We start from the raw sequence: 72,089 nt of genomic DNA on the forward strand, positions 1-72,089 counted from the left end.
GATGCACATGTAGGAGTAAAGGGTAATGAAGTAGTCGAATATTATTGAAGTTAAAATTCCAGTGGGTAAAGCAGAGATAAAGCACTCATCATGAATATGAAGTTGCAGGAAATGTGGGACAGGGAAACAACAAAAAGAATTAGGAAAATGAAGAATATGTTTCAACAAAAAGAAGACACAGTTAGCCTATTTCAAGACTATGAATGGACAATCTCGTTTAAAAAAACATGAAATATCAAACACACAATGTGTTTGCCCTGAGGTGAAGTCGAAACAATTGAGCATGCAAGGAAAGAGAGGAGTTGGGTAAGAAATTGAGAGATCTAGGTTTAATTTTAATCTACCAGAGCTATTAAACTGTGATGTAGGACAGTCCAAAATACAAAGAGAAATACTTATATTATCAACATAATTGAAAAATTTACCAGAGCTATTAAACTGTGATGTAGGAAAATAGAATCGAAAGCTTTTTTAAAATCAATAAAACATGTAAATATTTTTCTTTGTTTGTCCTTTTGTTCATCAGTTGGCTTGTAAACAGTACCAGAAGAAGAATGTCAAAGTGAAAGTAAAAGTTTTTATATCGGACGACTAGACGCCATCTCGCAGGGTTCAAAACCAGAAAATACCTTCACATGTAACGGTAAGTTCTTTATAACGTTTCATAGCTGTAATATCAATATCATTTGCGTCTAAACAAACACGTCACATAAGGTACATGCAGGGGTGCATTAACACACAGGGCTTTAACGGCCTGAAGCCCCGGGGCCTACACGGAAGAAGGGCCCTGCTGCACGTAAATTATATTTTATATAAATATTGCTGCAGTGACTATAATATTTTTCGAATAATTATTTGTATATCTGATAGTTTGCAGCAGTGTTATTTATGTTATGATTTGTTGTGTGAGTGTGTAAGTTATAAGGGTTTTTCTGTTTTTTTGTGAAGTTCTGTTGTGTGATGTTGTGTACAAATGCGTGGATTTCATAGAAATGTTTAAGTATATCTATGGTCAGGGGCATCATGAACTCATTCTTTTTGAGGGCCACGAGTGTGTGAGTGTGTGTGTGTGTGTGTGTGTGTGTGTGTGTGGGGGGGGGGGGGGGGGGCTGGGGGGGATTCGTCATGCTTGTCATGTGACACACAGCAGCCATGATGTCACTGTATAGCTGATATGGGCTTATGTTTTACTTTTTCCTTTTTATTCGAAATATTCCCAAACGTGTTATCTGTATCATGAAATATCTCGATTCTCAAACATGTGTAAGGAAATACATTTTGTGCCTTTGTAAATTATGTTAGTTGATCTACAACAGGCCATGCAGGCAAAGTAGACTAATACTGTGGTATATTAGCTACGCATAAAACCCCAATCTTTTTACTTAAGTACCAGATATGGGTGTCATGCCATAAAAGACTTTTAATACGACTGACTTTGTATTTAATGTGAATTTAATAATACATTCATAGCACATCTGTACTTTGTTGTTTCTGATGAGAGAATTCAGTCAGGGAGCGCGTGCAGTGATGAAACAGCAGCGTTTCAGCGATGACTCATCTGAACGCCTCTGATTGGCCATTGAATTAATTTGATTAACAGAGTTGGAAATTTTGATTTTAACAATGTGTTATTAAATATAGGAATTACTTAAGATTAATTAATGTTTAGAATAATTTTTCATTGACAGTTTGTTAACTAATGAATTAACATAATGTCAACTAATGAAGCCCTAATGTAAAGTGTGACCGAACAATAAAGAATCAAAACACTTTCAAACAATATCTAGGGCAAGTTATAGTCCAAATAAAAAAAAAACCTTGACAATAAATAGCCTTTTAAGTCTAAATATTTAAGTACTTGCCACTAACTTAAAAACTTTTAGTGCTTTTCTATAGTATTAAGCCTCAAATGTCAAATATACATCTGATTGGTTTCTTCTTTAAATTATATAAAAAGTAAAAATATGAATGGTATTATAGTGTTATACTAAAATTAAAACAATGGAAAAATCCTTAAGATAATATGTAGAAAGAAAAAAAAGCATCTTAAGCACACAGAATAACATAAGTGGATTTTGAACGATTAATTGCCAATTTGAACGACTACGTAACAGTGGCATCCATAATTGTAATCGCGATTAGAAATTCGATTAATTGTGCAGGCTTAATTAAAATTATTAACGTTTAGCAATTTTTCTTCTATGTAAACGTTTGACCACGTTATTAAAATTATTAACATTTAGAAGATGTAAACTTCTATGTTCTATGTTTTTTTTTTTATTTTATTTTTTTGTTTTTTGTTAAGTTTTGTGTGTATTATTTGGGGTTGTAAAAAATATTTCTTATAATCCTGAAAAAGTTTAAGATAAATGTTAATAAGTAAAACCCAAGAAATTTTATTTTAACTTACTTTATTGTATCCAAATTCAGTGTATGTTCTCTGACTCCACAGGCCTGAAATCAAGTCTCATGTAGCAGGAAAAGAAGCAGAAAAGCCCGTAAAATGAGTGTATGAGGAGAGAAAGAAGGAGAAACCTGTCTGTGAAATGAGTGTCTCTGAGGAGAAAGTGCAGGAGTCATCTGTTGACGCTCATAGAGCAGCGTCTCCAGGATTCAGCTGTGTGTCTATGAAGAGTAACAACTCCATGTTTCTGCCCCCTAATCTCAGTGATGTTGACCCTCAGAGAGCGGCGTCTCCAGGATTCAGCTGTGTGTCTATGAAGAGTAACAACTCCATGTTTCTGCCCCCTAATCTCAGTGATGTTGACGCTCAGAGAGCAGCGTCTCCAGGATTCAGCTGTGTGTCTATGAAGAGTAACAACTCCATGTTTCTGCCCCCTGAACTCAGTGATGTTGACGCTCAGAGAGCAGCATCTCCAGGCTTCAGCTGTGTGTCTGTGAAGAGTAACAACTCCATGTTTCTGCCCCCTGAACTCAGTGATGTTGACGATCAGAGAGCAGCATCTGCAGGATTCAGCTGTGTGTCTATGAAGAGTAACAACTCCATGTTTCTGCCCCCTGATCTCAGTGATGGAGCTGCTGTGACCTCTGACCCTGGGTGAGTATCATCTAGTTCCTCAACTCTCTTATCACTAGAATCTTAAAAACCTACATCAGGGGTTTTCTTACTTTTTGAGCAACCTAAAACATCCAAAAGATTTTTTTCAGCATTGAACAAATAGAATCCTCTTTGAACTCAAGCTGTTCACTCAAAAAATAATTTCTGTCATCATTTACTAACCCTCATGTTGTTCCCAAGACTTGATCTTCAAAACACATTCAGTATGAAGATATTTTTAAAGAAACCTAAAAGTTTTCTGTCCCTCCATTGAAAGTCCACTCAACCAAGACTTTGAATATCTAAAAAGGTCAAAGGACTTTTAATGGAGGTGAACTGTGGTCAAAGGACTTTTAATGGAGGTGAACTGTAATATAGGAAATATAGCCCACCAACTTTAAGGTCAAACAGAACAATATCTAGCAAAGCCGGTTCTCTAATCAGGTGCGTGATTCACAGCTGTTACTACACAGAGCCGATAACTGACAAGCTGCGCAAATGAAACGTTCATTATCAGCTTGGATTTGGCGCAGCTTGTCAGTTAACAATGGCTTGGTGTCGTAACAGCTGCTCTATGTGAAATCACGCACCTGATGGAATTTACAGCTGATTAGATAACCATGTTTAGGGCCCTATGAAATGTTTTATTTTTTTCTCACCATATTTTTTATTGTTACCAAATTCTGTGTTTTAGCATGTCTAATTATTTGAATCCATAAACAACTTCATTTATTCATTTTTTTCTTAAAGAAGCCTTATGATTTTTTTCCCCCTCAAAAATTCTGTGTTGTGTATTAAAATTGTTCTGGTTATCAAATGAAGGCATGAGACATTAGTTACATTTATCTTTTAGTTACTGAAAATTAAGCAAACTTTTTTTGGCAAACAAAGGGGATTTACTATTAAAATTAAAACATGGAAGAAATGTTGTGTGATTATTCCTTAAAAAATAATGTTTGTTTCATTTTAGTAGTAGTAGTAGTAGTAGAAGGCTATGTACATTCTACTGAAAAATAGACCGGACTTTTATTTTAATGGGTTGCCGTGAATACTTTATAGTTCTGTGTATGTGATATGAGGCTAGTTTTACTCAAACGGTCAGAAGCTCATGAAAGCTCTCTCAGAACAGTTCTGGAGATGTTGTTCATGTGTTTACGTCCTCATTTAGAGAGATAACAGAAGCTGAATCACCGCCAGTGTCACATGCGCTTCAGTATAAATGAAACCTCGCGTCTGCGCCATTCATTACGCAACATGCAGGATTCATATTTAAATCGACTTTTGCGGCTTAGTAGTAACAGAATACTAGTCCATATCGCAATTTGATTTAAATGTAATGATCTACTTTTGATTAATTCATTCAAAATTTGACCAATTCCGTGACATTCCGCGTTAAACTGTGAACTCTGTTTTTATGACTGGATTCCGTTCGCATTTTCGGCATCACGGAAATCATAGGGCCCTACAATTATACCAGCACAATGCACACTCTCACACTTTAACTGCTTCTATTCTTGAACAATTAATGATTATCTAATCAAAATAAAAGAGCAGCGCTGAGTCTAGGAGAACTCACCGGTATCTCACACACTCCGGACGCGTCACGTTCAACTCAAGCAGCGGTCTAAAACTGTTTAATTATTCACCAAACGGGCACAAGTTTACTTCAGAAATGAACAATGAGGCATAGAGTTTGAAGTTCAGTGTTTAAAAAAAACAGAGCAAACGGAAAGAGCGATCTATATTATAGCTCTATAAATGAAGCATACAGACTTTATTAGAGCCACAGAAAGACAAACGTTTGATGAAAATGTACAATTCATTATGTACATTAACAACGATTCGGGGTGAATATAATGTAATTTAATGGAAAACTATATGAATGGCGCTCTGTGGAGTGGCAGGATTTTCTGTCAGCCGCATTTTAATTCTGGTCTGAAGTTTCAGCATGCAGCGTCACGTGGTGAATGGCGCTCTGTGGCGCGGCAGTATTTTAAATCCGGGTCGGATGTTTCTCGCTACTTTATAATGAAAACAGACCCTTCTCAGCCGCTCCAGCAACAGACGCAACCCGGAAAACTATCGGCATGGATTTTTGCCAATAACCGATTGTTCCCGCAATCAACTATTGGTGCCGATTAATCGGCAAAACCGATACATCGGTCAACCTCTACTTGTGGTAACGTGATTGTATGTCGTGGCCATGAGATATTAATTTGTGGAAACATCATATTAACTTGTGGGAACATGATAGTCAGCATTCAATTGAAGTTATATCATATCAGTAAATGTTACATAAAGTGCATAATGTAAAATAGGCCAACAATAAAACATTTTAATCCATCCTACTGTCTTGTAAGTCTATTAACTGATCGTCTTTTTCCCGTAATATTTGTATATTATTATTATTATTAGCCTTTTATTATTGGTTATATTTTTATATTCGTTTAAAATAATTTTCCCTTCTTTCTGATCTATTAATATTCTGAATACTTTTGTAAATATTAGTCTACTGTAAATGCTTGACATGCCAATAAAGCTTAATTGATTATGCTGACTGGATTTTTTGCTGGAATGCAGTTTAAATTGAACATATTTCATTTTATTTTGGCTAAATAATAGGCCGTAGTGTAACATGGAGTCAGAGATGTTCGGATCCATATGCAGTAGTTTATTGTAGAGAATGGTCAAAAAAAGGGCAGAGATCAGAAAACAGCGTCAGGTATGTCAGGGAAAATCCAAAGCAGAAACAGAAACAAGCAGAGGTCGGGGGGCAGGCAGCAGAGAATCACAGTCGGTATACACAAATCCAAGATCAAACATGGAAGGAACAAACACAGGGAAAACGCTCAGAAATGCCAGACAGAACTAAACAAGACTTCGCAATCATTGAGAGTCCAAACACAGTATGTATAGTGGAGTGGTAATGGGGAACACCTGGTAGTGGTTAGCGCTAAGCACGGGATTATTGGAAATGGAGTTAGAAACCAAATGCTAGAGTCCTGAGCGGAGTGCCCTCTACTGGAGTTCATGGGCACTCCAGCTGACGATTGTGACACTATTATGATATTAATAATGACATTATTGTTAAATAAACAAATAAACACCGTAATTATAAATACTATAGTGTTTTGTTGAGGAATTAATTATTTAGTTTAATTTGTAAATGAAAACACAACACGCTCATTTATCATCATATGGGCATAAATACAATCATAAAGTCATTATTAGCATAAGTGTCAGGAGTTTATTTGGCAAAATATATGGTAGGCTAGCAAATACTAGCATAAAGCGATACATAAATTGAAAGGGGAAAATAAGCATATATACAATAAATAGGAAAATATAGCTCTAATAAGTTAATGTAATCATAATGATAATAATAAATAATAATATAATAATAATATATAGTATACAAATATTAAATTAATGTTTAATGTTAATAAAAAATAAATAAATCTAACTCTGATAATCCCAGGTTGCTATGGTCACCGCGGTTTCTTTAAAGCATTAAACTCGTGGCCACAAGAAAAATGTCCTTCCCTGAACATAAGAAGGATGTCGTTACCTCAACAAAATGATCTTGTGGCCACAATATATCACGCTCCCACAAGTAAACATGACATTCCCACAAATTAATATCTCATGGCCGCTACATACTATCACTTTCCCATGAGTTATGATGTTGTGGCCTCAACAAAACTAAGTGAACCGACCATGTACCTGGGCACCAGGCATCTGGGCAGCTGGGATGTTTTTCGGGCTGCTGGGCTCTCAGTTATACCTCTCTCATTCAAGTAGTATTTCACATGCATACTTGTTATCTTTCATTTGTAAATGGTTGAAGAATGTATTTCATTAAAGTAAATTAACAGGTTTATAAAGGTTGAAGTGTGTATTTATTATATCAATATTGTGTTTATGACATTTGTTTTGTCTTTACAACTATAAGTTATGTATATTCTAGTTTTTTTTTATCAGTATCATCAGCAGGAATATATGTATTTTTGTATGTATAGTATGTGGGTATTTGTCTATGAAGAGTAACAAACCCATTGGTCTGCCTCTTTATCTCAGTGATGAACCTGCTGTGACCTCTGACCCTGTGTGAGTATCATGTGTAACATGTTTTAGTCCCCTGAATTTAGTAATGACGCAGTGACCTTTGAGTCTGTCTGAGTATAATCATATATATATATGAGTTGGGGTTTAAATGTTTATTTGTAATCCCCTACTGCAGTGTTTAATTAGTGAATGTAAGTTATAATCACTTTAGCTTCTAACACTTATCAATAACAAAAAAAAAGTTATTTTTTTACAAATTTTGTTTAAACATAAGTTGCAATCACTTTAGCTTATAACACTACAAAAATCACTAAAACATTTAATAAATTACCACAATGTAAAGGTATTGATATTCATCAAAGACCGGGTTGTCATAGCAGGATATGACATGTCAAATAGGTCTTTCTGTCGGTCCTCAGTGTGTGTAGCAAAAGCTCCTTTGTTGGCATGCAATGTAGATGAGGATCCTTGTTCTCTTTACCATACTGTGCTTTCTGAATATCCTGTTTTACCATGTGTATCGTATTCAAATGATTCAGTGGTCATTTAAATACAATGCAAGTCATTATTTACCTTCAAATTCTTGCTGGGCATTCATAATCTACAGTGAATATGAATTAAATACAATGCAGGTCATTATCTATAAACCTGGCCACAATAGACAGAAATTGTGTTACAATTACAAGGAGTCTATGAAATGAAGACTTGTGATATGTGGTTTTAAATAAGTTCATTTAATATTGGATGCATTTAAATATTTTATCTATTTTGATAAAGGTATTTTCTGTTTGTTTTTGAGTCTCTGTTCATCTTAATGTGTTTTCAGTGCTGGGAGAGCTGACCAGATCAGATATGTGTCCTGTCAGACCTCCACATCCTCCTACAGTCAGAACCACATCAATTATCATGACACAGAAGCACCTCAGCAGCTCGATTCTCATCAACCAGTGCATGATGATCTACAGAGAGTCAAAGACCAGCACAAGACCAGCATGAAGAACAAGTATGAGAGCTTATTTGAGGGAGTCAAACTACAAGAGAATCAAACCCTCCTGAACAGGATTTACACACAGCTGTACATCATAGAGGGAGAGAGTGAAGGAGTGAATGAAGAACATGAGGTGCTACAGATGGAGAAAAGTTACAGGACACTCCAAGACACTCCAATCAACTGCAATGACATCTTTAACCCTTTACCTGAACCTGGATATGATGAGATGAGAAAGAAGAGGAGAGACAAAATAAAGACTGTTCTTACTAAAGGTATTGCTGGAATTGGAAAAACTGTCTCTGTGCAGAAGTTCATTCTGGACTGGGTCGAGGGAAAAGCCAATCAGGATGTAGATTTCATGTTTGTTCTTACATTTAGAGAGCTGAACTTGATTAAAGATCATCAGTACAGTCTTCACAGACTTCTGCTTGACTTTCACCCTGAACTTCAAGATCTGGACTCAAAGATTTATGATGAATGTAACGTTGTGTTCATCTTTGATGGTCTGGATGAAAGCAGAATTAAACTGATGTTTTCAGACGGTCAGAAAGTTTCTGATGTGACTGAGATTTCATCAGTGGGTGTGTTGATGTCAAACCTCCTGAAAGGAGATCTGCTTCCCTCTGCTCTCATCTGGATCACCACCAGACCAGCAGCAGCCAATCAGATCCCCTCTAACTACATCAACCGTGTGACAGAGATTCAGGGATTCAATGACCCTCAGAAGGAGGAATATTTCAGGAAGAGAATCAGTGATGAGCATCAAGCCAGCAGAATCATCTCACACATCAGAAGATCAAGAAGCCTCCACATCATGTGTCACATACCCGTCTTCTGCTGGATCTCAGCCACTGTGCTTCAAAACATCCTGAAACAAGATCTCAGTGCAGAAATCCCTCAAACTCTGACTGAAATGTACATCTACTTCCTGCTCATTCAAACAAATATGAGGAACCAGGAGTATGAAGAGAGAGATCCAGAGAAACTCCTGCAGTCCAACAGAGAAGTGATTGTGAAACTTGCTGAACTGGCTTTCAGTCAGCTGATTAAGGGCAATGTGATGTTTTATGAGGAGGACCTGAGAGAGAGCGGTATAGACGTCACTGATGCCTCAGTGTATTCTGGGATCTGCACTGAGATCTTTAGGGAGGAATCTGTGATTTATCAGAGGAAGGTTTACAGTTTTGTACATCTGACCTTTCAGGAGTTTTTTGCAGCACTGTATGTGTTTTACTGCTATTTACACAAGAACAGTGAGATTCTGAAAATGTTTCTGACAGGAAAGTCCAGAACTCAGTGTGAGAAAGTTTCTCTGGATGTGTTTCTGAAAGGAGCAATGAATAAAGCCTTAAAGAGTAAAAATGGACACCTGGATCTCTTCCTTAGGTTTCTTCATGGCGTCTCACTGGAGTCCAATCAGAGACTCTTACAGGATGTGCTGATACACACAGAGAACAACCCAGAGAGCATCAAGAAAATAACCCAAAACCTCAAACGAGGTCAAAAAACAACGTCAGTCCTGACAGATGGATAAATCTGTCACACTGCTTGATTGAGATGAAGGATAACTCAGTTGTTGAAGAAATGCAGGCATTTTTAAACTCTAATACAAAAGAAAAAAGTCTTACTCTTGCACAATGTTCAACTTTGGCAAACATAATCCTGATGTCAGAGGAGGCACTGGATGAGTTTGATCTCAAAAAATACACCACCAAATCAAAAGATGGGAGACAGAGACTGTTACCTGCTGTGAGGAACTGCAGAAGAGCTCTGTAAGTGTGAAAATACAAACATGCAGTAGTAACATTTGACAAAATTTGATGGTAGTGAATAGGATCTTCTGGGTTTGTTCACAAGCATACAATGTCAATTATTGCAGTTAAGTTTTTTTTTTTTTTTTACTAAATTAATACAATTAATATGGTTTATAAATAAATGATAAAAGAAAAAAAGTCAGTTGAGATTTTTTTTTTTTTTAAATTTGAGTTGGGTGTTATTTTTATTTATTGTTTGTTTTTTGTATGTTTAAATTTTGTAAAAGTAAATATGATCTAATTGTATGGCAGTTGTGAATGTCAATAATTTAATATAAACCCAATGCCCAATAATATAAACATTTTGCTGCTGTGTTTTTGTCAGGAAGATAAAACAATCAATCAATTTGCTGTCAAAAATGCAGAGATAATTATTTTTGTTTTATCTACCTGCTTTATAAGGACCAGACTGCTGTCAGTTTTTTAGCAATACTCAGTGGTTTCTTTTTTACAGTTTAAAGTAGCTACATATGATCTTGTTTTTGAATTGATTTAGTTAATATTCTACAATCTGACTTAAATTGTGTCCAATAGCCAAACAAGTTTCAGTCCTTCCTCTCCATCAACCTGTCACTCATGAAACATTCACATTAATCAGAAAATGACAATGACCCAAAAATCAAATCAGTTCCCAAAGGACAAATCCAAGTCCCACATTTTTTCTCATTTAAGAAGCTTAGGTTTCACTCAGGTGTGTCACAATAGGGAAGACCATCACAATTTCTGGTTCATGCAGACTTTGAAGTTAAAATTGCAGTGCTTTGGAGCATTTTTTGTATCTTGGCCAAGTCAGCTCATTCATTCTTTAAGTATTTCCAGCTTTGGCTTATGCTTCTCTAAATATTTATTTCAGCTGAATTTATTAATGTCACTGAACGTGTCAATAAATATTTACATTTGGTTTTTTAAGTTTTTCCAGCTTTGGCTTATCTTCATTTAAAATATATAAGTGAACACCCAGACTACGCAACTCCATAGAGAGCCAAAACAAGGGCACATTTGTCTGATGATATTATCTGAAATTGTATAATCATGTAATATGTATTGATACATACTGTTACTGTAGGTCTGCTACACGAGGAAATTTAACAGTCTTGCAATCTCATAGATACAGTAGGTAGACATCCAAAACGTTGCTTCTACCGCCGCTCGTACCGCTGCCGCGGCGTCTGCAAAGTGCATTTGCAGCTTTTGACCGCTGAGTGGCGCTTTAATCACAAGTTTTCAAACAAGCGCATTAAAGCACATTTTCACAAATAGACGTCAGTTTTGCCTTGCTGATGTGTTACATTTGATGGCTGCAGTCAGGGAAAATGAAAGAAAAACACTATAGTTAAAATATTTAATATTCACAGATGAAAGTTTGATAATTATGAAGTTATGTGCAATTCTTAGAACGAATTCAAGCAGGATAAATGTCAAGCCTGTGCCTGAGCCTGTGCTTATATTTTCTTTAAGCTACACAGTATTACACCATATTTTAGATTTGACACATTTAATAGGTGTGCAGTATTATTTATATAATATAAATTATGTGTTATATTATTCAAAATAAATTGTGGTTTACTTTGCATCAGAGCATTAAAAGTGGTAGCCTATTTTAGTGAGCTAGGCTACATGGATTTATATGCAAAATGTCAATATTCTCATATATTAGGCCTATATTTTAATTTATATTTTAAAATTCCTTTAATAAAACAACATGCATTTTTGTTATTCGTTACCTGTCTCTTTATTTTGACAGACAACTTCTTGGGAAAATATATTTGTCTGTACACTGATTAAGAAATTGTTGCGTGTTTTATAAATTACTTTCTTTATTTTAGTAAAACGTGAGGCACTGTATAATTTAGTTCCCATTATTTAGGCCTAATTTTTTTGCAAAACGAATACATTAAACCTGCATGATTTAGCTAAATCATTGAAATTCTAAAGAATGGACGGATTAATAAAACGTCCTCACGATTAAACTCAAGTTCTCTTATTATAATCACCAAAGTGCAAATGATGTAAAAAGAGCTTCATTAATAGACAACTTCAGTGATTTTAAAGGGAGCCGCCGTTACTTGCTTACATAGAATTTAAGTAAAAAAAAAATGCAGCCGCATTTAAATGCAGGTGTGTAAAATGTCTGCGTGCAAGATTTGCGCGGCGTGAGTGATGCTGAGTGCACGCGCAGCATTTATTCTTATTTGTTTTATCTTCATTACAAATCTTGTTTGGTTTTTATTTTGGATAATTGCATGTAAAAGATAATTTAAGTTGTAATGCATATGCAAAATGTGAATAATTATTCATATTTAAGTGTTTGTGCGAAAATTATTAATGCGCATGCAGGACAGGGAGGCACCCTCTAGATCACTTGAATTTTTTCCTAATAATGAAATAACTGAAAATTGGGGTGTCTCACATACATGAGAAATATATCTACAGAAAGCTTGAAATGAATCAATTCAAAGCGAAATCATTATGTAATCTGTGAAGGTTGTATTTCTCTTTAAAGCCGTGTCCATGTGGAGAAAGTCAGCACTGTGAATTTCATCTTGCAGCCAACAAGAAAACATTTGTTTATTAATAAATAATTAAAATGTCTCATTTTTTACAATTATTAGGCTACTTCTGCCTGTGCTTTAGGGCAAACTTAATGCTTGAGCGCGGAATATATTAAGGCTCATTATGGATTATAGATGTAAATGTAATATAAACCTGCGATTAGTTGAATAATGACAAATGAACGACTAGTAACTAGAAAAATCTTACGTGGGAGACAGATCTATTAAATACCATCTAGACATCTCTGTTAAAGTTTTTAAAGCATTTTATACGCGTGTTGCATAAATTCTTCTTTCAGAACGGTCTGTAATGGAGAGATACCTTAACACTGATTTTTCCTCTGAAACACAAAAACGAAAATTGAAATAAAATTTTTTTTTTTTTTTGAGAATGGCCAACCCTTCTCTGCAGATATTGTTGCTTCTGTTTGGGCATTGTAAATAGGCTACAAAAAAAAAATAAAAAATAAAAATAATAATGTCTCCAAAAACTCCAAAATGTTTTTTTGTCATGTCTGTAACGCATGTGTATTCCCAAATCTAAAAAAAGCCTATAAAACATCATAGACGGATCATACTGATATCTGGACTCTGTTTGGGATTTAGAAAAAAATAAAGAGATGGTTCAATATATTGGTTATGAAAAGGCTACATTCTGTGAGAATTTATATTTCATAGTCTAAAAAAAATATTATTTAGACGAAACAAAATAAAATTAACGCAACAGTTTGCGAATTTATGTATTTATTTTTTTTTTGAGTTAAGGCAACTTCCTCTGAAGTTATAATAACTAATAAACTATATTGCGCTGTACATTAGTCAACATTTGAAGTGGATCAAAACCTTTCTTCAAAGTTGCCCTAAAACCAAAATGACGAGTCCTATCTAAACCTGTTCTGCAAGTTTGATACCCTCAGAGACACTGTCCATATGAAAGACCAAGAGATTCACACATTTATATCAACCCCCACAAGCTATACAGAACTAACCCCCAACCCCCTCCAGCTGAACTGAATTCGGTCTGTTTTTTTGGCTGTGAGGAACGGTGTGTTGTCATGTTACTGGGGTGAAACAAGCCTGCACTCACAGCAGCCCTACTCTTTTTATCATTATTTTTCCCGCAGCCCATTATTATTGTTTTCACAAGACCATAATAATAACAAAATTATCAATTGATAATTAATCATTATTTTACGAAAATCATTGTTGTTTGTGAACGTAGAGTTTGCGGAAGGCTTTAAGACCAAGCGGAGTCGTCCATCAGCTGCTCCCGCTTCACAGCGCGCGGGACTCGCGCATACTGACCCAACATTTAGCAAGACAGGAAAACATTCAGTCTGCCTGAAGGAAGATGTATTTCATTGTAAGTTAATGCTGTTAAATAGAGAGTTAAATAGAGAGATAGATAGAGAGAGAGAGAGAGAGAGAGAGAGAGAGAGAGAGATAAAAAAACCTGTGTTGGCTATTCCTAAACTTGGAGCTCATTATATTGAAGTACAAATCCAAACACCAGAAGCAAACTCTCAGTGTTCTTTCATTGAAAAGCTGCATGTTATTTTATTTTATTTATTTTTTAAAACAGGCTAAAAAATTAATTACGTTTGTGAGAGGAAAAAAATATATAAGTCGTATAAGTTGCATTTTATTACATTCAGAAATAATAACGTCTGGCCTAATAATGTTATAATGTGCCAACAGGATATTTTTAGTTCTCTTCACTTTACAACAAAACCTTTAAATTTAACAAATTTATCAGAAAAGAACAGTAATTACAAATATATAATTCTAATGGATAAATAAAATTGCAGTATATAATAATATAGGCTTGGCTATAAACAAACAAAAAAATAAATAAATGAATAATAATTTAAAGCGAAGCATAAGGTAAGGTTGGGCTCTCATTCGGGAGAAATCCAAACGTTTCCATATTCGTGATGTTGCCTATTTCAAGCTTAACTATTATTCATTAGGAAAAAAGGCTTTGTAGTTCACGCGTATTTCAGTATTGACGGAAAAAAAAATAAAAAATCATAATTAACAAAAATATGCCAAAGTGGACCGCTGCTCGCGCCGAATGGCACGGTGAAAGGCTACTGTTTCCACTGAATGTGCGCGAGGAACCAGCGCGATCAAACAGCTGAAACAGAAAATACAAAATTTTTGGTCACACAGTAAAGGCATAATTCAAAAATGCAAAGTGTTAGCAGTTTAAAAAAATCAAGAATAATAACATAATTAATAATAATTATTGCTAAATGCTGGACCGTTCTCATTTCGATCTGCAAATGGAACCTGAAGGATTTTTTTTTAAACCAAGAATGAACCGAAATGAAAACATTTAGCTTTTTATCCGTATATATAGGCCTTATTTAATGACTGTTTGTGTAAAGGTCTTCTTTTAATTTTTGATGAGTACACTGTAGCTAAGACTATCCTACATTTTGAAATTAACTCACTATACATTTTTTAATGGTTTTTAAAGATGGTACAATGTTATATCATAATGTTATTGTTGTTTTACCTCCTCCTTTTATCTCATTTTACAATTAAGCCCCTTTCACACTGCGATTCCGGCAAATACACGGGTAATGTGTCCTGGCATTTGAACCCGGGTCGCTAGATTTTGCACTTTCACACTGCCAGTGATTACCCGGAATATGTGCCTTCGTTCACACACAACCAGTAAAGGTCCCGTAAAGACATGTGATATCAGGGTGTGACGTGTAATGTACGAGTCGAAAACGCTAGACACGTTAACTTTCACTTAAGTTGGCAAACGATCTCAGCTTCAGCGCAGAAAGTAAGCAACTAACTGATCTCTGCTTCGTTACAGTTTGCACATATTTGGTTCGTCGCGAACGTTGATCTGCCTTCAAAACACGCTAAAAGAGTCGCGCGATAACGTGCGTCATCACTACGACACGGCATTAATTTGGCTTTTATTCACACAGCGCTCGTTCCGGGACTGAACCCGGCAATGTTACTAGGTCCCCGACCCGGGTTCAATCCCGGAATCAATCCCGGGACGTGTTTGCTTTCACACAGAAGTTGACCCGGCAATGTTCCGGCAATTTGCCGGGTCTGACGTGCAGTGTGAAAGGGGCTTTACATTCAGTTCGCAATCCGTCTCTTTGCACCACCTGGCGGTAGTTTCGTGAATGAATTTAACACGCGACTGACTTGCAGTTAACACCGCGGCCCTGCGGCGGCGGTACGCGCGGCAGTAGTACCCATTTTAATTGTCTACCATCTGTACACCCGTTCAGCAACATGTCCTCCCTGTTTTCAGATTGACAGGCTGTGATCTCACTTACCAACACTGTGAAATTGTGGTTTTATTTTTATTAGCTAAATGCTACCTGAGAGAGCTGGACCTGAGTAACAATGAGCTGCAGGATTCAGGAGTGGAGCTGCTCTGTGCTGGACTGAAGAGTTCAAACTGTCAACTCAACGTACTGAGGTTTGTGTTTCACATTGATTCAAATTTTAATATATATTCTTTCATGTGTTTTTGTATGTATATACTTTAAGCCTTGTTCTACCTGTTCTCTAATTCATGAGTGTTTTATGGTCAATATCTATTGAAAGCTTATTGTAACCTTCACATTCACGTTCTATGCAGACACCTTCTTATCAGAAACATGAGACAATGCATCAAATGCTCTCAAACATACATTTCTAGCTATGCACTGTGTTTTTAGTTTTTTGTTATTTTCATTTTTATATTTGCTAAATGCAAACTCACTGATCAGTGCTGTAAAACTGTGACTTCAGCTTTACAATCATCAAACTCTCTGAGAGAGCTGGACCTGAGTAACAATCGTCTGCAGGATTCAGGAGTGGAGCTGGTCTGTGCTGGACTGAAGAGTTCAAACTGTCAACTCAACGTACTGAGGTTTGGCTTTCACACTGAATCCAATTTTAATAATAATGTGTGATTTATATATATTCTGGTTTTATAAATACAGCTAGCAGATTCTTTCATGTGTTTTTGTATTTGTATAGTTCAAGTTTTCTTCCGCATGTAATTACTTACTCTAATTCATGAGTGCTTTATGGCCAAGAGCTATTAAAAGACATAAATGATGAAAACAAGATGATAATGTGGCCATTAATTTATCCCACATATGAGGTTGTTATCATAACTGTTAAACAAGATAACTGAGTATCACAGTGAGATGTTAACCTTTTACATTCGTATTATATGCAGACACTTTCTTATAAGAAACACGAGACAATACATACAATGCTCTCAGACATTATGTTCTATTGTTTATGTAATGAATTATTTTACACTGTTTTGATCGGCCAGCTGGAATGTAGAAAAGCAAAGCATCTCTGAACGTGTAACATGTTAAAACTTACTACAGATTGGCTGCAGCAGCAGAAGAGCACACTGAGTGCCACTTCAGTCAGTTAATAACAGGAATGTTAGGATACAATGGGCATTGGGTCAATAGTTCAACCTGATGGTGGTGTATTGGTGTGGGGGATGTTTTCTTGGCACACTTTGTACCCCTTAGCAGGGGCGTCATGCACTCATTATTTTTGAGGGGGCACAAGTGTGTGTGTGTGTGTGTGTGTGCGTTTTTTTAGGTGGGATAAATGCAGAGCAAAAATTCAGCATATGGGTTACCATACTTGGCTAAATATCATGCCACTATTGTTGCTGACCAAGTTCATTCCTTAATGAGCACTTAATGGCCCCATCTTGTGGCCACCTCAAGGAGGATAATGCAACATGTCAAAAAGCTCAGAAGGTTTTTTTTTTTTTTACATAACAGTGAGTTCACATGGCCTCAACAGTCACCAGATCATAATCTGTGCCCAATCCTGTTCTTGTAGATCTTCCTGCAAAATTCAGCTCCAACCCTGATCAAACACAACGGAAACAACTAATTAAGATCTTCAGGAACACTTGGTAATTACAGACAGGTGTGTTTGATCAGGGTTGGAAATGAACTCTGCAGGTAGATAGATCTCCAGGAACATGACTTGGATCCAACAATAGAGCATCTCTGTGATGTGGTGGAATGGGATATTGACATCATTGATGCACTACCCACAAATCTATAGCAACTGCCTGATGCTATGATATCAATATTTCAATAATTCAGATGAAAAGGAATGTCGGTCTGTTTTATTTTATGGTTAGATTGATTTATGCTTAGACACTCACTCTTTTTTTAGGTTCAGTTTATACTCAGAGGATTTAATAAATTCATCTAGTAGGCATATTATCTTGGGAATAGATGGAGATTGGATCGGTAACAAAGTAACGAGCTGATCCGCACAAAGCTAGTTTAAATTAAGTTATCTTTTGCATTATTCCCTGAAATACAGGAAGTGTTCTTAGCATTATTGAGAGAGTCCCAATAGCTATGACAAAAATTAAGGGAGATAGAGGAGTAACAAAAGAAAAATTATTAAAATTAACATGGTTAGTATTGGGGTGTAAAGAGACACTTATCCCACGAGACGAGACGAGACACAAGACTGGGTTCACGAGAACGAGACGAGATTTTTAAACTTTTTTAAATAAATCCTCAATGATGAAATGTATAGGGAAAAATGGTTTTTTATTCAACTGAAAAACAAAATGCAAAAAATATAGGTGCATTTTGAAATTAAATTGTACTTTATGTTCTTTTTTATGTTCTTTATCTACTTTAATAAATTTTATGCAGGTATAAACAACATGTAAACACTGAAAAAGGTTTTGCCACAAACTCCACTGACATGCAAGTAATTGCACAAAATAAATGAAAGTGAAAGTGACGTGACATTCAGCCAAGTATGGTGACCCATACTCAGAATTCGTGCTCTGCATTTAACCCATCCGAAGTGCACACACACAGAGCAGTGAACACACACACACACACCGTGAACACACACCCGGAGCAGTGGGCAGCCATTTTATGCTGCGGCGCCTGGGGAGCAGTTGAGGGTTCGATGCCTTGCTCAAGGGCACCTAAGTCATGGTATTGAAGTTTCTCAAGGGCACCGTACATAATAAACACACCAAATAATATCTCTTTAAAGTAGCAGTCAGTAAAGTTTATTATTTAGTAAACTGATTTCCACTTTAATAAAAAAAATGTTAGTAAACATTTCATTTTTCTTCTCAACTCCTTTTTAATAGTATATACATTTTCACATCAGTTTATTAAAAGTTTAACAAAAAATACATGTTTAGGGCCCTATGAAATGTTTCATTTTTTCTCACCATATTATTTATATTTTTATTGTTACCTAATTCTTATTTAGCATGTTTAACTATTTGAATGCATAACACAACTTAATTTATTCATTTAATTTTTTCTTAAAGTAGCCTCAATTAATTTTTTTCCCTCAGAAATTCTGTGTTGTGTATTTATATTTTTCTGGTTATCAAATGAAGGCATAAAACATTAATTTCATCATTTATCATTTAATTATTGAAAATTAAGCAACCTTATTTTTTTGGCAAACAAAGGGGATTTACTATTAAAATTAAAATGTGGAAGAAATGTTTGTGTGATTATTCCTTTAAAAATAATGTGTGTTTCTTTTTTATTAGTAGTACTAGTAGTAGTCATAGACTGTATAAGGTAGTAGTAGGAGGCTGTGTACATTCTATTGTCGTTATTTCAAACCGGACTTTTATTTTGACGGGTTGCCGTGAATACCTTTACAGTTCTGTGTATGTGATATGTTGTTTTTTCGTTATTTCAAACCGGACTTTTATTACTAAAATCAAATGGTAAAATGCTCATAAAATGACTCTAAGAGCAGTTGTGGAGATGTTGTTCATGTGTTTACGTCCTCATTTAGTGAGAGGGCAGACGCTGAAATCACTGTGAGTGTCACGCGCGCTTCAGTGTGTGTGTGTGTGTAAACCACGCATCTGCGAAATTCATTAACAGGGACATGCAGGATTCATATTTAAATTGACTTTTGTGGCTTTATATTTACAGATACTAATGCGCACTTAAGTGTAGTGACCTACTCTTGGTTAATTAATTCAAAATTTGAGAATTCTGTGACATTCCGCTTAAACTGTGAATTTCTGTTTTTATGACTGGATAAAGACTTCACTGTGTAATTTTCCTTTGCCCTTTGATTTCTTAGTATTAAGGTTTTTTTTGGTCGCTGTAATGTGTTTATAAATCACGTTTGCTATAACAAATTGTGTTTTTGTTTGATTTCTTGTGGTGTCTGTTTTATTTAATATTGAGAGAGTTATGTTGTTGATGCACTTTAACTTTACATTAACACAATAGTAATTCCGCCGCTGTCAATTGTGAAGAGATTTCAAACACTTTTCACAAAAAGATGTAAAAGGTGTCAGCCAAACACACACGCTGGGTTTCATATTGAGACCTAAGCGGTACTCGTATGCATGTAGTCCACGGTATAGCCTTAGAGCCCGTGTTCCCCCGGCAGACTTCTGCCTTCCCAAGAGGGTTTTAATCACCTCAAGTTTCTCCATATACACCTAAATGGATGCTGTATGTGTATTTGCTTTTGAAAACTCCTTCGGTAAGGATGGGGCTTCCGCAGCGTCCCTGTTCCAAGCGGAACGGGTAAGTTTTCCCAGTGTTATCCAATCTCACCCAGTGAGGTATTGTTTTGACAATGATGAGTGGAACTACTTGTTCCCAGCGCTGGCCTACACCTGATAGGGGCGCAGGCGGCTCGCACAGGGCACTGGAAGGGGCAGCACCCATGGCGCTTTGGTAGGGATCCCAATTAGTCGGTCACCAACGTGATGTCTAGAGTGCCTGTCTGAAAGGGGACGTCTCGGTTACGTATGGTTGCTGTTCCACTGCTGAGCCACCGGGTCTCCGGCTCGGCTCCTCAGCGAAAACCTGGTATGCATTGCACCTGCTGCCGTATGCATTGCACCTGCTGCATTTTTATGCTATTGTTGTGTTCAGTTGTGTGTTGGTTTGTTTTGTCAAAAATCTTGGTAGATTGGTCTATCGAAGCGATATCCCAATTAGTCAGTCACCAACGTGACATCTCCGTTCCCTCCTTCAGGGAACGAGGGTTACCATACGTAACCGAGACGTTCTTACTTGTGAATTCAGTTCACCGGAGACTCGCACTAATGGTTCATTTGAATCAGTGAGTTGTCGATTCGAGAACAGCTGCGATCGGATCAATCTAATTCGTGAATGAATCTTTTGGTGCGATTTGCGAACCGATTAAACGGGTTCATTGAAAAGAATCAGTTCGTTCATGAATCAAATACCGCTTCTGCGTCTCAGAGCATGTGATATATTATAAGGAGTAATGATAAGTTTTATGAAATGTAGTGAAGTAAAAAGTATGATCTTATGCTTTGGAATGTAGTGAAGTAAAAGTAAAAGTTACTCAAAATAAAACTACTCCAGTAAAATACAGATACTTGAAAAATGTACTTAAGTACAGTAATAAAGTAAAACTACTGTTACTGTCCACCACTAGTAATAAGTGTAACTAGTAATGCTGCTGAGGTCTTGAGAGATTTAATGTGTTTTATTTTCAGTCATAGTTCTTTTGATTCTCTTTTCTTCAGTGATTCTGCTTGTTAACAGCAGGTGTTCATCAGTGTCTGGATTCTCTCTGTCAGGTGGACAATATTACTAAACTAATGTAGGGAAAAGTGAATGAGGGTGTAGGGTGTGATTTGGAACACAGCCTCTGAGTGTCGACTCTGAACTCTGATAATTCACAGTTATATTGCAGTAGGCTACTTCACCGAAAACAACAAATATTACCCAGAATGCATTGTTTTCAACCGTTTTAATGGAAAATAGTGTTACTGTTAGAATTTGGCCATTTTTATAGCAAAGTTTTACAGTGTAACAGAATAATTTTATACTGAATATAGACAGAAACAGGCAATCAAGCTGATTATGAAGAATTGGAGTAATATGTACAGATTTCTTAACCTGAGAAATGACTCTGGCAGCAGAATTTTGGACATATTGTAATTTAGCAAATGTTTTTTTTTTAACATCCAGTCCAATAAGAAGAGAATTACAATAGTCAAGACGTGAGTTTGAACAATAGTTTCAGTGTCTTTGGGGCTGAGGACAGGCTGCAGTCATGCAATATTGCAAAGGTGGTAAAATGCAGTCTTAGAAATTATATTTATATGATTTTGAAAGGTAAGTGAAGAATCAAATGTAACACCCTGATTTTTAATATTCTGAGATGGATTTAATGGAGCCCCGTAGATGAGAGACAACAACTTTTTCAAGGAGTTTGTAAATGAAAGTGTATTGGAGTTAGGTCTGAAATTGTTCATAACTGGAAAATCGAGCACAGATTTCTTTAAAATAGGAAAGACGGCAGCATTTTTTTTAATAACAGAGGGACGGACCTAAAAGACTCAGAGCAGTTGATAAGGTGAGCAATAGGAGATGAAATAAATGTGATTATCTGTGTCTAAATGGTGCCGGTTAATATTTGGGAAACCAGTTTAGCTGAACTGTGACCAGAAAAGAAAGATACACTTTGGTTTGGATATACATTAGGTGCTTTTGAACACACCGATGAGGTTTGCAGATTATCTCGTGTCAGGCAGCAGCACAATTTTGTTTAAATCAATCAGAGGATTTGTGCATTTGGCCCACAGACTGCCAGCTGATGAGACCTGTTGCTTATTATATTGTATATTGTACTGTATTTCTCTGAAAAATGAAGCACACTAACATGAACACATTCTGGTGTAGATTATCTCAGTGTTTGGTGACAGCAGAAGGTTGTGCTGCTCTGGCATCAGCTCTGAGTTCAAACCCCTCACACCTGAGAGAGCTGGATCTGAGCTACAATCACCCCGGAGATTCAGTGAAGCTGCTCAGCCACCTGGAAAAACTCAAGTAAGTTGAGCAGAAACAATCATCCTATCTGCTGTGTGTGTGTGAGAGAATTTGTCATGTTTTGTGGATGTCAAGAGAAACTTTAGTACTCAAATAACTTTATTTTTGTCCCAGACAGAAGCTCAGCTTCTCTATGATGATTGGATGAGCTTTCAAATGGAAAGTAATTTACAACAAACAGTGATAATTGTTTAATTTAGGGCTTGGAATGAACATCTTCCATGATACCAGTGAAGATCTTAGTCATTTCTGCTTCTCTGATGTAGTGATGCAACGATTATAGATTTTGTTGGTACGATTATAGTCTAAAGAATAATCACAGTTTCACGATTATTATGCATTCATTAATTTCACAACACTACTAATGTATAAAATCGCATGAACACTCTTTAGATTTTAAAGTGTTATTTATTGCTGTCTTTTGAAACAGAAATAACACAGTAACCAAATAATGCAACACAAAAAATAATAATAAAATATTTACATTTTTAAGTTTTTTTTTTTGGTTTATTTTGGTGAAGTTTTATCTGTGAACATTCATGTCAGTATTTCCCTTTTGAAAATAACAAATGGAAATAGATCACAAAAGTATTTAATGGTTTCAGTTTGTGCAATCTTACTACATTTTTTTTTTTTTTTTTTTGGTTTTAGTTATTGGAAACATGGTGAAAAAAATATTGTTCGTTTTTGACTTATAAATGATACTATAACAGGAATAATAAATATGGTGAAAAAAATATTGTTGGTTTTTGACTACGACTAATATTAACTTTATTTATCCCCCAGTGGAAACTGTTAGTAATGATGGGAATTAAATGAACTGTAATTGTCATCAACTGTCATCCATATGTATTCATTTTAATAATCTTTATAATAATTCAAATGAATTTACATGTGGTCTATTATTTTGGTTTGTTAGATTGGAGGTCGCGCTGCGCATACATACAAGCGTTCAGTAATGTAGCGAAACCTTTACAGTTAATTAACCATGACATTTTAAATTGTGGTTAATCATGAAATTGGTTAATCGCTGCACCCCTGATGTCACCAAACCAAACTGCAGAAATAATAGCAGTGCTTCCCACACATAGACTTTACTTGGGTGGGGCACCCAGGTATATTAACGGCTGCCCAAGTATATGGAGAAACATTTTTGCTTTTATTATTTTTATCCACCCAAAATAATGAAAGCATCCGCGATCGATTAACTAGTGGGAAATCTCCCTTCGCCCTACACGATTCGGATCTGCTCATTCTGTGTGCACGAGAACTGTTTACTCCCGTTTACGTTCTCACATGCTCTCCAGATTTGCGGCGGATATTTCACAGACAAAGACAGAGCTCGACAGCGCGGGTTCTTCAGTCGCAAATAATAATAGATGTGTGCGAACTGTAAAATGTATTTAAGGAGCACGTGTGCGAATAAAGCAAAATCCCTCCGGGTGTGTTTTCTTAAATTTACTGTCATAAAAAGTCTTCAATACATGAAATGGTAAAACAAAAGTCTTAATGATCGTTTTAAGTCGTCTTATATTTTGGGGATGGAAACACATAAATCGCGATACAGCCTATTGATTATTAAACTTCAAAATTATTTCATTAATTATTTCATGCACTTCAGACTGCTTCGAAGTGATTCTCAATCAATGAATAGTGCACATTTATGCCAAGTGATTGCTTATAAACTCGAGTTGATGAATTAAGACAATGTCTACTTTATGACCTTTATATAATATGTTTAGACGGTTGTAAGAATGCATATTTTCTCTCTCATCGGAAGGATCAGCCCGCAATAGTATAGACATTTCAAAATAAGAGTCCCGGTGTGTTTCAGGCTTGTTTATGATTAAAAGTCACACATTAAGTTTTTTTTGTTTGTTTGGTTGGTTGTTTTTTTGTTTTTGTTTTTCTGGCCATTTTTGGTATTTTGGTTACTCAATTAATTGTATTTAATTTAATTTCCATTTCATTCATAGTGAACTATTGTAGTTTCTGGCTGGGATGCTTCCCCACAGGAAGAAAAGACTAAGAACATTATTTGACATAAATTATTCAATATATAGATTTTACTAGTATCAGTAAAATCTGTGTCCCATTCACTGAGAGAGACACTTATGACAAAGTACGGAGAACTCTACCATTTAAATATATATATAGAAACTCACTGAATCACACAAATACTCAGAATATTAGATCATTTTTTTCTGGATCTGTTATTGGTCTTGGGAGAAGACTGGCATTTGATTTCTTCCCTGTCAAAGAGTGCACAGCCATCTCCTCGAGGGTGAATACCTGGCTCATCAGGTCCTGTAGCATGCGCAGGACTGCAGTCTGCTGTAAAAAATTCCAGGAAAGTTTTTCCACCTTGGCTAGACCAAAGTCAAATATTTGCACTGTTTTGCTGTTATTATGAATAGTCTATAGGAACAATGATAAAAGTAATCATAGCGTGAGGGGTTGTCTATTCCGAACAAGTGACTGAGATTTTGATATTGCTCTTTTTACACAGTACATTAAACATATAATTAAATAGTGCTAGAGATGCATGATATTTTTGGCAGAAGCCTGGTGTTATTGGCCATAAATTGGAAAATTCAAATGACTGTTATTTTCCACTAACCTAAGTCACCAATATGTACCACAAATAATTAATTCTGGTATATTCTCTGGTCAGAGAAATACCTGATCACCAGCTGCTTCTTTCATTTTGTGATTTGACAATGGCACTAAAACAATTACACACTTCAGTTTTTTTTTTTGACAGATGCTTTGCCAAAGCAGCTGTGCAAAACACAATGTTGGAGAAATGTTATGTTATTATGAGAAGTTTACGTTTTTAGTTCATTAAAACTGTGTGTGTGACAAAGATTGTTTAGTATGTGAGAAACCCACCAATAAATTGTGTGTGATAAACATGCTCCTCAATTCAGATCAATCCATTCCAGGACCTGCATTTTTTCTAAATACAATTTTGGTCATTTGGTCACATTTCAGTTCGAGGTTTTGCGTTTAGACTTTTCAGCTGTTTAAGAATCCAGGAATCTTCTGACTGCTAGATTTGTAAGGATCCACCCGCCAGCCCAAAAGCGGATCCTGCGGCCTGGTCAAAGGTTTAATGCGTATTCGGTCTTTTACTGCGCTTGGAATTTTTCAGAATTTGAGTTTGAACTTTATAGTCTAGCTCCGTGTTCAATCTGAATTCCAATTTGCTGTGATCACTGAAATTTAGACAATGTTTCTATTTTTATCAATACTGATCACAAAGGTTGATTATGTATCAATTAAGTGATATTTGATTATTCCGGACTCACTATACTTTCAATGATCCGTTCACTGGAGGGGACCTAATGTCTCTTTTAAGTTCACGCTAGCTTCACGTGGATCTTACGATCACAAACTCGGTTCTGATGTTAGTCAGAGGATGTATTAGACTCTACATGTTTTTCGCCTGCCGCCTACTGCTTGCTTCTCACAAAAATGTATATTGAAATTTAGTCTTTTCCCATACAACTTGCTAACAGCCCAGTGATAGAAACAGAAAGTCTCAGATGAAGTCACTACTGCTCCTATCATATTCTCGAGCCTTCAGTTAGACCTATCCTGGTCGTAGGTCTTGCGGTAGCAAAAGCCTCCTCACATTTTACTAGTCACCCTGATTTCAGAAGAGTTTGGACAATTGTATCATCTCCAATTACATAATGAAAATTGAAAATGAAAAGAATCCAATTTAGAAAGGACAAGTGTAATTGTAAATCACATTGTAGTTTGTGTTGCAACTTTGCTTCTGCACAAAGACACTCTATAAATTGGGAACGGCCAAGTGATCCATGCAGGAGGCACACTGTTTTAACATAGTCACACATGTAATAGTGTGTCTAATTTAAGACACATGGTCTAAAAAGCATAGCAAAGCACTCAGGTGTTTTAGAGAACAAACTTAACTGCGAATGTGTTGTAGTAGCACTCTTTTACTAAGTGTGCTCTGTAGGCACAATGTGTTTAACACATTACATTTTGAATAGATAATAGTATACCTGACTTCAGGAAGATACATTAGTATGGAGCATATGAAATACACTCCACAACAGGCTTTCTGGGCTACAGAATCGCCCATAGTGTTTTTGTCACTTCCCTCAATACTCAGACCAGACAACAAAGAAATCTTCAAAATCAGTTGTAAAAACATAAAAGGACCTTTTCTGGTTTTTAGATTCCCGTGATCACATCAGGGTTCCACACCTGGCTGGAGATAAACATTCTCAAGACCCCTAAAGGGGGACACCCCCCCCTCCTCAGCAGAACACAATTCTACAAAAGATTTTTCAATCTTTCTTAGCAATACAAGTGACTACTTTGAAATTGTTTGACCATGCTTTGCCAATCGCACAGCAAAACACCTTTAAAATGATACCAAACATGAAATGTTACGATCATTATCCTGAAGATATAGTAAAATGTTTCATGTAGTTCATAAAAACTTGTGTGTGTGACATTTCTCTGTCAACTTATAGTGACCTGAAACCATGTACCCAGGGAAAAGCTTTCAATAAAGGGATCAAAGAGTAAATGGTCAATCCAGATCCCCTACCTGCTTTTGTTCTGGCTCCACGAGGAGATCAAAGCTCATTGTCTTGTTGCAGGTTGCATTGCCTCTGTTCTTTAGGCTTTTCTGGCTCACAAAGAATTCATTTCATAAGGAAATAATTTCACTCCTTACAGATTTTAACTAGTTATTTTTTTAATAACCAATTTATTTTATCTTAAATAATAGATAAACAATTTAGAGAAATATAAAAGTGCTTTAGAATTTTTCTATAATAATCTTTGTTTATACTAGAGACTTAAAATTATACAGAATATAATCAATGTCATTTACAACACTAACATCATGTCTGCACTTTACTGGAGAACTCAGTGACAGTGTGCTAATCAAAAAAATGATTTGCTCAATGCCACAACACACTGTCAGTGAAAACATTTGATGTAATGGGATTAGATCTAAATAGAATGCTATAATTGACTTTTCAAGATTGTTAAAGATTGTTAAATTATGGCAACATTATTATATTTTCTTATTAATTGTGTAGCTCTAATGAGCACTTCAATCCCCGGTTTCACAGGCAAGGCTTAATCCCAGAATAAAAGCATGTCTGGGCTGTTTTAACTGTAAGAAACTTGCACTGACATATCTTCAATTATATTTTTGTGGGTCACGATAGTCACTGTGTCAGATTACACGATTTTGACTCCTAAAATCTTGTGTCGTGGACAAGAAACATGTCAGACTACACGTTGCTTCCCGACCATTTAACGACACGCGTGATGTCATCGAGAAGGCGGAACTAGCGACTGACTTCCGAAAAAAAAAGTGTAAACATTGCTGAAGCGCTTTCGCTATCGTTCGCTAGCATTTTCTTTTTTTGTCGTGATAGTCCCTCGATGACACATCATACAGGCAGGAGCACTGTTGCCACAGCTCCACGAACCTTTCCTCCATCTCATAATTCCACCTAGCAGCACCATCATCTCTCTTTCGTTTCACTATGTTTGAAAACTGTGTATGAAAGAGCTTCTGTGCTGCTATTGGTCAACATAAGTCACATAAGCCACAAAATGTGCTTTATGTGGTAACATGTAAATGAACTGATTATTTAACATGATCAACCTGACAGATATACTATACTGACAGATCAAAGTCATTTTTAAATATTGGCTCTATAACAACTGCATCAACTTCTTTAGAGAGTATATTATTTACTTTTACTGTAATTGCTTTATAATATTTATCTTTTTGTGAGATGTTTTTGTTTAGATAAAATATAAATACCCAAAAGACGTGACTCAAGAGATCCCAGTCCACTAATTTCTCCCTCACAGTTTCCAAGTTCCTCTCTGAGCTGTATGTTTTCTTCCTGAAGCCCTTCTATTCTTCTTTGCATTTCTTGAATTTATTCATTTACAGGGACCTTGAAAAGATACATAAGCAGCATAAACATTCATTGTCTTTTGTGGTATTGTGTTTTGAAAAAGCAAAATATGAAAAACTCTGTTTTTGGAATTGATAGTGGCAGTACTGTTTTGTAGTATTTACAATTTTCCGCTTGTTTTCTTTTAGGCTTATGTTTAATTAGTTGCTGCATTACATGCTGCCCAGCCTTTGTTTCTTTTGTAATTTTTTTCAGTGCTTTTTTATATTTATTAAAAATTAAAGCTGGCTTTAATAAAAGTAGTTTAAATGTAATATGAGCTTTTTTGGTTTTAAAATTCTTCATTTGCAGGGAACATCAGCACCACGCTTCATCTTCCCAGTTAATCTGTCTCTCTTTAAGCAGGTTGTCATCCAAGTGTGTGACTCTGTAATGTAAAAATGTCAACAATAGCGTCGTCAGATGATTGAACTTAGTAGCTGTGACTTTTTTTTTTTTTTAACACATTAATATCCTTTTAAAAGTAAAACCAAAACAACAGTTAACAGCTAAGATAGACAATCAATGTGAATGACAGTTCTTACCTAAATACACGTTCAGTAGCCTACAATTTGGAACAAAAGTAGATTTCTGCATCAGCACTCTTTATTCGTTTTACTCGCACAGAAAACAATATAAATAGTTAATACTGTATAACACCAAACTCAGTATAAATCTCATTAATCTATCATGAACACTGGATAATAGGCTACTATATACTGATCCACCAATGTAACGTTAACTTAGTTTAGTTCATGGACCTGACACATTTGAGCTGGGCCCATCTGGACAATTTCAGTGTCCAGTTTATAAACAAATAACTCTATATGTTTCAAATTTCAATATTTTATTCAGAATACAACATAGATGACATATCAAATGTTTAAACTGAGAAATTGTATCATTTTAAGGGAAAAATAAGTTGATTTTAAATTTTATGGCATCAACACAAGGCCATGTTTACCACTGTGTGGCATCCCCTCTTCTTTTTATAACAGTCTGCAAACGTCTGGACTGAGGAGACAAGTTGCTCAAGTTTAGGAATAGGAATGTTGTCGCATTCTTGTCTAATACAGGCTTATAGTTGCTCAACTGTCTTAGGTCTTCTTTGTCGCATCTTCTTCTTTATGATGCACCAAATGTTTTCTATGAATGAAAGATCTGGACTGCAGGCTGGCCATTTCAGTACCCTGATCCTTCTTCTGCGCAGCCATGATGTTGTAATTGATGCAGTATGTGGTCTGGCATTGTCATGTTGGAAAATGCAAGGTCTTCCTTGAAAGAGACGACGTCTGGATGGGAGCATATGTTGTTCTAGAACTTGGATATACCTTTCAGCATTGATGGTGCCTTTCCAGATGTGTAAGCTGCCCTGCCACACGCACTCATGCAACCCCATACAATCAGAGATGCAGGCTTCTGAACTGAGCGCTGATAACAACTTGGGTTGTCCTTGTCTTCTTTAGTCCGGATGACATGGCGTTCCAGTTTTCCAAAAAGAACTTCAAATTTTGATTCGTCTGACCACAGAACAGTTTTCCACTTTGCCACTCTTTGCAATTTTTCTCTGAGAAACTCCTTTCTGATATTGCTCCACTATTTTTCGCCGCAGCATTGGGGGAATTGGTGATCCTCTGCTCATCTTGACTTCTGAGAGACACTGTCACTCTGAGAGGCTCTTTTTATACCCAATCATGTTGCCAATTGACCTAATAAGTTGCAAATTGGTCCTCCAGCTGTTCCTTATATGTACATTTAACTTTTCCGAACTTTTATTGCTACCTGTCCCAACTTTTTTGGAATGTGTAGCTCTCATGAAATCCAAAATGAGACAATATTTGGCATGACATTTCAAAATGTCTCACTTTCAACATTTGATATGTTATCTATATTCTATTGTGAATAAAATAGTAATGAAGTTTATGAGATTTGTAAATTATTCCATTCCTTTTTTATTCACAATTTGTACAATGGGAGAAGGAAGCTGTGGCCAGAGGTCCAATTCGTCGAAGGCAGAGCTTTCATTCAAGGGCAGGGAGAAATAATCCTGCCCAATTAAAGTGCTTTCATCTTAATATCGTTAAGACTTAACTATCGTTGCAAGTTCTGATTTTGACTGATCTGTCAGGTTCACTTTCCAGACATTGATACGGGTTTGCTATATACATTTATACTATATACAGACTGCCTCTATTTTTTTTTTCTCTTACAGTTCTTTTTGCAATTTTTGATATTCAATATGGTGCTGCATTTTTCAGCCTTTTTTTGACTTGTGACCTACTTTCTAAAAGGTAAAGGTAATAATTGAGTTCATAGAACTTAAAGCAGGTTAGCTGTTTCAGTGTTTGTGTGTTCTTTAAATGTCTTTCTCTATTGTGTCCTTAAACGCCAGGAGTTTAAGAGATGTTGTTAAACGCAAGGCCTTGTTTTTGTTTTCTAGACAGTTTGGTTTTGACTTTGTATTTTTTCAAGAGTCTCATTCTAAAGGTAATGAAGTAAATTTTTGGAAATAGCAGTGGGGTAGTGAGATTTGGTTCTCTCTGCAGGGGTTTCCGGTTTAAAAAATAACTATAAAAATACTGTGACGAATATGGGCACTTATGGGCACTTTATTTTGTTAATTCTGAAATGTTATAATCTGAATCTTATTGTTGTTAATTATTATGGGTATAACTCTAGATCTGAGAATGATCAGTTATTATTTGTTTTGGAAGATAAGCTTACTTATTGGCAGTCAAAATTTTCCAAATGCTTATTTATTGATTGGTGGTGATTTTAATACAGTCCTGAACGAATCCCTTGATAGGTGGCCACCTGGTCGCCCATCAAACTCAAACGCAGCTCTGAAAACTTTTATGCATAGGTTAGAACTTATAGATATATGGAGGGTTAAAACTAAGAATGATAGAGTATACACGTGGAGCAATAAAAATTAATCTAGGCTTTCGCGAATTGATTTTTGGTTAGTCTCTAAAAATTTTGATATAAAGATAATATCTTTATTGATATTTCTGTAACGCCATTAACAGATCATAAGGTTGTTTCTATTAAAATTATGCTTTCTCCTGAAGCTAGATTTAACAAGGGCTCTTCTTATTGGAAAATGAACAGTTCTTTACTCAATCATAATGAGGTTAGATCAGAGCTGGAAAGACTTATTGGTTTTTATTGGAGCAAAGCTAAACAAGAAAATTCATTCAGAATAAACTGGGAATTGTTAAAATATGAAATATTGGGAAATACCGCAGAAAATGTAGTGCTAATTTGGCTAAAACAAAATGTCTTGAAGAAGTTAATATTGTTAGTGAAATCTCGTTTATTACCAAGATTTTACCTGAAAATCTGTCCGATAGTCAGAGAGCTTATTTAGTTGATTTGAAGTTAAGTTGGATGACTTGTATAAATTGAGAGCAGAAAGAGCTTTTATAAGGTCAAGACAAAGGTGGCTTGAATATGGTGAACAGATGTCTTCCTACTTTTTTAAGCTTGAGAAAAATAGGGCTAAGCATAATTGGGTTTGTCAATTAAATATTGGAGGGGTTGTCTCAGAAAATTCTAAAGATATTTCCCAATTTTGCTATAAGTTTTACTCAAATTTGTATAAATCTAAATTTAATCTAACTGATCTGGATATTTTCAGTAAACATCTTGGTAATGTTAATTCTATTATTTGTGATGACAAAGATTTACGTGACTCGACAATTACTATCGATGAGGTTAAAGGAAGCAATTTTACATTTAAAAAATAACAAGTCGCCTGGTTCTATTCTGAGCTGTTGTCTCAGTTTCTCCTGCAAGTGTATATAGAGAGTTTAAATTGCTCTGAGCTTTCTGTCAGTATGAAGCAAGGTGTAATTTGTTTAATACCTAAACCTAAAAAGGACACTCTTCTTTTAGATAACTGGAGACCTATCAGCCTTCTTAATAATGATTATAGATTGTTTGCCCTTATTTTCTCTAAGCGTTTTAAGTTGGTTTTGAATTCCATTATTGATGAAAATCAGTCAGGTTTCATGAATAATCGTCATATTTTTAATAATATTAGACTTGTCTTTGACCTCATTGATTACGCTGACTTTATTGAGGTTGATAGTTTAATTTTTCAAAGCTTTTGACACTATTGAGCATCCTTTCATTTTTTTTTTCTGTTTAGAGCGATTTGGTTTCAGGCACTATTTTTTGTAATGCAATGAAAACGCTGGGGGAAATAGCTCAGTGAAGTTAGGACATGGTACTACACAGAGATTTCTTTTAGAAAGGGGTATTCGGCAAGGCTGTCCAGCTTCCGTATATCTCTTCCTTATTGTAGCTCAAGCCTTTTGTCATTTTATTAAGGATAGTAATCTAGAAGGAATTCATATCGCTGGTAGAAGTATTTTAATTAGTCAACTACCGGATGATACAGCCTTATTTTTAAAAAACTCGAGCCAGGTCCATCAGGCAATTAAAAATATACAGTTGTTTTCTAATGCTTCAGGTTTGTACCTTAATATTAAAAAATGTGAAATATTAGTCTTAAAAATTCCTCCCTTTTATCTGTGGATGGAATTCAGTTAAAGAAACTGTTAATTACTTTATCAGAGATAGAGCTTCCTTGAATTTTTACCCTGCATTTGAAAAGATTAAAAGTAAATTTAATCTTTGGTTATTAAGGGATTTGTCTCTCAGAGGTAGAGTTCTTCTGTCAAAAGCAGAAGGAATTTCTAGATTAATCTATATTGCTTCAACCATATATCTAGACAATAAAACTGTGAAGTCTATCGATCAGATTTTATTTATTTTTTTATGGAAGAACCGTGTGCACTACATCCGTAAATCTGTTGTCATAAATTCCCTTAAAAACGGTGGACTTGACTTTCTGGATTTCTTTACTTTAACACTCTCAAAATTAATTGGTTAAAATTTTGTTTGAATAAGCCTTCTATGTGGAATTTTATTCCTAATTTTATTTTTGACCAACTGGGGGGTCTTTCTTTTTTATTAATGTGTGATTATAAGATTGAGAAACTGCCAGTGAAGCCTTTCATGCTCAAGCTCTGCTGGTTTGGAAACTGATCTACAAGCACAACTTTTCTCCGCAGCGTTGTTTTATTTGGAACAATCTTTGTATTTTGTTTAAACATAAAAGTGTTTTTTTGAAAAGCTGGTTTGATAAGGGTATTATTTTAGTGTGTCATTTGTTTAACACTCAATGATATCTTATGACATATGATGAGTTTCTTGCACACTTTAATTTTCCTGTGACTCCCAAGGAATTCTCTCTTGTTTTTTCTGCAATTAATTCTGCTATAGTTTCCTTATTTAGAGATGTGATATTGGTTGATATGCACATTGTCAATCTAACTGATACAATATGTGGTAAAATTTGTTTTTCACAGACTAAAAATAACAAATCTATTCGTTCTCTATTTTTAAAGGAGGTTGCTACCAAGTCTTGCTCTATTTCTTATTGGACTAAATTTGTTAGAAATCCTAAGTGGGAAAGTATTTGGTTACTACCACACAAGTTTTTTGTTACAAACAAGATAAAAGAAACGGTTTCAAAATAATTCATAAATTCTATCCTGTTTTCTTAGTAAGTTTAAGAAGGATATTGATGTTTTTGCTCTTTGCACTTGGAAACTGTACCCCACATCTTTTGGCACTGTAGTCAGGTTAAAAATGATGGTGTGATGTCTCTATGTTTATCAAAGATAAGGTACTCTTTAATTTTAATTTGCATTTAGAAAATGTAGTTTTTGGTTATTTTAATTCTGGAAATGTTAATAATGAAGTTTTTGTTATTCTATTTATTTTGTTGGTTCAGTTTCACATTCATAAGTGTAAATTTTCTAACAAAAAAACCCTGTTTTACAATGTTTTATAAAGAGTTGGGAAATTACTTGTGTACTCTTCAACATAGTACTAATAGAAAGACAATTAAAACGGTCCGTTTGTGTTCTGTATTTAAAATTATTTGAGTATTGTAAAGGTCATTCTTGTCTATGATTGGGTTTTTGTTTTTTATTTATTATTATTATTTTATATTACTTTGTTATTTATTTATTTTTATCCTTTGTTACCCTGGCTTTATATTGTATGTTGTATTGTTTTGTATATGTCGTTTAAAGCATAATAATAAAAAAATAAAAAAACACCGGATTAGCACAGGACATTTTTGTAAGGGTCTGCACTGGCGTTTAGCACAACCGGAAGTATCTATGCACACACGCGCTAGACCGGAAATCCAAGAAGGCGGAGATATGCAACTAGCCGGAAATCAAATTAAACGAAGAAATGTGGATGATGTTACCTGTGACGAGATGATTGACACGGCGGTTTTTAAACAGTGACAGAATGCACGTAACTAAGCAACAGAGCGTCCGTTAATGAAGCAGCTATGACGAAGTAGTGTGTCGAGTCTACTATTCTTCTACACTCAGAAGTACTCAAAAACTCGCAGAAAGAGTACATACTTTTCAGGGCATAGCCATAAGAAGGTAGACGCGTCCGCCATTGGGACGCCTTTTTATTTCGTTTTTCCTTCTTTATTCAAAATATTCACAAACTTGTTACCATGTCATGAACGATCTGATATTCCGGTTCACAGATGTGTGTACATGAGTGTGTTTTGTCGTTTAAAACCCTTTCTAAATGATCTTGATCGTGATCTGTAGCGTGAGATGGGCGCCGCCATGTTTGTTCAGAGTTCTGTCAGTCAGATTTACAGATCGTTAAATGTCTCGGTTTCTCCTGAAACACATGTAAGTAAGCGGCCGCTGAACTGGGAGAGGAATAGAGTGAACTTTATAGTTACTTACACCGTGTGTATCTGATAAGAATAAAACACACCGGAAAATTAAATTTGAATGGATTGTTATTGTTGCTTCAGTAGACATCAGTGTGTATTTTACGAACTCTAAATGTATTGTTTTACTTTTATTTATGTGTATTTAAATATCTGGTGTCCTAAAATAAGCTTATGATGATCTAAAACACTGCATCAAATATAAAAGCAATAATAATCATAAGTAAAACAGATAAACTGATAATTAATTACGTGTTCACCGGAATATAATTAAAGTGAAAACATGTTGATTTTCAACTGTAACTCTAAATGATTTTGACGCTGTGTGGCTATGATTTTGGTGTGTGCGGGTGTACTTGGTGTTGATGGTTAGTCTCAAACTTTCAGAAATGTGTGGTCTGTGTAATATTAAACAGTGTGTGTGGTGTGTGTCTGTGTGTCTCTGTGTATTTCTCATGGATTTCTCTTCTGATGTCCTGTGTTTCAGGTCTGGCATTGTGTGTGTGTGTGTTGTGTAAGGGTTGTGATGGTAAGTCTGCAGTTGTGTTGTGTTTTTTTTGTTGAATGAATTTATATTATTATAGTTTTTTTATATAATTATATTATATTATTGTGTCATCTTGAAAACACACAGCAAAAATGTGTCAACAAAAATGAAACTAAGCAATATTGTTTAGTTTAGGACTTCAGAAGTAACCGTGACAAACAGATAGTGTATCCCTGATAATATGATGCGTGAGGCCCTGAAATATAACCTAAAGTGAAAACATAGTTTTCTTCTCTCTATTAAATGATCTGTGTGTGTGTGTGTGTGTGTGTGTGTGTGTGTGTGTGTGTGTGTGTGTTGTTTGGTGTGTGTGTTGTTGTGTGTGTGTGTGTGTGTGTGTGTGTGTGTGTGTTGGTCTGATGTGTGTGTGTGGTGTGTGTTTCTATCTGTGGATCATGAGGAGAGATGATTTTCAGGATCACATCAGGACTCCACAAATGTAAGTTCACACACAGACACACAGTTTTCTTGTTTGTAGTTTAGTTGTAAATGTGTGTGTTGTAATGTGTGTGTTGTGTTCAGACGCCTGTGATCTCACACTGGATCCAAACACAGCACACACTCGACTCGTTCTGTCTGAGGAGAACAGAAAGGTGACGTGTGTCTCTGAGGAACAGTCATATCCTAATCATCCGGTAATTTGAAATCTATTCCTCTCCCGGACAGATTTGATCAGTATCATCAGGTTCTGTGTTCAGAGAGTCTGACTGGACGCTGTTACTGGGAGACTGAATGGAGTGGAGAAGCTGTAATATCAGTGTCTTATAAAGAAATCAAGAGGAAAGGATGGATCAGCATTAATGACTGTTTGTTTGGATGTAATGTGAACTCCTGGAGTCTGATCTGCTCCTGATCACAGATTCAAGTCATTTAAGGCTGCCGCTGAGTCTCTTGCCATGTTTTTGGGTCGTCACAATTTATAAACCACAATGATATCTACACGTGCTGCTGCTATTCAGGCTCCTGTAAGAGATTTTAGTAGCCGCAGTGTTTCTGGATTCTTTGATTAAAGTCGAGCGGCTCTCCTGTCCTTCTACAGCGTCTCTGACACACACACACTCACACACTTACACACATTCACACACACATTCACTCAACCCGTCACGTGTGCTGTTACACGTATGGATTTGGATTTAGACTTCTTTTCAGACTCTTCAGTGTCTCTGTGTCACATTAAACATTAAACACACACACACACTCACACTCACACACGCACTGATAAATATGTGTAAAATAATATGTCATATTTACTCTGTTGTGTCATATTTCTCAGGCTGTATTTTCAGGAGTTCATACAGTTTTAGTTTAATAGAAATCCTCTAATCAATACATTATTATTAAACTCTTTTTTCTCTGATGTGATATATTGTGACCTATAAGATGAGAAAATGAAGAAAAGACAGATTCAAACCCTGGTCTTCTGTGTCTTCTGCTTCATCATGTGTCTCGTGTTCGACTCGCTCCAGCGAGATCAGATCAACTCTGTGTCTTCTACTTTCTCTCTTTCTTCTCCGATATTAATCAGCTTATTCTCAACATTTTATTTTTGACTTTTTATTCTCAAAATTGAAAAACTTATTTTTTTTCTTGTAGTTCAATGAGTTTATTCTCAACATATTATCTTGACTATTTTCTCAAAATGTAACAAGTTTAATCTCGTTTTATAATGACTTTAATCTCGAGATGGTTTTATTTTGTATTATTGTTTGGTCCTGATCCTCTTCTGTACACTTGATACTTGAAATGTAACTCTTTTTTTAATTTAATATATTTTTGTTCAATAATATTTTTTTTTGTTTAATTGTTTGGTCCTGATCCTCTTCTGTACACTTGATACTTGAAATGTAACATATTTTTTTTTTGTGTAAAAAACTTTATTTTAGCTGTTTTTTTTTTTTTTATTTATTTTATTGAGCTCTTTTTTTTCCTTTAAAATTAAACTCTTGATCTCCTTTATGGTTTTTGGGTCACACTTGATAATTTTTTTGTTAAATATTTTAGCAATGAAATGTGTAAAAAACTATTTTTTTTTTTCCCCCTCAGGAAAATCATTGTATTTTTTTTAAAACATTGAATTATATGTTTTGTTTATTATTTAGAATTATTTAAAGATTTTATGATACTATGCAATATTTCAATAATATGTTTTGTTTTTTTATAAGCTATATTGCTATTTTCCCTTTAAGCTCTTGAGCTCCTGTATTTTGGGGCTAAACTCCTTCATTTTTGGGTCACACTTGGTGCTTGAAATTAAGTGTTTTTTTTTTTTTTTTTTTGTGGAAAATCAGTGTTATACATTTTTATTCAATAATATTTTTAGGTTTTTTTTTTAATTTTGAGGAGCTTTTATGATAGTATGAAATATAAAATTTTTATCACCTATTTGTTTCATGAAATGAAAATTAATTATTAATTGTTTTTTTGGTAATTGTTGGTGCTTAAAATAGCGTGTTTTTTTTTTTTTTTTAGGAAAATCAATGTAATACATTTTTATTCAATAATATTTGTATTTTTTTATTTTGAATTTTGGGAAGATTTTATGATAGTATGAAATTATTATACAATTTTTATCACCTATATTTTTCTATTAAAATTAATTCACAATTGGGTCACACTTGGTGCTTGAAATGTAATGTTTTTGTTTGTTTGTTTATTTGTTTTTAACAACATCTACAAATGTATTTGTAACAGTATACAGAAAACTCACACATAATTTACATCAAGCCTGCAGTTTCTGATGAAAAAGATCAGCACTCATGCAGACGTTTGTTGTGTTTTGATGTGAACCTCTGTTTCACTGTCACATGATCCTTCATCATTTCCTGCAGAGCTACAGTCACAGAAGCGTCTTGTTTTCCTGCTATCTTGAGATGCTTGACTCTGTCTGTGATTGGTTGGAGGAGCTGGTGGCGGCACTGAGCAGAGAGAAAGCGCTGTGACTCGACTCCAGGCTGCTCATGGAGCCCCTGATACAAACACAAACACACATCTTTACAGAAAACATCTGGCCGTCCAAATCATATTTTTTAGAAGGTGTGCTTTTTCAGTTTACCATGTTTCAGTTGTATTTTAATGCTAAGCACTTTGCAATGTAATCATACAGACCTGAAGTCAGTGGAGCGCAGCACCTCTGTGAAATACATGACTCTGCATTTGTGTGAGGAGACCTGCAGAGAGGCCAGAACATCATCTACACGCGGCCGACTGGAAGAAGTGCATGATGGGCTGCTGTAAAGACGCCACTGCAGGATGTAGAATCCAGGCCAGCGCGTCACATGAGATCCCTGATGGGACAGATGTGGATCAGAGGAAGAGAATCATGGATGATGGGATTTTGTATAGTCTTCTGATCAGTGTTTTATAGTGAAATATGAGCCATGCTGATGTTCCTGACAGGTTTCATGAGACTCCGCACCTGTACGCTCTCTCCCTCTCGGCAGCTCAGGGCCGTCTCCACCATGCTGTAGTCTTGTCCCAGCATCCAGGATCTGTCGATGAGCTGGACGTTGTTCCCGGCGGGACAGGCGAGGTTGTGTGCGCTCAGACCGTCTCTTTTAACTGGCTGAGGAGCTCTTCTGGAGTGATAGATGTTGAAGATCACGTCTCCTTTACACACATCAAAGTCCCACGTAATGACAGACGATACTTCTGTAATCTCTATCAGCACCTGGAAACAAATTAATTTCATAATTCATAACACACAGCGCTGAGCTCCATTCAGAATTTAATTTCAAACAGGATTCAAAGCTGTATTTCAAACTAGAAGTTAAACGAGGAAGTAGAAGTAATAGGACTTGAAAAGAAAATGCACATAACTGCTATTTTAAGTATGTTTATTTTTTTCAGTATACTATCACGTTTGTACACACAGCAGATAAAGTATTTCCAGAAACACTTTATTAGTTAATTATCAAAGAAAGAAAGAAAGAAAAATTATAGCCATAATATGGACTATTGTAAATGTTGTGATATATGCTCAGAGACTGTTATTTCATCCTCACACTGCTGATTTCACCATTAACTCTTCACCTGAACAGTTTATGTTGCTGTATATGGTCTCGTAATACTTGACCATCAAAACATAGAGGTAGACATCAGCTTTTCTCTGTTATCATGTTTGGTTCAGGAGATATGACACAAAATACATAATTTGGTAATGGGCGGAATGTAAAATGGTCGCCATGGCAACCACAAGGTGTTTTTGAGACGGCTCCATTTCTAACCTGTACAATATTGTACCAAGTTTCATGCTTTTATTAAAAAGTGAACCTCGCCTCAAATTTTGCACATATCACCTGGACTAATATGATTTTATTATTATTTGAAGTACCACAGATAACGTTACTTGTTTAAATGGGCATCATACCCTAAACGACTGAGCAGAACTCCCTGTTGAAAAAAAAACAGCAGTTCAACCATGTGCTGGTTAGGTATGTTTTGACGCTGGGATGCTGGTTCATGCTGGTCCTTTGCTGGTTTATGCTGGTCATGTGCTGGCAAAGGGCAAAGGTAAAGCATAAAAGGGCAATCATAAACCAGCAAAGGACCAGCATAAACCACCATCCCCACATCAAAACACACCTAACCAGCATATGCTGGTTTTTTTCAACAGGGCTAGACTAACAGTATTTGACTTTCACGCTGCATGTCTTCTTCTGAACAACAGATGGAGCCAGTCATCAACATACAGCGTGTGTAATGAACTTCTCACAGCTGAAGTAAACAGCAGCAGCTGTATATTGTAGAGTATCGTCTATGGATGAGCTGTACCTCGTGTGGAGCTCCCTTCAACACACTCGCGCTCTTGTAGATGGTTTCACTCCACAGTTTAAGCTCCTCGTTTTCCAGCTCCTCAGCCGTACGATACAGAGACTTGGGAACCAGACCAGCCTCAGGAACATCACACTGAATTAAACAAGAGAAACACAGTTAGATTAGAGTGACATTCAGTTGTTTTTATGCCTACCTGAATAAATATACAACTACACGTGTCCTGTAAGTATATTCTTTTAAAATCTATAATTTAGTACTCTTTTCAAAAGTATACAACAGTGTTTAACCGACTGAAATGCATTAGAGGAGAGTCTGTTTGACACAAAGCACTCATAATATGCACACATGAAACAATATTTAAATATAATTATGCAAATCATTTTTTGAGAATGACTTGTTGGTCTAAGAAGAGCACGTGACGTGTCCTATCTCTTTTAAACAAATGATGCACAGATCTGCCTGACGCTCCAGCTCGGTGACCCCACTGTATCAGAAAGCGTCTCGACCGATCAGAGATTAAACATGTCAGATCTCACCAGCAACAGACTCACCAGAGCGTCTCCTCCTAAGAAGTCAGGGATGAAGTCTCTGTTGATGTAGTCCACCAGACCTCCAGGCCCCTGGTAGTCATTCCCAGCATAGATGAGAAACTTCTTCCGCGTGTTTTCGTCGATGAATGGACTCACCTGAGCGCAGAACAGGGTGCAACAGAAATCAGCGGGTCATTTTTCATTAGCACTGCTAACAAAGGCCCAGGCAAGCATGACATTTACAGAAGCCTGGCAATTAAGAAAGGCACCACGCTAACATGACATTTAACTCTGAAGGGTCAGTGTGTAGACAGAACAATTAACAAACATTAAATAAAGACTTAGTATGTGCTTATCTCAGTCTTTCCCAATATCATCAACTATCTGTTAACATTCTTTCGATGTGCTAGGTGCGTCACAATGTGAAATCCTATGTTTGTGTGTGTTTACCAAAGTCCAGAGCACAGGAAACACTCTGGGTGCTCTCAGTATGAGGAGACGGCCCAGAGTTTCAGGGTAGTTGGCTCCTACAAGCTCTATCATCCTCAGCAAGGCTTTGATTCCTGGTCTCCACAGATGTCTCATATTTAACCCCTCCAGATCCACCAGACACGTCCAACAACTACACAACACAAACACAGAAGCAATTATTACTTATCAGAGTACAGACATCCCATAAAACACACAGTATGTGTGACCACCAAGAACTGATTCTTATTCACATCAGTTCCATTTAGAAGTTTGATATAAGTGGAGTTGGAATTGGAACCAAAGTCATAAAATTCATTTTGATTCCATTCTGTACAGACATGACTGGTTTGGACATGTATTCATAAATACCTGATTGGCTTTCCAAATATTTTGGTGTTCTCTTCACAGTGTCTGAGACCTTCCTCATTGATGGATAGCACCTGAAGGTTGGACCAAAGATGAAGGGGGTCAGTGAATATTGTCATATCACCCTGAACTAAAACTTGCTCTATGGTAAAGCACTAAGGCGTTACAAACATAACAGTATGACTTTCTGTAAAGCTGCTTTGAAACTCTGTATATTGTGAGTGATGTGGAATTAGTTGAACTCTTACATGTCTCAGAAGGGTCTCTTCTCCCAGCACCCGCACTAAACCTTTTGTGTCCATTTGTCCAAGTCGAAGGATATAAAGATGACGTCCATCTACACAATACACACACAAGCAAGCACATAACCACACAGATTTCTGCATCTTTAATATTAATGCATCCTCATTGAAAACACCTCACTCAGATGCAGTTTTTGATCAGTTTCAAACTCTTTTTTTTTAAAGGCTGATTGTATGTCCAGCACTGGGATAACACACATCTTCTCCATTAGTTATTCATCACACAGCCATGTATAAAGTCAAATTAAACATAGTTGAGACAGACCTTTGTCATGGTGGTGCCAGCCTCCTGTGTAGTAGTCCTGCAGGAGCTGTGGACACTGCCATGTGTCCAACAGGAAGTCTATCTGATGCTGCTTCCTCCATGTGAGTGTCTGGCATAAAGCCTCTTTGGCCTTTTCCAGATTAAAGTCCCGTGAACGCAGGAAACGCAGCACATGCTGGTCTTTAGGGATCTGAAATGATTCAAATATAATTAAATAATAATTCCATTTATCAAATCATAATCATAAATCAGTCTAATATGCTGATTAGCAGCTCAAGAGACACTTATTATTATCAGTTTTGAAAACTGTTGTGCTCCTTAAGTTTTAAATGGGCATTTTAAATTTAAATGGGTCATATGATGCGATTAAAATGTTTTCCTTTCTCTTTGGAGTGTTACAAGCTCTTGGTCAATAAAGAAGATCTTGTAAAAAAAAAAAAAGTAATTCTTATAAAGTTAAAGGTAAGAGTCCAACCACAAAACGGCTCATTCTAACACACCCCCACATCTCTACGTCACTATGTGGGAAGATTTGCTTAATGCCACCCAAATGTTCACGCAAAGAAAGAAGGCGTAACCTTTAATCTTGCTGTAGTATTGTTGCTGCGGCTATGTCGAGACGCTGTGTGTTTCGTTGTGAAAGCAAAACTACTTTGTTTTGTCTTCCAAAAGAGGACACAACTAGAAATCAATGGTTAAGTGTATTTACAACACTGTTCCGGAACAGTTCAACCCAAATATTCAGATGTGTGCAGCACATTTTATGGAGAACAAGGACTGTTTCATGTGAGAGTAGCCTGCAATGCGGGTTTCTGTTTTTTATAAAGTGGGGTAATTCCGACTTTGCAAGGACATTCTGGTGCTTCTGACACACAGTCTGTAAGTACGTTTACATATTTAAAGAATTTGCCACTGATGATTCATACGTGAGTTTTGAGCATTAGAGTAGCGTCTTGTTGTTTGTTGTTTCTCTGATCACAAATCCAGACATGGTTTTATATTTACGTAGCGCGATACGTAGCGTGATACGCAACGCAATGCGTAAAAAGACAGTACAAGTCATTATAATCAGTAATTATGTCCCCACTGGATGCAACAAATGCCTCGTTTGTAATGAGTTTTATTGGTTTTGTCTCATCGCGCCAGGACACACAGCATCACAGTATGGTAAGGGGCATAACATTTCTGTCACAAGCTTGAGGAATTTGGCCAGTCACAATGCACTGGATAGCTGGCCAATCAGCATACACCTTGCTTTTCAAAACGATGAGCTTTGTAAAAATTTACGCGTTTCAGAAAGGAGGGGCATAGAGGAGCAACAATAATGTACAGTACGTGGAAAATTATGTGTTTTTAAACCTGAAACCGCATAAACACATTGCATTACACCAAGTACACAACATAATGTTCCTTTAGCAACGTCATATGACCCCTTCAATGCATATTTGCTGAATAAAAAATCTGAATTTATTTCATTTTTTTTTTTTTTGTTTTAGTTGTTTTTCTTTTGTTTTGTTTGTTTGTTTCATTGTGGTAGTGTAGTGGGAGAGTTATATTGGTATGTTGTCAGTTTTCCCAGATAACGGGAGATGTAGTCCGCATCTAACTTGTCTGTGAACAACACACAACCAACAAACAGTTGAGAAACGTGTCAGAGATCATTGGCTCTGTTCCAAAGCATAGAGCATATTTTTTATGCTTGGTGTATAATAGAATTATCTTAGCAACATGCTAAACAAATCTATTTTGAAATCAATAGTGATTTGATTACCCTGTGAGGTTTGTGTGAGGAATATTGAGAGATATAGAGCTGCAAATAAGTCACAATAACCTAAGAGGTTTCTTTCAGTTTTGAAAGTACTTTGAAAGGCGGTAGACAGCAAGGCAGCTCACTAGATTTTGTTGATGTGCAATATATTTTCTTTTCTCCTCCACATTATTATATTTATGAGCACATAGTGAGCACTATGATTCATCTCACCATCCGGAGAGCCTGGCAGGACGTCCGTGGAGCCGGGGTGAGCTCTGCTGCTGCATGCTGGGATAGCTCTGGCTGAGCTGACAGGCAGGGCGTGAGATGGGGTGGGGGCAGGAGGAGGTGCCCAGCGGGGCACGTGGGTAATGCCCTCCTCCTCCAGTTGTTTGAGGTGAAATTCAATAATCTCTTTTCCCTAGAGAGAGAGAGAGAGAGAGAGAGAGAGAAGTTTACACAAATGAAACAAGCAAACATTGGCTTTAGGTACATAGACACATGAGAACTTATCTTGCACGCAAGTCAGCATAACAGAAAACAGGTCCTCATAATAGATATAAAGGAAGCAGGAAGGGGGAACTTTAAAAAATAAAGCAATACGAAACTTGGCAGGCCAGTCGCTATTACTGTCTGGATGTAGATAAAGTAAACATTTCTTCAGTGAAATAATAATAAAATAGAATGTTTCAGATGTTTTAGTGTAAATGTTTACTTGTTCTTGAAAAAACGGTTCAAGTGGTCCAGATCTTTTGTACAAAGAGGACAGGGTGATGAAAAAAAAAAATGTTGCATTTTTTTTTCTTACTGCTATTTACTTGCAAAAGTTTTACAGTGATGGAAATACTTTGAGATAGGTAGAACCAGTGCTTGAAGTGGAATACATTCATGTATTTATTTAATTATTTATATGAAATAAATAAGTACTTTTTAATAATTCACAATGTATAGTGCCACAATAAATCAATCAATAATTAAATAATGGTTTTCAATACAAATTAGCACAAGTCAAGCTGCGATACCAAACAGGACCACATGGAGATGGCAAAGACCACTAAATTGAAATTGTTTAATATTATACGGATCCATTCAGAATCGCTAAATCTCTGACCACCGCATAATTAGCGTTCATTATAAAACACTCTTGCTTTTAAGCCAAATACAAGCTGAAAAGAATAATTTTACTGACATCTGGACGTAAGTCACTATTCTCTCCGCAATCGCTGATGAAATCAGCCGTGTTTTCTCTGCATTAGCACTGTTTTGAACTTACTGTTTGAATTTGCTTACTGGATCCTTGGACTTTCCAGGAGTTTGAAATGATGTGATCACAAAAGCCTGCTTCTATTCATTTTAAGATATTATTTTCGTCATAAAGCACTGATTCAAATTATTAATTAATAATTAATTATAAGCTTATTTTACTACTCTGCGCACCTCCCCTGACATGCTCTCACTTGCTTCTTTCTTGCTTTTGTTAACTGTATAATAAATAAAAAGAAAACAGATAGAATACAAAAAGATTAGAAAAGCTAGTTTTTTTTTTTTAAGAAAACAAGCAGTTGGTAAATTATCAGAGTGGAAGTCTAAAAGGGACAATTATGTTTTAGAATAGAATTTTAATAGATTTTAGAATAGATATAATTTTAATAGAATAGTTATAAAAGAATAGATGTTCCTCAGAGAAACTTTTGCACTCTCTTGCAAAATGTTTTGCAAACGAACAGAACTGGTGAGGGAAATACTACCAGATGTAAACTTGATTCCACATACACAGTTTCTCAAAGAATGCAATACTTTTGAGAACACAAAAGTTTTGTGAGATAACACTAAACATAGCAGACCAGGAGAAAGAAAAGTTGAGGGGTGGGCTTCAAGTTCAAAATAAGAGAGATGTGACACAAATGTTTTGCAAGTGTACATAAAGTTTCACTGGCAAATGCAAGTGAACTCAATTATTCTGGTGGCAAAGGCATTGAAAAATAATTTTTTCCTCCTCATGCTTTTATGAACATCTGTCATGTTTCTCCATCACCTTATAGGAGTTCCATATACTTTTTGGTTGAAATTAATAATTTAGTGTTCAAAGAAAATTAAGCATATTTTTTGAAACATTAATTTTTGTATGTTTTGTCAATACTACTGAGACAACTGTGAAACATTTCTACTAACAAAACTTGTCTTCATTTAGCAAAAAAAGGTCACACACACACACGCGCACACACACCTTTTTAATACTGGTGGCGTACTGCTTCATTGAAATCTTCTCTGCTGTGCTCTCAAACCCGAAAAAGGATTTGATGTCCATGCTGGCAGACTGCTCAAAACAGGTCCAGTCTTCATTCTCCGGGTGAACCTGAAGAAGGAATGCATAAAACATCAGGATCCCTCGTAAACCAGCTTATACATAAACGTGTCCATAATTGAGAGAGAAACGGCAGGATGTGGCTTCAGACCGTGTAGCAGCAGTGCTCATAGACATTGACTCTGCTGGAGAAGGACTCATTATAGGCCTCTATGTGCAGAGTTCTCTCTCTTCGGTTCAAAGAGTTCTTCTGGATGAAATACATGTACTCCACTCCTGCTATCTGAACACAGAGTCATTTGTCAGAATCACCACAAAGTACCTAATATTGGTAAGTTTTAAGGGCTTAATGATGATAATTCTGTCAACATTTTGTCCCAAACCCATAAGATTTTGTTTCTTCTTCGGAACAAAAATAATAATTTTTGTCCATCCATTTAAAGTCTAAATAATTTAACATTTTCAAGTACAGTAAATGATGGAATTTGCCATTGATATGGCATTTTGGGCCAAAAAAATGTAAAAAAAAATTAAATAAATGTATACCCTCTTTAGAAGCCGAGGGGCCTCAACATCCACGGTACATCTGCGCTCAATCACTTGGGACGCCCCATCCTCACTATGACACTCACTGATGATGACACTGTTCACAAACATGGGTATCAGCGGACAGTTTGGGAATCTCTTCTCATAGGCCTATGGAAGAAAAAAAAGGATGAGACATGTAAGTGTGAGAAAGGTAAAAGGGTGAAAGAAATTCAGTGATAAAAATGATAAAATACTGAACTGATTATAAAGCAGAAACGTAGCTGTACACATTGAGACAATTTTTGCACACAGTGCAGTATTCTTAAAAATATGTTTTTTTCACTTCACCTTGTGCAAATTACCCTCATATAGCTTATGTGTGTTCTTGAAAACAGAACACAGGTCTTGTGATATGTTATTGTTTTAGTTGACTTAGCAGCTCATATGACCGGATTACCAAGTACAATATGTCACATGAAGTCTTAAGTCAAATATACCAATTAACCACAGATATGCCAGTCAATATTTACTCCCTAATCTCTCACCTTTTAAGGTTCTCACTGTGAGAAGTCATAGGACATATGCTAAATAGGGCTGGGTGATTTGGCAAAAAAATACAATCTCGATTTTTTCCTAACGTTTGACCGATTCTCGATTTTTCTCCAGATTTTTAACGTCAACTTTAAAAATGTAACTACAACATTATTCAAATAACTTTTTCTTTATTAAACCTTTAGTTGAAGAAAATTCTATTCCAACATGATGTAAATGTATATGCAAAAACTACAACTACATCCTGTACAAACTTGTCTTATACATGTTATATGTTCAGAAATAATAGGCTATAATGAAAATGCTTCAATTCTCAACAGTCAGTGTAATTCAAATTCAAAATGACTTACTTTATACAGTACATAGAATCCCAAAAATTTAAATCTGTAAACTGCACACTTGTAAATATATCTGTACATTTATTTAAAGAGATTTCTCTATATTTTCTACTTTTGTATATAGTGCATTATTTATTTTTCTGTTTTTCTTATATTAGTGTTGTACTCCATCTCTACTATGTAATTCCTTTGTCTGCTGCACTAGTTTGCACTATTTCCATACTTTCTTCTGCACTGGAAGCTCCTGTCACCAAATCAAATTCCTTTGTCTGTGTAAATTACCTGATAATAAAGCTCTTTTGACTTCTGACGGTATAACACTAGTAGACTATTAATAATAAATGTTCTGTGAAATCAATGAACAGCAGCTTTCAGCCTGTCACCATGATGCAAACATGAAATATCAGACATACAGTAGTAGTTCTTTACAGGTTCTTTTTTTATTCGCTTGTGTTCTTTTCCATTGTTTTTGATATGTAAACATGGACTCGATTGACTGTTGCGCTCGCATCTCTTGCAGTGTCTCATACATTAAAACACTCAAGTTAAGAGAAGTTCAACTCCCATCTTCTTTTGAATGTTTTTCCTATTCCTCTGCACGTGGCACATCTTTATCAACACAAAAGTGCATTCTGTGTGAATGGCGCCTCGCAATATGACCATGTCACACGTGAGCGGTTAATTACATGCGCTGACATGCGGTTGAATCACTCTTTTCTCTTTACTGTTATCACCTGCATATTGTCAACGTGTCCAATTCTGACATTTGGTAATAATTCTATTTAAAATCACGATTCCTCGATTTAAAAATAATAAAATTGTGGCAAAACATTAAATTCGAATTAATCGATTAAATTGGAAAAATCGCCCAGCCCTAATGCTAAAACATATATACAAATGATCTGCATTGGAAGGTTTGCTTATTTTTGTTAAATGGAAAGGATTCATACCTCCAGAACCATTCTATTGTGCTCTGTTTAGTTTAGTGTCACATTACACACTTTAAATTGCATCTACGTCAGTGCATTAGCCATCAGTGCAAATATGCCGAGCAGTGAATGAGCTCTTTCCAGTATATTTGTTTTAGTATGTGTTCTCTGCTATTCCAGAGAGAGAGAGAGTCACGTAGATTAAATAGCAACAAGATCCTGCTAAAAGTCAAACAACGTTGTATACACACGTGCAAAATGTAAATGATCTATATAACTCTTTAGAATAGTGAGTGGAGTGCCTTAATGGACTGAAATGGAATGCATTTTGAAACAGAATATATTATAGAATAGTAGTATGCTACAGTTTTTACACGTAATATGACAAAAAAAAAAAATAAATCTGTAATGCATTTTGGCACTAACAGTTGTCAATGCACAGCTGGATACAATATTCTATGCAGTGTTGTTTAATGCACATTCTGATCAGTGTAGTAGGTCATGTACAGAAATCCTGCAAACTGTGTACGGTACACAAATACGTGCTTTATGCTAAAAATATGGTAACTTCTTTAAAATGCCGGCAATATCTCGACCTTTGTGTTAAATCAATAAAGTGATGATGTCCATAGACGTCATCCATTAAAGCGATTGATCAAACAATGAAATGTTTCCTCTGGACTGTACACAATAACATAGTTCATGTAAGAGATGAAGGATTATATATTACTGTCTGCTTTCTGGAACAGAAAAGGCTACAGCAGCAAAAAATCCCAAATAATATTTATATTTAATTACTGAATTTCAATAGAATTATAATGCAACTGAACTAAATTATAATGAAATAATTCTGCACAATTTACACAATTATGGTCATTCGAATTTAAGAAATTAGAATTATAATAAAATCCAAAGAAATATACACGACTGCTTTCAGTTTTTAAGACAATTTAATATAATTCCTATTAAATGTATTAAACTAAATTTATATTGTATTTTATGTATTGTACTATCCTAAAATGTCCACATCGGAGGAACAATATACATTCACAAGCAGTAAAAACAATCAGTATATGATAATAAAAAAACATTTTTCATGAGACATGTGGCCAATTCCATTCCAAATTCTATTTAAACTGAATGCCAATACTTAAATTGTGAATTTTACTCAAACCCGGTCTTCCAATCATGAAAATCTAAAACAATCCCTTAAGTTTCTCTTAAACTAAGATGATTACTTGTTGAACTGGATTTTATATTGTGTGCAACAAACCTTTTATAAAATCCAAACCCCTTCCACAGCTGTTTCATAAGCACAATAATACTGTAAGCCTTTGTGACATAAACCCCAGAGGAGGTCTGACTGAGAGCAGAGGCTGAGAGCGCACAATGAATGATTCTTGTGAAGTGTGAGCAGTGGCCCATGCCGGCTAAACTATGACGTCAAACTGTGCACTCAGCAAATCTGAAAAAAAATCAATACACAATACTAATGTTGAAAAGAGCGAGTGATTAGTACTTTCACCAGGGGAAATGATGTCATTGTGGGGGGTGGAGTGGATCAATGCATGTGAACTGTAACCTAATTACCCAGCTGATCAATCATGCCTTGAGATTTCACGATGCTCACGCCTGCCAGAATTAATACTGCAACAGATTCACTCCAGACACAAAATACAATGACATTCAGACCATGATTATTATATGACCCAGATAGCTATTTTTAGCACTCCAAAAAATAATAAAGCAATCTATTATATCTGTTGTCTTATCATTAACACTTGCTTTGATATTTTATTATCTAATGCAGTGACAGACTGTACAGTTTAAATGTTAATTACAATTATGGCTCTTTCCCTTAAGAAAAGTGTATTTAATATGCACTTGTAGTGTACTCCAAATCTTAAAAGTAGATATTTTAAAACAACTGTATGTGCAAATAATGTAATATTAATAAAATAACATGCCACTTAACTGTTTTTAAAGAGAGTTCAGTAATGACTGTTTCTTAACACACTTAAGTACACATTTTAATATTGTTAAAGTCCATTTAAAATTAGTTTTTGTCATGTACTTATTTTGATGCGTTGACTAACACATTAAAGCACTTGTAAACTTGATTATAATCTTAGTGTTTTTATTTGTGTTATTTTTTATTTTAGTTATATTTTTTTTTTTTTTTTATATATTGTAAATTTATTATTTATTTGTGATTTGTTATTTATTTTGTATTTTTACATACATTTTTAAAATAAATCACATTAAAGTGTATTTTAGTTTACTATAAAAGATCGTCAGCACTTTTGGCAGAAATAGCATACAAAAATTAAGTTATGTCATACTGTAAGTGCATCATAAAGCATCACGTCTTTTTATTTTAATGCAATTAACAGTAAGTAGATTGTCTGAAAACATTTTAAATTCACACTTAAGTTTATTCTTGTAAAGTATATTATGTCTGTAATACATACTCTTTTGTATGCTAATGTGTTTTCACATGGGTTCTCAGGTGGTTGTAAGTGTTGAGGATTGTGTAAAGGGTGTGATAATATTAACAGGTCACAAGAGTTTTGAAAGGATTTAAGTGTGTATTGAAGTGCTGACATAATGGTGATGTTAACATAGGTAAATATAACTAACACATACAAAAAAAAAAAAATTTTGAATAATTGTTCTCATAAGCAATATAGTTCATTATCTTAACAATATGTCATTTACAGTTGCAATTTTGCAAATTAATTCAGTCACGTGTGTGTTTATCTGCATTTTACAACAGCTTCTAAAGCAGAAATTTAATCAGAATTTCTAAGCATCTCAAGCTTATCAGTTTTAAACCAGATACAAAAGTTAAGATAAAATGTAGCAGTGAATGTTAACTGGATTTTAGGATCCATATTTTACACCAAAAGTATCCCACATAAAATGTAACTGGATGATGTAATTTTCTTGTAAAGCAAGCTAGAGCTTTAGAAGTGTGCTTTAGAAGTAGCTTTAGAAGTTTTGATGATCTTGACAGACAATAATCCACTATTAATGTATATTTTAGTATGGCTGGACTGTAATATTGACCAGTGAGAAATCAGAATGTTAACTATTCATTTTATAATGGTAATCACATGAAACGCCAGTTAAAATGTTATAATGCAATAAAGCAATAGAGACTTGTGCTCTGTGAGGTTAAAGATTTACCCGTATTTGAGCTGACAACCCATCTAAAAGTTTAGTGTACTCTAGAGCAAAGTCATTTTGAGACAGTGTACAGCTGACTAGACAAACTTTGAGAACATTACTAAATAAAGGTGATTCTAGATCAACTCTTAATTGTTTCAACTATGCAGCAGGTATAATTTAAAAAGACAAAACTGGAAAACAAACAAATATAAAAGGATTAACCAACAATAGACAGACGTTTAAAGAATATGATTTGGCATACATACTCTTTCTTGTGCATACAATTAAAAAAACAAATAAATAAATACACTCACCGCCATTATGAGCTCAAAAGGGTACTTGTAAACCCTCACAGGAGACTGATATTTCTGCACCATCGCTGCACCTCAAATGAAAAGTTTCCAAAAATAAATTAATTAATAAAATTCATGAACAGCATTATGATCAGAGAAACAGAATTGATCCAACAGCATAAAGGTTGAGATATTGAAACATTATGTACTAATATATCTTCAGGCTGGTTACAAATTTCTCATTATACAGTAGGTACGATCGTCAGCAAAAACGTTATTCTTCTTATTCCATCTAAGATAAATGGCCTCTGTATGAATGTTTAAAAGAGTTTCAAACTTAAAATAATGATCACTGTGTACAGCCAGTGACCCAAAAGAGGCCTGTAGTCTTTATTTTATCTTCATGTTCATTGTTGTTCACCAGCATAGGCAATTTAAATGAAACACAAGTGAAGCAACTTGTAAACAAAGACTGACTCCAATGCAATGATAATGTAAACGTTCAGGACAGCTGTGAAATGAACTCTTACCCCTTATCTTTGAAGTTAAAGGTGCAGAGAATGTAGTTTAATGGAAGTCTTGATAAACCCTGAAGTGAAATACTAAGAATCCGGTCTGGGCTGCTTTAGTTATTCTGCTCCATTTTACTGAGGAAGTGAATGCCACGGTTGTGTCAGATGAGGTTACATAACCCACGTCACTCACACAAGCTCCGCCTCAAAACTCCAGTCCAGGCCAGTCCAGGCAAGTCCACTTGTTTAGTTAGAAGTAAGAGGTAAAAAAACAAAAAAACACTACGCATTTCACTGTATAGTTAATTTTTAGTTACATTTATATTTAGCATAAATTGATTTTTACAAGTACTTGACAATGCCTGTACTGGAAATATCAAAACAAATAAGAAAAGGAAGTCATGTAATGTTGTTTAATGTTCAAAGTCCAGATTTTTGACAAAGAGTAGTCTAAAAAAATTTTGTGTAAAAAGGGTTTCAATGCAATTTTGTCAGAGTAGATAGATAGATTGCGGTGTTGAACTAGGTTATCGTAAAACACATCACCTTTAACCTAACTGTATTTAATGTTTTTACAGTTTCACAGTTTTAATATACTTTCATTTTAATATAAGTTCATTTGTATAAATCTATACCTGTGTTTGTTCAGCTCATAAACAGTATTGTTTTTATATTTCAAATTTGAGTAACAATCACAATTAGCCACAAGATGGTGCTGTTGACTTAAAAAAAACTGAGCTAGACTGCCTGCAACACTGCACTGTAGTGTCCTCTACTAAACAAGTCTATCTATCTATCTATCTATCTATCTATCTATCTATCTATCTATCTATCTATCTATCTATCTATCTATCTATCTATCTATCTATCTATCTATCTATCTATCTATCTATCTATCATCGGCCTGATAACCACCTTATCTAACTATGTTTATAGTTGAGAGTAAAAGATGTAAGATAAGTTGTTATTTAGTTAGTTAGGTCCAGTATTTTGAATGTGTGGAGGATGATTACTGTTTGGCATTTTTGGGAGCTGCAGTCTGAACAAGAGTGTGGGTGGGAAGAAGAGGAGGTGACTGATAGAAGCGAATGTGGGAATAGGAGGAAGAGGTGGCCAGACACATGGGATAGGGACATTCCAGGGTAGTAGATTGTTTTGTAAAGACATGTTCAGGTTGCAAGGGATTTCGAGGAGGTGTTGAAGCAGACTCAGAACTGGGATATTGTCCTTTCCGAAGGTAGACTTCACTGTACAGTAGATGTCATATTGAAATGCACTGTTATAGGCCAGTTCACACAGCACCAACAAACAATGATTACATTTTGGCACTTCTTAGACATTCCACAACCCTGACAAATGCTGATTCAACATGTTCATTTGGTGAAAACAAGCACTGACCAGCAGCAACAGACACTAACAGGGTAACACAAACTGATCTGATGAATGTGTCTGTTGCCGTTTGTTTAAATCTGTTTGTGCAGTGTGAGATATACTTACAAAAAAATCAACCAATTTATTTTACATTATATCTAATCAAAACTCTAACTTAACTGTGAATTGTTAATTAATTGAGAGAAGTTTAACAGCGAAACATCTGAAGAATTATGTGAACGATCTGTTCAACTTCTGAACAACTGTAAGTCTGAAGATGTTTCTCATCTGCATACCGAGGGTTGCCATATACCACATCAAACACTTTACAGGCATTGTATGAGTATGCTGATCCAGAATAAATGGATGGATACAGAGTTGTGGCATGAAACTCTAGATGGTCCAGTCCGATAGGTCTAACTCAATCTAGCCAATGAGCTCGCTGCTCAACATTCAAATATATGACTAGTGCTACCGTAGCAGTTACAGCTTGCTTCGGAAACCCTCCACCTTCCCCAGCTCCACCTGCACAGATCTGCTATGAGGTGATTCATGTATGCTATAAGGGAGTTATTTCATGTATATGTGGCAGGATGGACTGAATTCAGTCCCTCCTCCCAATTTTGTTACAATGGCTTTCATCCTTTTTTTCGGTTTGCGATTGGCTCATGGTGTTCTTGGTGGCCAATCATGTCAGGAGGAGGAGGTTATAGCTCGAACGTACCCCCCTAGCAGTGCGTGACGCTGGAGGCTCGTGTTGTTTGGGTTCAGCCAGTTTGTGGTGGTTTCGCAGGTATGTAGAGGTCTATTGCAAATGTTGTACTGTTGCTAGGTTGCTTGTGGTTTATGTGGGATTCCGATTGTTTATAGAATTCCTTGCTGTGTTGCGGCTACCCCATTTTCCATCGGATTGAATGGAATAACGTGTTATTTTTTGCTGACTTGCGCACTGCGCATTGCCTGCGAGATTGGTGTGTCAGCTTGCTGTTGCTCAGGTAAGTGTTCTCCATTTGGGCTATGTGGTTGCCTTATTTGGGTGGTAGCTTAATAGAATTATTATTATTGTGTGTTTAGGGATAGCCACTATAGCAAGGAAGTGTTTTGTGGCCTGCCTTGGGGCAGCTGCTGCTTTGCTTCGTGCTGTTAATGCACGTCTCGCCTATGTGCAAACTTTGGTTCGCCGAGTCCAAGTTACCGGACTGAGTTCATCTTTCAAAGACACTGCATCATAGGCCCCCTGTGTGGCCGACTGAGTATCTGCCCTCAGATCAGTTATCCACGGATGAATGTGTTTGTTATGTGATTCAATGGTGATCGTTTGAGTGGGTTGTGTGTCTTTGTTTCTTAACGTTTATTTCATTTGTCTCGTTTGTTTGTTTATTTCATTTATCAGCATTATTGTTTTTGTAAAGGTATTTCACTTTTTTGTTGTTTTTCATTTATTAGCATTATTGTTATTTTTGCAATGTTAGGTTATCATTATTTCATTTTCTTTGTTGTCGTTTGTTTTGCTTGTTAGTATTGTCATTATTGGTAAAGTTATTTTGTTTTTGGTTTTTGTGGTGTTAGTTTGATTTATGGTGTGAAATGATGATATGTAGTTAATTTGGTTTATTTTTGTTTTTTTGTTATATGTTGAGGAGCTGAGTGCTGACGGTGGGAACGGCGTGCTCGAGGTGGTGGGCCCTCCTTGGTGTGTAGTGTGGGTACCTTCACTGTGTGACGGTTGCTGTGTTGGTGGTGTGGTTGTGCACGCGTGTTGGGGTGGATTGTTTGGATACTCATGCCCGAGTCGCTGGACGCCCACCAGTAAGCCTCAAGCTCGGTTTTGTGTGTGTGAGAGAGACCCCATATCAGTACACTGATTCACACACCCTCGTGTGCTATTTATTATTGTGTTTTATTGATGATGATGAATTGTTCAATTTCCATTGGATTGCTGTGAATTTAGATATATTGTGATATGGTATTGACTCTACCCAGAGTGTAGTGTTTTAGGAATATGCTGATGTCAGCTTCGTAGTGTTTACTATTTTTGCTGTGAATTGGCTGTGAAATTGATAAATAAAATTGTATTTTCTTTTTTTTTTTTTGTATGGAACCATTTCTTTGTTTGTTCAGTGCCCGAATTGATTGCCTAGTTCCATAGAAGTCTTGGTGGTTACTTATAGTTCCCCGGGTTAGATCTTGGGGTGGCGTAGTCTAATTACAAAACTGCTGCTGCTACATTTGGCGTAGTCGGCAGGGTGGCATTTTTGGAATATAACAAAGAAGTGTATCCTATTTCTTGGTTTTGTTTTGTTTTGTGGATGAATGTTACTTGTGTCTTGTTTGAGGGCAGTTGGATGACGATTTTTGTTGAGCAAAGCAGCAGTTGTTCTCATGTGGACCCGTAACTTGTCTGGTAAGGTTGTCGGGGATTGTGTTTTGTTTCTCCTGTATTGTACTGGGGTTGGTGATTTTGAGTTAGTCATGGATGAGGAACTACAAGAGTTGAGGGACTTAGTGGCCCAGCTTAAAGTAGATAATGAAAGGCTTCGCCAACAACAGGCTTTAGCTGTACAGGATCCCAATGTAATCCCTGTACTACCTAACTTGCCACAAGCCGTTAATGTTGCTAGTAATGGTGCAGCTGCAGTCCCTATAGCGGAGAGGATGGTTTTCATTCCGCGAGAACGTACATGCCCCATATTTAGTGGGAAAACGGGCCAACGGGTTGAGCGAGTGGCTTGAGGAGGCACAAGCAAGTATGAGAGTACGGCATTTGGCAGCTAATGATCAAGCCGATTTCCTTTATGACCACTTAGAGGGGGAGGCTCGTGACGAGATAAAGTACCACCCTAGCATTGATCGGAGGGACCCAGCTCGTATAACTGAAATATTAAGAGAACTTTATTGTTTGTACTGATTCGTATGTAGTATTGCAGGAGCATTTTTTTTCGAGGAAGCAGCAGGAAGGCGAAACCCTTCAAGAATTTTCTTTGGCCCTGATGAGTCTCACGGCCAAGGTAAAAGGGTCAGGCACCTGATGGTATGCCAAATGCTGAAGCCCTACTTAGGGATCAGTTTAATGAATACGTTCTTGATGGTGCTTTACGGTGTGAGCTAAAGCAGATGGTGTGGCGGCGGCAGCCTATGGCCACCTTGCTGGAGGTCAGAAGGGAGGCCATGCGGAGGGGTTGCCTGGTGGTATGAGGGGTCGCAGCCACTCTGTTCCATCGACTATTGGTATCCAGTATAGGGTACAGGGTAGTCCGCATGATCCACCTCGGAAACCCCCGCCGTTGGAGGTGAGTGAAATAAAGGAGATGTTGAAACTTCAACAAGAACAGCTGCGACGTCCAACAAGAGCAATTACAACAGCTTACCTACCGACAAAATCTTGTACACTTGCAACGCCCTGACATGCGTGGTCGTTCGTCACGTAATGGGCCGTTAATATGCCGGCGTTGCCAACAGCCTGGCCATTTTGCTAGTGAATGCGATGGGGTTCGGGTCTCTCTTCTCGATCCCAGTCTTTGGGGCGAGGCCCCTCCCTTTGGCGCCAGGCCCGCCCAACTTCAACCTTGGAAAACTAGTGCCCACCGTTTTGCAGAGCCACACATCCGGTGGGGCAAGCTCTGGCTCAATAAGTGATTTTCCAAATTTGACCAAGGTTTCAAAGTTTATGGCCTCCTGTTCGTATGTCGAGGTAATATTGGGAAGGGGTCAAGGTGCCATGCTTGGTAGATTATTGTTAGACTACTGTGAGTGGTTTTTTTTTTTTGCAGCATTTTTGAAGTTTTTTTAACGTTGGGTTTTGGTTCTTTCTTCATTCTTGCCATTGGTTGCAGCTTAGGGCGGCCAATGGCTTACATCGGGTACTTGGAAATGGATGTGGTGCTTTGCGGGAAGTTGATACCACAGTGTGGTGTATTGGGTGGTACAGGATCCACCAGGTAGTTTCCCATATTTAGCACCTGGTGTTTTGGGAATGAATGTGATTCAAAAGTGTTTCCAAGAGCACTTTGGACTTCATGGTCTAGCTTTATTCGAGTTGCCATCAGTGTCGGAGGCACCTGTTTCTGTCCAACAGCCTTTCCAACACTGCCATAGTAGTAGCCTACAGTTTGTCTGGTGGGGCCAGGGGTAAAGTAAAGGTTAAGCCAACTTAATTGCTCATGAGGTCCCCCTTCAAGATAGTTCCCCAGTGCGACAACGTTATCGACGCATACCCCCATCGGAGTATGAGTTGGTAAGGGAACATATTAATCAACTGTTGGAAACACAGGTGATTCGAGAAAGTTGTAGTCCATACGCTTCCCCCATAGTTCTTGTGAAAAAGAAAGATGGCAGTCTGCGTATGTGCGTGGGGACTACCGACAGTTAAATAGCAAAACAAGAAGAGATGCTTTTCCTCTTCCACGTATAGAAGAGTCGTTAGATGCGCTGACGGGGGCCCAATGGTTTTCCACTCTTGATTTGGGCTAGTGGCTACAACCAAGTACTGGTTAGAGAGGAGGATAGGTCCAAGACCGCTTTTTGCACTCCCTTCAGACTATTTGAGTGAAACGAATGCCTTTCGGACTGTGCAATGCCCCCAGCACTTTTCAGCGATTGATGCAGCGGATATTTGGTGACCAACAGTGTCAGTCGTTGCTTCTTTATTTGGACGACATTGTGGTCTTTTCCGGTTCAGTTAAACAACATCTGGATGGGCTGGGGGTGGTGTTGAGTCGGTTGGAGCAGGAAGGGTTAAAGGTGAAGCTCTCGAAGTGTGCGTTTTTCCAGCAGCAGGTACGGTATTTGGGCCATGTAATCTCAAACCAGGGTGTGGCCACGGACCCCAGTAAAATCGAAGTGGTATCTTCTTGGCCAACTCCTACCACAGTCTCTGAGCTACGGTCCTTTTTAGGATTCGCTAGCTACTATAGGCGATTTGTTGAGGGTTTTGCTAAGTTGGCTGCCCCTTTACATCGGCTAGTGGCAGAGCTGGCCAATGGGGGTCGGGCAAAGGCTTCAAAGGGCAGCCATTCAAGTCGGGTCTAGTGAGTATCAGGCTAGTTTTGATGCTCTTAAGACAAAATTGACTATTGCTCCAGTACTAGCGTACGCAGATTTTGCACTACCTTTTATTTTAGAGGTTGATGCGAGCTATGGGGGTTTGGGTGCGGTATTGTCACAGGAGCAAGGGGGCCAAGTGAGGCCTATAGCCTATGCCAGTAGGGGGTTGAGACTGCAAAAAGGAACATGTAGAACTATAATTCCATGAAACTGGAGTTCATGGCCCTTAAATGGGCCATGACAGTAAAATTTTGTGAGTATCTGCTGGGTCACAAATGCACGGTCTATACAGACAACAACCCATTGAGTCATTTGGCCTCAGCGAAGTTCGGCGCCATAGAGCAGTGATGTATAGGAGGTGTTGATTAATTTGTATTGTGTACTGACTGGTGACTGACTAGGAGTAATAAAAATGCAGATGCTCTATCTAGGCTGCATTTACCAGACTCCCAAACCGTAGAAGCTATAACCCCGGGTACTACTCTCCCTCAACCACTGCAACAGGTGCTACAGTCCGGACTGACCAAGGTTACCCAATTGGCCATTTCTGCTCTACCGGCTCATACACAGGCGGAGATTGCTATTTTTTCAGCAGGCAGACCCTACCATTCAGGAAGCTTTAGTCTTTTGGAGGCGGGGGGAACGGCCCAGCCCCCAAGAGCACAAACAGGTCTCACCACAGACGTTGGCCCTGCTTAAACAGTGGGATCGTTTAGTGGAGTGGGATGGTGTGGTTTACCGTAAGGTCTTCCGTTCAGATGGTGGAGAAATGGTATGGCAATTATTGCTGCCCGAGGCCATGAAAAAAGAAGTACTAATACAGCCCCATCAGCAGCATGGCCACCAGGGAACCGAAAGGACCCTGGAGCTTTAACGGCAGCGGTGCTTCTGGCCAGGTATGGCTTCAGATGTGGCACGCTGGTGTCAGTTGTGCGAAAGATGTCAGGTTGCCAAAGACAATCATCCTACTGCACAGAGTTTTATGGGCAATTGATTTTACTACTCTAGAGCCAGCTAGGATTGGGCAGGAGAATGTCTTGATAATGACTGATATTTTTAGCAAGTATACTTTGGCTGTCCCGACTAGCGATCAATGTGCCCCTACAGTGGCACGAGTACTGGTGGGGGAGTGGTTCTCAAAGTTTGGGGTCCCTGGCCGAATTCATTCGGACCAGGGCCGCAGTTTGAAAATGGGCTTATTCAGCAGCTTTGTGGTCTATATGGGATCCAGAAGACGTGCACTACTCCGTATCACCCAGCGGGAAATGGGCAGTGCGAACGTTTTAATAGGACCATGCACAACCTGTTACGGACTTTACCAGTCTCACAAAAAAGAGACTGGAATTCTTGCTTGCCCCAAATCTTGTATTGTTATAACACCACCCCCCACCAGGCCACAGGGGGAGTCACCATTTTTCTTGATGTTCGGGCAAGAACCACGTTTGCCGTTGGATTTTCTATTGGGTAATGTCCCTGAGTCCTCACTGTTCACGAATGGGTCCAAGAACATCAGGCTCAGTTGCAGTTTGCATTTCATGGAGCCAGAGAACGGCTGCAAGCAGCAGCTACGCGCCGTAAGACAAACCATGATCAGCGAGTTCGAGAGGTACCTTTACATGAGGGCCAGTTAGTATATCACCGGGATCTCAGTGTGAGGGGGCGCCACAAAATTCATGACATGTGGAGCTCAGTAATGCACCAGGTACTGAGAGCACCGAAGGAGGGTGGCAAGGTATATACCGTGGCACCAGTAAGTGACCTGAGCAAAGGCTCGGCAGGTGCATCGGTGACTGTTGAAACCGGTGGTTCGCGAAAAATGTACCAACACCCCCTGTTATCGATCAAACTGACCCCCCAGCCGTCCACTTTAGGTTCAACCCGGCAGGAGGAATGGCTGAGCGATTACGACTTGATGATTCAGCGCTGGCCAGCTTCTCGACTGGCGTCTGAGTCTCCAGCGAAGGGGTCAGCCAATAATGATCACAGTACATCCCTCCTTTCAGTTCCTCAAGTGGATGTTAGTGGTCCTCTACTCCCTGGGGTGGCTGTGTTGCCTGGTCCCTCTGATGGGACTGAAGTGAGAGCATGACAGACCTCCCGGTCAACGGCTGGATAACATTCTAACCTCCATCATCTCCCAAGATCGGGTGTGTTAGGGAGATAATGCACGGGCTTTGTTGATACAAATGGTTCATTGCCTTATTCTCCTGGTGGCCCCATCGTCGTGGCGCCGATTTAAAAGGCAGGGTAGATTGTGGCAGGATGGACTGAATTCAGTCCCTCCTCCCCATCTTGTTACAATGGCTTTCATCCTTTTTTTTTCGGTTTGCGATTGGCTCGTGGTGTTCTTGGTGGCCAATTATGTCAGGAGGAGGAGGTTATAGCTCGAACGTACCCCCTAGCAGTGCGTGACGCTGGAGGCTCGTGTTGTTTGGGTTCAGCCAGTTTTGTGGTGGTGTCGCAGGTATGTAGAGGTCTATTGCAAAAGTTGTACTGTTGCTAGGTTACTTGTGGTTTATGTGGGATTCCGATTGTTTATAGAATTTCTGGCTGTGTTGCGGCTACCCCATTTTCCATCGGATTGAATGGAATAACGTGTTATTTTTTGCTGACTCGCGCACTGCGCATTGCCTGCGAGATTGGTGTGTCAGCTTGCTGTTGCTCAGGTAAGTGTTCTCCATTTGGGCTATGTGGGTTGCCTTATTTGGGTGGTAGCTTAATAGAATTATTATTATTGTGTGTTTAGGGATAGCCGCTATAGCAAGGAGGTGTTTGCGGCCTGCCTTGGGGCAGCTGCTGCTCTGCTTCGTGCTGTTAATGCACGTCTCGCCTATGTGCGAACTTTGGTTCGCCAAGTCCAAGTTACCGGACTGAGTTCATCTTTCAAAGACACTGCATTATAGGCCCCTTGTGTGGCCAACCTTGTATCTGCCCTCAGATTCAGTTATCCACGGATGAATGTGTTTGTTATGTGATTCAATGGTGATCATTTGAGTGGGTTGTGTGTCTTTGTTTCTTAACGTTTATTTCATTTGTCTCGTTGTTTGTTTATTTCATTTATCAGCATTATTGTTTTTGTAAGGTATTTCACTTTTTGTTGTTTTTCATTTATTAGCATTATTGTTGTTTTTGCAATGTTAGGTTATCATTATTTCATTTTCTTTGTTGTCGTTTGTTTGCCTTGTTAGTATTGTCATTATTGGTAAAGTTATTTTGTTTTTGGTTTTTGTGGTGTTAGTCTGATTTATGGTGTTAAATTATGATCTGTAGTTAATTTGGTTTATTCTATTTTTTTGTTATATGTTGAGGAGCTGAGTGCTGACGGTGGGGACGGCGTGCTCGAGGTGGTGGGCCCTCCTTGGTGTGTAGTGTGGGTACCTTCACCGTGTGACCATTGTTGTGTTGGTGGTGTGGTAGTGCACGCGTGTTGGGGGTGGATTGTTTGGATACTCATGCCGATTCGCTGGACACCCACCAGTAAGGCTCAAGCTCGGTTTTTGTGTGTGTGAGAGAGACCCCATATCAGTACACTGATTCACACACCCTCGTGTGCTATTTTTTTATTGTGTTTTATTGATGATGATGAATTGTTCAATTTCCATTGGATTGCTGTGAATTTAGATATATTGTGATATGGTATTGTCTCTACCCAGAGTGTAGTGTTTTAGGAATATGCTGACGTCAGCTTCAGAGTGTTTACTATTTTTGCTGTGAATTTGCTGTGAAATTGATAAATAAAAATTGTATTTTTTTTTTTTTTTGTATGGAACCATTTCTTTGTTGTTCAGTGCCCGAACTTGATTGCCTAATTCCATAGAAGTCTTGGTGGTTACTTATAGTTCCCCGGGTTAGATCTTGGGGTGGCGTAGTCTAATTACCAAAAAAACTGCCGCTGCTACATATGTTATATTTGCAGCAGTTTTCCATATGGGGGTCATTTCATATATGTTATTCATTTGTTATTTTTCCATATGGGGGTCATTTCATATATGTCGCAGCAGCTGCATAGCAGATCTATTCCGCCAAGACCAAATACATTGCAGCTGCATAGCAGATCTATTCCGCCAAGACCAAATACATTGGTCTAAGATTATTGAATTCAGTTGTCTATACAGTAAGTAATTTTGCAACTACATGTCAAACAACTCTCATTAATATTCAACCACACCTCAACTAATCCTTATTGGTGTATTAGTAGGCTGTTAGGTTAAGATTAGGGTTGGGGTTAGTAGAATAAGTTGAAATCGCAAAGCTACTGTGGGTGCTGTTGTAGTCAGTAGAAATGTCTGTTGGTTTGAACGTCTAAATAAAGTGTTAGCAGATATTAATCAGACAGTCAACTAACTATACTCTAATGACTGCTTGTTGACATATTTGCAACATTACTTATAGCAAACAGAATGTCTAATGGGGACCATCAATATAAACTGTTGATATTTATTATTGTTTAAACCCATTACGATTGCACTAGCATGAGAAGTTTTGACAAGCGATGGTTATATTATGGTATCTTATTGCGTATACATGGTAAACACTTACAATACATACAAGTACAATTGTATTTGGTAAATCATTCTTTCTACATAACTGTACTACAATGTCACCATTGAGCTTTTTTGAAAGAAAACACATGCAATCTTACACAGTTACATACAATCAATATCAACACCTTGTAGGTGTAATGTCTGTCTTTTCTGAATGACTCTGCATTCTGATTTTATGCTCATTTATCTTTCCCTCAGTTTGCTTCGTCACAACTGAAAATGCATATGAATATTCATGAAGGAGATAAGTCACAGGAACAGCTGGCGTCGGAAATGGAAAGCGATTTCTAGACCCGTGCTGTCAGTGATAAAACAAGAAAAGATGTTGTGAGCACAGAGAAATTCATCCGAAATCCTTGTTCTGTGCAAACACAGATGTTTTTGTAAACATCAGATCTATGACAGTAAACATACTGAATCTCAGATTTTAAATATTGTTGACAGTTCAGGCTCAGAAATCTGATTGAATGAGTCCAACGAGTTAAAAACCATTTGTTCTACATTATCACGGCTGCAGGGCCCTTTTTTTTTTTTTAGGTTTTTGTAATTATTGCAGAAAATATGCTCTATTACCTACAAAATCTTAAACATTTTGTTCAACATCTACAAAACAATGCATGAGTTGAAAGGTAACCTTTTAAGCAAACTACACGGCTGTGTAGTATGTGTTAGTTTATAGTTTGCAAGACTGTGATTATAAACACTAATGCCACATTTCCATTACCCTTCAAAATGTGCAAATTGAAATTGCGAATTGAAAATATGCCTAATGGAAACGCGTCAATTTCGCAAAAACTATATAACCATATATCACAAAAAATTAAAATAATTATGTTTGCATGAAGTGGTTCTTCAGGCAATTTGAAAAAGGAATATGTCACAAAAAATGCTACATTTCTCCAAGGAAAATTTTCATTTTTAGAGGAGAAAAATAACTTTTAAGTAGCATGACATTGGTTAATTGAAACTGTGTCAATTCGCAATAATTTTTTTATTTTATTTATTTATTTTTTATCAACATTTATAAAATATTCCAAAAAGTTTTGTGCAAATCTGTAATGGAAATTTGGCTAATGAGGCCCTGAAAGTGGACTAGTAAGCAGATGCGTTTAGCTGTTTGGTGTAGCGCCCTTAGCCACTTGTTAACAAATGTGTTTTTAAGAAAACTAAAATCTTTAAAATATAATCACAAGTGGGTTTACTGATATATTTTTTCATAGAAATTATTAAGCTTGTGTTCATCACAGACCTTATTTTAGGCATTAAAAAAACATTGATCTAAGGAACAAGAAGTGCTAAAATCTAAATCGCTTCAAGGTTTTGGCCTACAAAAATACTACACACTACAAAGATCTACTAACTTAGAAATTTCATGCCTTACAAGCCGAAACCAAATCACAGCCTTGCATTCAGCATAAAATGCACACTTGTAAGTGTGATAATGCTGATGATAATTATAAGTGTCATAATGCTTTTATACAAACAAAATACAAAGGAATAGTACAGAATACAGGACCATCACAGTACAAATGACTGACATAGAAAATGGATCTGCTCATGCGTCATGAACGGCCCATTAAACATTCATCACATCACAATTACAACTTACAAACTCATCAGTAAGAATGTCCTATGAGGACTTAAAGGCAGTCCAATACTTTTGCATTTGGTGCAAAACTAGAGGTACTGGCTTCTTGCAAAACCTTTTTATGTCTAGGTAAAATTGAAATCAGATAAATCAAATATGTTCTTAATACGCAATTGATCTAGTCTGACCTTCTCCTCAACAGTACTAACCGCTGGGCTCTTCATGTTGAATAGCAATACTACATCGATTGAGTGTAACTGGATGTTTTTCCTAGAAGGATCTACAGAGACTAAAGCACACTATCAGGGGAAAAGCTCTTCTGCTTCAGTCTTTAATTTTTTTGCCTCTGACATCTTTATGACTGTCACACACAGCTGCATTTTTAGCCAAATAAGTGGATTTGAATATAGAGGAAAATCTATTGGGAACTGACACTGTTATCTTCAGTAGTATATGAAGAGTTTGGTTCCAAAATGTGATAAACGGCATTTAAAATAAAAATAAAAATTGAGTTTCCGCCAAAATCAGTATTGTTTGTAAAATTTATAATTTTACGCAAAATGTGATATTCACAGAGTTATTAGGTCATATTTTCTCCTTTTTTCCAAACCGCGACAAGTGCCTGTCTACCTTTTTTGCAGACTGCAATATATCCGCTCAACCAATCACAGCGCACCATTCCACGAACTCTGGACAGTAATGGAAGCGCTTTGAATACACTCCGTATCTTAGTTTTAGTTTTCCACTTTGTACTTTGTGATCAGCAAACAAGCTGCACGATAAATCGCATGTGATTGTCATCCGCATCTCATCAGTAAAGCCGGTTCTGTGATTAATAAGTACTTGTAAATCTCCATCACGTGCTTTCAGATGGAGCGACATTTAATACACAGAGCCGTAGATCACTGTCAAGCTGTGCTATATTGCGTTCATTAGATGAATCACATTTGATTAAGAAAGTGATATTGCGTAGCTTGTCAGTGTTAGTGTTTTTATAAATACTTTTTATGTTTTTGTTAATATAGCGTATAGTACTAGTTAACTAAATAAATGTAACATGGCAAAGATGAATGCACTTTTGGAAGTTGAATGTAAGGGAAATGTCATTTTGGGATTTCTGTGGTCTAATGTGATGTTGTTCATATTCTTGTTCATGATGAAATTTTATCTTATTGCTGTGATTAATTTATAGCAAACAAGATGACCCGTTGAATTCATTTTGGAAGCGATGACTGATGGATGTATTTTTAGTCCTGTGCCTGTGTGTTGTGTATTTTCATCAGTTTCAATATGAAAAATAACTTTCATATTGATTCAATGGATTTATTGCATTTTGAGAAAAAAAATATATCATGGATTTATTGCATTTTGGGGAAAAAAAAATCATACAATTTTATAATAAATCTTTGAAAATTAAAACCTGATCTTATTTTTTTATGTTATTATAACCTAAAGATGCTATGTCAAAGTTTGAAACAGAAAATAGTGTTTTTCATCTTGCTACTTTCCTGGTAAAGAAAACACATTTTTACTCAAATTAATCAAAATGGATTTATTGTGTTTTGGAACCCAACTCTTCATATATAGTTTAGTCATGCTTGCTGGAACAAGACTATTGCTTATTCTTAAGTTAAGGAAGGACCTGATATAGACACAACAATGTCATTGAGACTTGGGGTTGGCCAGTAAGCAACCACCCGAACACCGCAGCAAATGTAACAATGTTGCAAGACAACCATCTACACCCAGACAAACACCCAGGCAAGCCCAGCTCATATTTTCTTCAGAATCTAGTTTTTATTTGTGTCCACCAGATCAGACTGGAATTTTCCCCGGTGAGATGGTCTGAAGGGAAATATCGTGAGCTCCTTATATATTTTGAATACAATTATATTTGGTCTTCTTTTTCATGTTTTGAAGGTCTCTCTGGGATGGGAAGATCGGATAAGTTGCCACAGGTCTATAAGCAATGAAAAGTAAGAAATTAAAGCCAGGGCACTGAAGCCAACTTGACAGAAAGCCTGCATTTAAACTCTAAGGGAGGAACCAGTTCAAAATCCAATTATTATGCACCAGCTCTGAAACTCCCTCTCCACCATGAACTGCTGCTGCATACAGAGTTACACGCAGAGGAAATGAAAATATTGCTGTGTGTGTGTGGAAGCTATTGACAGAAGGATCTTGTGGCTTCAGTGACTTATGGTGGGCATCACGATGCAGTATCAAATAACTCATTAAAACTGCCCACACATATATTGGACTAATCTGCACAGAACATTTCAGAAAATGCAGTCAGTTTACACCAATTAAAAGACAATATTATAAAAAAAAATTAAATACTATAATTCACCAATAAAGTTCAATTTGACTAAATTTCACATTTTCTGAAGAAAACAAAATTGGTGTTTACCACAACACAATCACTACAACAATAGTGTTTTGTAGATAGTTTGTTAGTGCATTATTATTAATATTATTTTTGCATGTTGCTCTGTAGTTGAAAGGATGTTCCAGGTGATTTAGTGCATAATGAGTACGATAAAAATGTGTTTAGGTTTACTACTTCCTCTAGACCAAAGTATGCTTCAGATTGCATATGTTATAGTATAAGCCCTATGTACAATGTGCATGATGTAAATTTCATCTTCAGAATAGTACAGCTTTTCTAAAATCCAAAGAATGATTCTATTTTTAAATTTAACTTTATATAAAATTTCAAAATTAGCATATAAGCATGTTTTTCTAACCATATATAGTCTGTACTCAAAATTTTTACACATGTGACAATTAGTTTGTCCACAAGGTGGCAACAACACTGGCCAGGACCGTTGTTTTACATTTGGAAAGAAAGGAATAAGAAGAAACAACACAAGCTATATACAGCAACAACAATATATGCTAGCATTAATGAGTGTTAGTGTGAGGGTGTTAATGCTAGTTTATTCACAACTAACGCTAGTTTAAATGAGCATGCATACCTTTTTTCAGCCATAACTTCTAGAGAGAAATAGCAAAGACACTGGACAAAGATAAAACTTTGGCTGTATATGCTAAGAGTTTACATCAAAACTGATTTAGTGTACTTTAGGCTTAAGTAGGCTATTAAGTACACTTTTAAATATGCATCATACTTAATACTTCAAGCCATATGGCTTTCTAGTCATAGGTGGTTTTCTGCTGACTATAAAGTGAAACTGATATATGGCAGATCCAGAAAATGTAAATATAGGTAAAGATGAGGAATATAAGAAACCTCTATGAAATATCTAACATTTGTTATAGTTGAGATTGAGTCCTATTCTTACATGGACAGAGATCATTATCCGATATACCCCAGAACTCACACTGATCCATATGTATGACCGAAGGAGGGATTGTCAGCAGCAATATCCATCTGATGTATAGCACACCTCCCCCACAATGTCAGCATGCGATAAGAAACGCTTTCGCTTTCAAAGTTTGTTTAGCGGGTTTTTTATTTATTTTTATTTTTTTACTGTACCACAGTAGGGAATGTTATTGTGTGTTTTTGGTTTACTCTATCTGCAGTAAAAAAGCCCCGGGGGGCCGGACTTATTCTTTTAGAAAAAAAAGAAAACATCTTATTGCTGAAGATTATTATACAGTGCTCATCCCTCAGTGCAACGTTCTGCCCTTCAGCCCTGAACACCTACGTAAAGCTTGTTCAGCCCAGGGTTGTGCACCATTCAGAGGTGAGTTTAGAATGCCATTGAAATCCCAATTCAATTCTTGCATTTCAGCTGAGGTAGACAGTATGCTTGTAATTTGAATAAGAAAGAAGCAGAATTAAAATGGAATGGCATTCAAAGAAATCTATATCTGCTCTACATGTAATTTTCAGTACAAACTGAAACATATTGTCATACACAAATGGATCATTTCCAGGAAGAAATGTTGCACTAAAAAAAGTGATGCCAGTTCATCAATCATACATGTTTTTTTTTTTTTTTTTTTTTTTTTTTTTGAGAGAGAGTATGAGATATGGAGTGTTGAATTACTTAAAAATGGATATTAGACAGACAATATGCCATCAAATGTTGTCTCAAACTAGCCTAAAGGAGTGACATTGCAAAAAACAGATTTGCATTGAGCAGTGTTTCTTTTCAGGCTCCCAACATGCTTTGCCGCTATGAATAAATTATGTTTAGTTTTACAGGCTTTTTGTTTTATTTAGCTTTATTTATGCTGGTTTGTTGTCCACTCTTAGTTACATGTTGTGTGGCGATGTTAAGAGCTTATCTTTTTACTAGATGCACATCTTTTCTTTACAATACAAAACTTTTTTTTAAGGATGATTCTGACCAAATTTACCCTATTTACATGTAACCATGAAGGACTTTATTTCTTCTGCAGAAAACGCACACACATTGGGTTTCCATCTTTTATTGGGACATTCCATAGACATAATAGTTTTTATAATAGACATTTTAGTTTTTATAAAAGTTTTTATACAAATACCCCTCACAGGAAATTTTCAGCCTTTTTAGATTTTCAAAAAAACTTAATTCTGTATGATTTTTTAAGGTGGGTTTCCTCATGGATGGACCATCTTTCTGGGGTCGTTTTGTTCCCATCATGTAGGGTATACAGTATCTGAATCACAAACAGACCAAACACAGGTCAGCTTCAGTCTTACATGATGGTAATATTAGAGCTCAGTTCTGTTTTCTGCTTTCTGAATTAGAGACCTTCCGGAGGGAGCAGGGGATTTGTTTGTTATTTTGGAGGGGTTTGTGGGCATCACATGTCCCCTTTACTAACATACTTGTGGAAGTGTACTTCTTTAAGGGGTTCAGTTGTTCTTTTTACTGGATTGCATACAATTGGAGTCCTCTTCAAAAGAGAGTGCCATTCAAGGGCACAAAAACACAGCTTGGAAAACAACTTTTTTTAGTGATGGGAGAAACAAAGCTTTTGAAAACTTCTTAAGTTAATTTAACAATCGCTTTGGAAAATGATTTACAATTTCGAAACGCTTGAAGCCCCAACAGGCTGGCGGGGAAAACAACTGGTCAAAATGTAATGCAAATGTATAAATGTTTTGAAAACTTCAGTATTTTGAAAGCATGACACACTAGTGTTTTGTATATTTGAGCATTCTTCTTCTCTTCATCTTAAACTTCATCCTGCTGTTTTCCTCACCTATAAGTTGCCATGATACACTTCATTGTTTGTTTCTCATGCCAAGTGAATGTGCTCAAGCACCCTTGTGGACTACACTGACTTTTATCTTATCTTTCATCTTCAAAATATCTTCGTCGTTCCACAGAAGAAAGTCATAATGGTTGTCGTGTTTGAAATTCTACTGTGCCACTGTGTTGAATTTCTTTGAATATAGTACTGATAATTTACTCTTCATGCTAATTAAAATTCAAAATTAGAATCAGGGTCATTGTGGCATAAGGCACAATTAACATTCAGATGCAACACTCATGGATTAAGAGGGAGCCATTTTTTGCATTTTACCTAAACCTTGGTTCTCACACTAGATTACTAAATAGTACATAAATCCAACAGCAGCAAAAGCTGTTTCTATTCTCTTCTGTTCTGCAAAATAAAAACAATCAACACTTGGTATTGTTAAATAGCACTTTCACAGCATGCATCTGTTTATTGACATCAGAGCAATGTTTTGTGAAACCTATCTGCATTTACTGTGTACTACGGCTTGCAAATGTTATTCACTGTTTTCTAATGTGAAAGATTTTCTGTTCACTGTGATATATGTGATATCAGAGGAGGCCATTAGCAATGAAACATCATGCTACAAAATAACACAATTAAGATAATTTATACATTTAACAGCCTGACGCTTTTCTTCTGAAGTGAGGGTTCTCTTCTTGCATACAATCCAATCAATCACCTCGATTTTGCTCAGCCATGCACTGTGAGCAGAAATCATTAGAGCAAGTGTATTGAGGAGTTATTTAGGAAAGTTTTTTTTTGTTGTTGATTTTTGTTGAAATTGCTAACATTGTTGTTGTTGTTGACATAAATTCCATAATTACATATCAAAACTAATTAATAAAAAAGAAAAAAAAAAAAAAAAGTGAAATATCACATTGACACAAGTATTCACTTCCTTAAAATATAGTAGGGGAAAAAAGAGAAAACAAGCCCTTATACTGTATGAGCCTTGTGTAGTTTGTAGCTAATTTGTTTTGAATGTACTTCCCGGTTTAAGACAATGTGCCCATCTTAATATATATATAGATAATATATATATATATATATATATATATATATATATATATATATATATTCCTAATAGATTAAAACGTTTGCTATTGTTTTTATTTTAAAATATAATACTTTTTAATTATATAGCGCTTTATAAAATACAGGTTCAAAGCAGCTTCACATTATTATTTTATTTATTTTTTTAGTTTAAGTCAGTTCAATGTTGATTCAGTTCAGCTCATTTCAGCAAAATCCATCAAATAATAATAATAAAAAATAATAAAAAATAATAATAAATCAGTTCTACAGAAGACAATAGTTCTATCATCCAGCTAAAGTCAGGATTACTATAGTTAAATGACACAAAAAATTCAACCCCAAAAAAATTACTTGCCAAATAAAATTAATGTTAACTGTATATAGAAATGAATTTTATTTCAGTTACTTTCTGTGGCAAAAAATTTATCATTTTCATTAAAACAACATCTTTGTCATTTTCAATTAAGATTAAACAAAAAATGAAAATGACCACAAAACCAAAAACAATTCCTAAAAACAGAAAATAAAATAAACAACAACAACAAAAATATTAACAAAAACTATCGTGATACTAAAATATTCTGCTT

At 36.5% G+C, this 72,089-nt stretch overlaps 2 protein-coding genes across 2 annotated transcripts; one reads left to right on the plus strand and one right to left on the minus strand.

The window, feature by feature from the left end:
• The first annotated feature begins 518 nt into the window (after positions 1-518).
• On the plus strand, positions 519-22,790 carry LOC109080333 (NACHT, LRR and PYD domains-containing protein 3-like). Its single transcript, XM_042720906.1, is given in 7 exon segments — positions 519-643; positions 2,453-3,058; positions 7,950-9,619; positions 9,622-9,886; positions 15,770-15,944; positions 16,182-16,375; positions 22,185-22,790. Coding segments are annotated over 6 exon segments (2,967 nt in total). The 5' UTR covers positions 519-643; positions 2,453-2,546; the 3' UTR covers positions 22,336-22,790.
• Positions 22,791-38,268: 15,478 nt separating this feature from the next.
• On the minus strand, positions 38,269-52,889 carry LOC109083724 (SEC14-like protein 1). The gene is given in 16 exon segments (XM_042720908.1): positions 38,269-38,597; positions 38,737-38,915; positions 39,047-39,298; positions 40,402-40,536; positions 40,956-41,090; positions 41,385-41,556; positions 41,775-41,845; positions 42,020-42,108; positions 42,339-42,530; positions 43,842-43,949; positions 44,320-44,509; positions 46,316-46,444; positions 46,545-46,676; positions 46,940-47,089; positions 52,226-52,296; positions 52,735-52,889. Coding segments are annotated over 15 exon segments (2,103 nt in total). The 5' UTR covers positions 52,289-52,296; positions 52,735-52,889; the 3' UTR covers positions 38,269-38,491.
• Positions 52,890-72,089: the final 19,200 nt, after the last annotated feature.

Source organism: Cyprinus carpio, chromosome B3, assembly GCF_018340385.1.
Source record: "Cyprinus carpio isolate SPL01 chromosome B3, ASM1834038v1, whole genome shotgun sequence".
Lineage (NCBI taxonomy): Eukaryota > Metazoa > Chordata > Actinopteri > Cypriniformes > Cyprinidae > Cyprinus > Cyprinus carpio.